This window comes from Rutidosis leptorrhynchoides, chromosome 1 (assembly GCF_046630445.1).
Source record: "Rutidosis leptorrhynchoides isolate AG116_Rl617_1_P2 chromosome 1, CSIRO_AGI_Rlap_v1, whole genome shotgun sequence".
Taxonomy (NCBI): domain Eukaryota; kingdom Viridiplantae; phylum Streptophyta; class Magnoliopsida; order Asterales; family Asteraceae; genus Rutidosis; species Rutidosis leptorrhynchoides.
In genome coordinates, this window is record NC_092333.1 from 699,421,108 (window position 1) to 699,493,196 (window position 72,089).

The following is a 72,089-nucleotide window of genomic DNA, read 5'->3' on the forward strand; positions in this document are numbered from 1 at the left end:
TATATATATATATATATATATATATATATATATATATATAGGTATTTACTTCTATATTTTTACATAATTATTTACACAATTGTTCGTGAATCGTCGGGAGTAGTCAAAGGTCAAATATATACATGAGCACAGTTCAAAGATTTTGAGACTTCAACATTACAGACTTTGCTTATCGTGTCGAAACCATATAAGATTAAGTTTAAATTTGATCAGAAATTTCAGGGTCATCACACTACCGTCCGGTTGTAAAGGAAAGCATTGAACAAGTAACTGTTAAGGCAATGTCCCTTGACATGCTTTTAATTATGGTCTATAACGTGTCGGATGCAATTACTATCCTTGGTAGGAGCAATAGTAAATCTCACCCTTATAATTTTTCGGTTTGGCACAAGGTCCTGTCTTCGACCATACTATGCAACCACCGTTCTTACGGTTGATACTCGATTTGGTTCAGGTGACTTAATGAATTCCAGGTGAATTCCTAGGATTTTACGTTCAATGGTAATGAACGCATTGAAAATGGATTTTCCGGAAACAAATTGGTTTGTAATTTTGATCAAAATATTTTCTCGTTCAAGCTCAAGTTTAGATATCATCGAATTCCATGAGTTTGTAATTCTCAATCTTTAAAAGTCAATCTCAAGGATTGAGTAATATCAGGCTTAAAAGCTGATTTTTGATCTTTAAGGAGATTTTCCTTTCTGGGGATCTGATTCATTAGTCTTATCAAGCTAATTTACACGGCGCCCTCCCCATTTTATGAGACAAATCCTCTCATGATTAGGATAAGTCTGACCACTTGGTGACCCTATTTGATGCTGAGGTCCGTGGATTTCCTGCTGATTTTAGTGATGACTTTTCTAGATTTTTCGTTAACCTACAGCTGGTATAGACGACAACTTCATGACCTAAATCAAGAAGCGCGTATCTTTTTCAGAAGACTTTACTTCCTTTTAATGATGGAATTGATTCATCGTGTAGATCCATCTGTCTTTCAAATATATTACAGTTTTCCGGGTAAAATAGATGAGTTTAGTCCAAAGCAAAAGTATCTTCAATTATTTGTTACAAAAATATGTGATATATGTTTTAAATAACTTGGTAAATTTTTCCCACACTTGGCTTTTGTTTTCCTTTCTTTGCCTTTTTATTGTCCTCTATTCCATTTTAAATGAATTATAACATTTTAGGTTGTTTCTCAATTTATGTCCTTTCTGAGGTAACAATAATTTCGGTGTTAACACCTAGTTTTATCGTTCATAAATATATATAAACATGATTTTGAATTCATTTAATTGAAAATTTTGAAAATTTTACCAGAATTGGGTAGTCAGTATATAAGACTAGGGCTGTTCTTTATCATCAGAGAGCACTAGATTCTAATACAACTACTGTGTTACTAGTATTTTTAATGGTAACCAAGTGTATAAGTCAAATTTTTTTTTTAAAATCCGAAAGAATTTAACCCCTTCCCACACTTAAGGGGCATTGCAAAGTCCAAATGGCATGCGTTTGTAAGCAAAAGTACCATAAGGGCACGTGAACGTGGTTTTCGCTTGGTCCTCGGGTGCTATTGGAATTTGAAAGTATCCGGAGAAACCGTCAAGAAAACAATAGTAACTGTTTTCAGCTAACCTTTCCAACATTTGATCAATGAAAGGTAAGGGAAAGTGATCTTTTCTGGTGGTGTCATTTAATTTTCTATAATCAATACAAACACGCCATCCTGTTACAGTCCTAGTAGGAATAAGCTCATTTTTTCATTTGTGATGACAGTCATGCCACCCTTCTTAGGTACGCATTGAACTGGGCTTACCCATGGACTATCAGAGATTGGATAAATTAAACCTGCATCTAGCAGTTTAATAATTTCTTTCTTAATAACATCTTGCATATTTAGATTTAGTCTTCGTTGGCGTTGCACATAGGTTTTATGATCTTCTTCCATAAGGATTTTATGTGTGCAATACGAAGGACTTATGCCTTTAATGTCATGAATTTTCCATGCAATAGCTGGTTTATAAGCTTTTAGCACAGAAATGAGTTGAGATTTTTCATTTTCAGTAAGAGGAGACGATATTATTATAGGTAATTCAGATTCACCATGTAAATAGGCATATTCCAAATGGTTTGGAAGTGGCTTTAACTCTAATGTCGGTGGTTCTTCTATCGATGATTTGTATCGATATCTGTCTTCCTCTTTTAGCATTTGAAGTTCTTCTGTTGTTAGTTCATATTCATTAGCTATGAGTGTGGCTAACATTTCAGCTTCATCAATTTGTTCAGTTCCTTCTCCTAAAGAACATTCTCCTGTTCCTTGTAATTCTGGAAATTCTTCTAACAATTCTGCATGTGAATCTATAGTTTGAATATAATAACATGTATCATCTGCAGATTGTGGTTGTTGCATGGCTCTATCAACAGAAAAGGTAACACTCTCGTCCTCTATACTTAGGGTCAGTTTCTTACCGAACACATCTATTATTGCTTTAGCCGTGTTTAAGAATGGTCTTCCTAATATGAGAGGAACTCGAGAATCTTCTTCCATGTCTAGAATAACAAAATCTACTGGAAATACTAAAGTACCAACTTTACCTAGCATGTTCTCCATTATCCCTCTAGGATATTTTACCGATCGATCGGCTAGTTGTATGCTTATTCTTGTTGGTTTCAATTCTCCAAGGTCTAGTTTAGTGTATAGTGAATATGGCATTAAATTTATACTCGCACCTAAACCTGCCAATGCTTCTATTGAACTAAGACTACCCAGAAAATATGGAATTGTGAAACTTCCTGGATCTGATAATTTTTCTGGTATCTTATTCAACAGCACTGCAGAACAATTAGCATTCATAGTAACAGACGAGAGTTCTTCCATTTTCTTCCTATTTGTGATTAGATCTTTCAGAAATTTAGCATATCTAGGCATTCCTGAAATCACATCAATAAAAGAAAGATTTACATTTATTTGTTTAAACATATCCAAGAATTTAGATTTCTCGGCTTCAAGTCTTTCTTTTCTCATTTTACTTGGGTAAGGAAGTGGTGGTTGGTATGGTTTAACATAAGGTTTAGCCTTAACTGTGTTATCTTCATTAACCTTTTCAACTACCGGTTCCTTTTCCTTATCTTGCTCAGGTTGTTATTCTTGTGGAGTAGGAATAGAGTCATCAAAAATTACAGGTATTTCAGGTGGTTTAAGTGTAATACCACTTCTCGTGGTAATAGCTTTAGCTGTTTCATTCTGTGGGTTAGCATTTGTATCACTAGGTAGACTTCCCGGTTTTTTTTCACCTATCAACCTTGCTAGGTTACTCACTTCTTGTTCCAGATTTTGAATTGAAGCTTGTTGATTTTTAAATGCTTGAGCATTTTGTTCATTGGTTTGTTTCTGAGATGAGAAAAACTGTGTTTGAGATTCAACTAGCTTCGACATCATGTCTTCTAAATTTGGCTTTCTATCATCGGTTTGTGGTGGTTTATTTTGAAAAATAGGTCTTTGTTGATTGTAAGTATTGTTAGATACTTGTTGATTGCTAGGACCTTGTTGATTGTTGTATGGAACATTTCAGTTATAATTCTGATTTTGATTGTAGTTTGGTCTTGGCGGTTGATAATTACTTTGATAATTATTTCCAGGCCTTTGGTTTATATATGAAACATTCTCTCTTTGTTCCATTGTTTGCTCAATACTGAGACAATCTTTTGTCAAATGTGGTCCTCCACATTGCTCACAACTAATTCGTATTGAGTGAATATCCTTAGTCATCTTTTCCATTCGTCTCTCGACATCATCTATCTTTGCGGAAATGGAATCGAAGTCATGGCTAGAATCGGCTCTAGCTGCTTTATATGATCTAACGATATCTTTTTCTTGATGCCACTCATGTGAGTGGGAAGCAGTGTTATCAATAATTTTATAAGCTTCCGTTGCGGTTTTCTTCATAATAGAACCACCAGCTGCTATATCGATGTCTTTGCGTGTAGTGATGTCGCATCCTTGATAGAATATTTGTGCTATTTGATAAGTGTCTAAACCATGTTGTGGACATCCTCTTAATAACTTTCCAAATCTTGTCCACACCTCATATAGAGTTTCATTGGGCTTTTGCGTGAACGTAACTATTTCTCCTTGAAGTCTCACGGCTTTGGATGCCGAAAAGAATTGTTTAAGAAATTTTTCGACTAAAACATCCCATGTATCAATCGCCCCTTCAGATAACGATTCTAACTAATCTTTGGCTTCTCCCTTTAAAGTCCAGGGAAATAACATGAGATAGATCTGTTCATCCTCCACTTCTCTGATCTTGAATAGAGTACAAATCCTATTAAAGGTACGAAGATGTTCATTTGGATCTTCCTTCGGCGCACCACTAAATTGGCATTGATTAGTTACCATGTGTAGGTCCTGTCCTTTGATTTCATAATCTGGCGCATTAATGTCTGATTGAGTAATTGCATGACCTTGGCCAGTGCGTTTAGCTCTCATTCGGTCTTCCATACTTAAAGGTTTCAGATTTTCCATGATTGAATTTGTTGAATCTGAATCACTAGAGGATTCTGATGTGACGACCCGGGAATTTCTGGCCAAATTTAAACTCGATCTTTATATGATTTTGACACGATAAGCAAAGTCTGTAATGTTGAGTCTCAAAAATTTTGAACTGTTTCTTATATTCATTTGACCTTCGACTGTTCTTGACGATTCACGAACAATTACTTGCAAATAAATATGTATATATTTAAATATTTATATATCTAATAACTTGAAATATAATTCAATATATTATATGTTGTTAAAATTAACTATGTAAAATAAAAAAAATAAAATAAGATATTATAATTTAAATAAATAAATACATATATATAAACTATATTAAAAATAGATATTAAATGATTGTAAATACTCGTTTAATGTTCCGATTGATATTAAGCAAAACTAAATTCAAACTTATATGATTTTAAAATAAAAGGTGATCCGAAAATGAGTTATATAAGCCATAGGCTTATTAAAAGTATATTTCGGATCTAATTATCTAATTTTAACATTTTTTATATTTTTACCCATAAATGAGAGGGACAGTTGATGTAATTTTTATTTATTAAATTAATGATTAAATTTTATACCATAATGACAAAAATAAATAAAGATACTTAAATTAAAATTTTGGAAATTTTCCGAAGACTTTTATTCGCCCCTGATTTCAAATAGTGCACGCTACACGGGCCGGGGAGAGTGTCGGCAGACTTAATAGGATTACTTTTTATTCACCAAACACATGATTAAATTTATTATTATTATATTATAATTACTATTAATTATTAATAATTATTATTAATATTATACTTTATATAAAACATCTTATATGTATATGCATTTGAGATGGAGTTAGAAGAACACAAAAACCATCGGCTTCCTTCATCCCACTGAACCACCATACGCCACCCAAACAACCACCACTATTTCAATCACCTTCTCGCTGCAAATGTTCTCTATCTCAGCCCGTCACCAAGAATCCTTCAAACCTCCATTTCTATATTATTTTTTATTTCAACGATGTACTGCAACCTTTACTTGTTTCTGTTCTGTAACACAACAACAAACCCACCTCTCTTTTCACTCGTTCTCTCTCTTCTCCCTCTCCTCATTTTTCCTTCCTTTTAATCGAAGCCTGCAAACCATTTGTTTCTGTTTACGGTTAACTTCAAATCTGACATACCACCATCAAACCTTCATGATAATCAAAACCACAAATCCAACCTGCAAACCCTACTATATTACGGTACAGTTTTGTTATTTTTATTTTTTTGCTTCCTCGCTACTTCACAGACTGTGTATCATCATCATGTTATTTATATTTTCTTTTCTTTTCATTCGAGCGAGATCACTTATTAAAACACAAACCCAGATCGAAATCTTTGATTAATGTTTGTTGCTACTGTTGTCGAGTACCCATTATATATTTTTTTTACGAAAAGAATAAATAAAAAGAAGAAAATGAAGAAGATAATGATAGAGATTGATGGTGAGTAGGATGTACGATTATGATGATAGTTACGGGTTGTTGGATGATAACGATGATGATGTTGTGAAACGAAGATGATGATGAATAGTTATGATGCTTACAATTATGATGTCAAAGATTATGATCGATAAAGATGGTATTCATGATAATGGTAATGTAAAATATAAACGAAGAAGAGTAAGCACGATGAGAAGACGATGATTTGTGATGATAATGAAAAGTTCTGGGTGTTGTTGGAGAGGAAGAAGAAACACAAATTTCGGTTAATTAAATTTAATCTCTAAATTAAAACAGAAACGAAATAACAGAGGAATGGTATGGGAGTGTGCTTGGGAAACAGAAGGTCCTGGGTTCGAACCCACGCTACCACAATATTTTTTTTTTACAAAAGAAACTGCTGGGCCGTTTCTAATTGTTTTGTTGGGCCGAATTGAATTATTTTCGGTTGGGCCTTGAGATTTAGCTATTGGGCCATAACTTTGAATTAGATATTGGGCCAGATTATTATATAGGAGACGGGTTTAATAAATATAAGGTTGATATTTATCAGAAAGACAGAAATAGAGCAATGGTTTAAGGATGTTGGTGCTTAAAGAGGGGTCATGGGTTCAAGCCTCTGCAGTGGTATTCTTTTTGGAAACTTGATACCTTAAGGTAGTATTTATATTATGAACATTATTATTCTTATTATTATCATCCTTATTATTATTGTTAGTAAAAGTATTATTATTACTATTATTATTATTATTATTATTATCATAATCATTTTTTTTTATTTAAAAGTATTATTAACATTAAGGATTATCATTTTTTATTATTGAAGTTATCATTATTACTAAAATTATCATTTATTATTATTATTATTATTATTATTATTATTATTATTATTATTATTATTATTATTATTATTATTATTATTATTATTATTATTATTATTATTATTATGTTCATACTAACAATATTATTATTACAAATAAATATTTTATATATAAGAGTATATTTATTACAACTACCATAATATTACATATAATTATATATATTAAAATTATTTATATAAAGATTTACATATAACATAAATATAATATTAGTCATATACATATATATATATATATATATATATATATACATATATATATAAATACATATATATATATATATATATATATATATATATATATATATATATATATATATATATGTATACATATATATATACATATATATATATACATATATATATATATATATATATATATATATATATATATATATATAAAACTATATAAATATTAATTATTTTAAATATATATATACAAATTAAGTATATAAGATATATAATCTAAGATATAATATATAAATTGTTCGATTACCATTATATGTGTTAATATATATATATATATATATATATATATATATATATATATATATATATATATATATATATATATATATATATATATATATATATATATATATATATATATATATATATATATATATATATATATATATATATATATATATATATATATATATATATAATATAGGTTCGTGAATCTGAGGCCAACCCTGCATTGTTCAATATAGTCATATGTATTTTTACTACAAAATACATTATGTGAGTTTCATTTGCCTTTTTACCCTTTATATATTTTTGGGCTGAGAATACATGCGCAATCTTTATAAATGATTTACAAAATAGACACAAGTACGTGAAACTACATTCTATGGTTGAATTATCGAAATCGAATATGCCCCTTTTTATTAAGTCTGGTAATCTAAGAATTAGGGAACAAACACCCTAATTGACGCGAATTCTAAAGATAGATCTATTGGGCCTAACAAACCCCATCCAAAGTACTGGATGCTTTAGTTCTTCGAAATTTATATCATATCCGAAGGGTGTCCCGGAATGATGGGGATATTCTTATATATATGCATCTTGTTAATGTCGATTACCAGGTGTTCACCATATGAATGATTTTTATCTCTATGTATGGGATGTGTATTGAAATATGAAATCTTGTGGTCTATTAAAATGATGGAAATGATTATTTATGTTAAACTAATGAACTCACCAATCTTTTGGTTGACACTTTAAAGCATGTTTATTCTCAGGTATGAAAGAAATCTTCCGCTGTGCATTTGCTCATTTTAGGGATATTACTTGGAGTCATTCATGACATATTTCAAAAGACGTTGCATTCGAGTCGTTGAGTTCATCAAGAATATTATTAAGTCAATTATAGTTAGATATATTATGAAATGGTATGCATGCCTGTCAACTTTCGATGTAATGAAAGATTGTCTTTTCAAAAACGAATGCAATGTTTGTAAAATGTATTATATAGAGGTCAAGTACCTCGCGATGTAATCAACTGTTGTGAATCATTTATAATTGATATGGACTTCGTCCGGATGGATTAGGACGGGTCTCTACAGTTGGTATCAGAGCGGTGGTCTTAGCGAACCAGGTCTTGCATTAGTATGTCTAAATGATAGTTGTTAGGATGCATTAGTGAGTCTGGACTTCGACCGTGTCTGCATGTCAAAAGTTTTGCTTATCATTTCTAGTCGGAAATCAACTGCTTATCATCCTTAAAGTCTAGACACGTCTTACTGCATTTAATGCATCGATAGTGTATAGACAAAAATTTATATCTTGGCGTATTTATTACTGTAGACTTTTCCTGACAGCTTCCATAGATTCCTCAGTAACTTATGGGATTTTGGCATTATATATGCATATGTAAATCATGTATTGCAGGGTACTAAATCACATCCTATAATTTATTTCATATCAAAAATCTTTCATCTGATTGTACGAGATGGATCCCTCAACCAGTTCGAATTCCTCGAATTCCGACATGGAGTCCCACTCAAGCTCCGAAAGCAGTGTGATCGGAATGGACCAACCAAACAGCCATCATCTATTCTGGATGAATTGGGGCTGGGTTCGTAGTCTCCTCAATCATTGGAGACAAGAAGAAGGTGATCCTTTTCATCCACCACATTGCCCTCTTAGCGAAGAACCTGAAGCACTTACCGTCGAACCTGTTCGAAATACCATCTTCTCTCTCATTTCTAGAGTATCTTGTCACGATTATATACTATACCAAATTCTAGATCATATTTATCCGCTCGTCCGAACCGACAATCACCCCGGTGTAATAGAAGAAGTCAACGAGCTTCGTGCTCGGGTACTGGCTTTGGAGAATATGGTGCAAAGGTTACAAACACCAGCAGCAGCACCAGCAGCATAACCAGTACCACCATCATCAACGCCAACAGTACCATTACCACCACCAACAACAACCGCATCGCAAACCTAAACTTCACAATCTGTCACACGAACATCAACGTCATACGCACTATAGATACCAAGGAGTACCAACAACAATGAACGATGAAGTGTTAATTCATAACTTCATTAAAAAGATATTCTGCGAAGAATATGTGGTTTCTAAAAGTTTTAGAGATTATTTTTCTAGCTCAAACCGAAAATCAAATGAGTTTAATATCATATTGACTCATTAAATCCATAATTATCTCTAAAGAAAATATATATGTATATATATTTTCATAAAGATTGTAATTGAAAATTCTTTCGTGCAAACTGTTGATGATGAAAATATTTTAACGGGTAGGTAATACCCGAGGAATATTTAGACTTCACATTAATAAGTTACATTGTACATTATTCGAATCTGATCCAACAGTCACTTACTATTCTACTTACATCCACAGATATATGTATCCGTTCACCGCAGTATAACCATTTTTATTCAATTTCATATTTGGATTTTGACTTATCATAATCCAACAAGTGGCATAATGAAGAAAACATTGGACAAAATAAAAATTGTTAGAAACAAACGAATTAACTAATTGAAATTTTGTTAAGAATCCACGCTAACTGTTCCTAGCTAACTGATTACATTTTATTTATCGCAATTTTTATTCTCGCAATTTTATTTATCGTCATTTAAATTTCTGTTATTTATTTTTACGTACTTTAAATATCGGGACATGTATACAAGGTTTTGACATATCATATCGACGCATCTATATATATTATTTGGAATAACCATAGACACTCTATATGCAGTAATGATCGAGTTCTCTATACAGGGTTGAGGTTGATTCTACAATAATATATATAGTTTGAGTTGTGATCGAGTCTGAGATGTATATGGGTCACGAAACGTATTAATTAATTCGAATATAATATAGTAAACTATATATGAATTATTGGACTGTCAACTGTGGACTATCGATTGTGGACTAATAATATTGGACAATTAAAATGAATTAAAATATTGATTATAACATATGAAATTAAACAATTCTTCAAGTTTGCCACTTGATTTCATCTTAAACATCATTTGTATCTTGACGATTATGATCCGCGTTCAAACCTTTTATGATTCTTAAAAACACCTCAATCGATAGGATGAACCAACCGCACTTCATTTACAAAAGAAAAGATTGATGCATATTGTTATGCACCTGAAAAACTCTTGGAACCTGAGTAAACGTTTAACACGTATCTGTGCTAGCTCCTTTGGCGTTGTTATTACCGAAAATAACTTTGCAGTTCCTTTTTCAAATTAGCAAATTCTGTCACAGTTCCAGCAGGTCAACTTTGAATTTTCATTCGGATTAGCCTTATTATAACCTTACTATATAAGTTTGCCTTTCGTCATTGTTACCGGGGAACTTTTCATATTACACCATATTACCATTAGCGTTTAATCATCTAAAAACACAATTCTCTTGAAACCACCTTGGATTGATGACCGATGATTCATATATGGTAGCATTAAATGCAGAGGAAACAGCAAAACTGTAGATGGTCTAAACGGCCAAAAGTTTGATAATAAAGAATGGAATGTTGGGAATACTTGATAGAAAATTTGGTACTGAGCTAACTCTGAGGGAGACCAAGGACAAATACAAGGACCATACCCTATATTCAAAGAATCCAGGTAATTCTGGATTCGTTGAAATCTTTAGAGAATATCTTGCTCCGTACTCATGTTAAAATCTTGCGGAAAATATTTCTTCATCAACCTTCGAACTTGGAAATTCTAAAATATCATCATAAATATCTTCGATATTTCTGAGGATATTTTCATAAATATTCTTGTCCAAAATTATTTATCTCTTCCTGCTATCTATGTTACATCATAAAAGAAACTGCTTTAGTTTCTAATTTTTTTTTTAAAATTCGAGTTTGAATTATGAATGAATTTCTTCATCACAACTTGATTAAAAAATTCTAAGATATCATCGTACCTTTATTTTAAATACCATCGATATATCTGAAGATATTCTTATCTGAAATCATTTATCTCTTCGTGCTTCCTGTGTTACATCATAAAAGAAACTATTTTAGTTTCTAAATTTTGAAACCTTCGAGTTTGAAGTATGAATGTTTTAAAAGTAGTGGGGGAACTGAAGCATGAGTTAGTATAATATAATGACACTTGATCAATGTGATTATATATATTACAGTAAGTCATGCTAAGTTTCTAATGAAACGTGATGATTCACATACTCTAACGTCATCATGTGTCATGTTACACGAATCTTGTATTCTATTTAAAACCTCTAAAATATCAAGAAAATATTTCTTGATGATTCAGTCTTCTCCCAGGGTATTCTGGTAATTTAACAAATCAAGATCATGCCATTACCATTTCCTTCTTAGAACATTAACTATGTTCATTCCGAAATTCATATCTACGAATTCTGAACGTTTACTTGCTGTGATTAATGGTTAGAAGAGAAAATAGAGCACGAAGCTCCGAAATAGATATAGGAGTATGAACTGCAGCAAATAGGAGAGAGTATTAACTGGGGATGACAATGATTATAGAAAACAGAAGCAAGGACTTCAAAATATAAGGGAGAATATAAAGCCCGATAACAACACATAAATTACAAACCGTGTATGTCAATGTTTATAGCAACATAAAGATACGGGAGAATTAAAAACACTATAACCCCAAGGGCGAAGTAGAAGAAAGTAGATTCCTCTGGTGGAAGTTGGAAAAGGAGAATGAATGTTGCGATGGTAAGGATGAGGACAAGGATCAGAACTGGATTAAGCATTTTCACAATCGTTTGAAAGTATGGACCGAGAAAGAAAGTATAGGAATGGTGAGAAAAATGGAACGAAAGAGCTTAAATTATATTGGAAATATCAGACAGAGTAATCGAAGAAAATCACCGTATTTAATTATAGAGATCTAAATTTCATTATTCGCCGAAGAACCAAATCTGTTAGATTTCGAAGATCTTCTCGAAATCCCTTGAATTTCGGAATTCAACTCTGACTCTGTCAAAAGTTAAGATGAATCTTTACATTCATATTTCACAAATTGGTGATAGCTTCATTAGTTCTATTCGAATAATCTAATTATTTTATCTGTATTATTCAATAATGATAAAACTCTGTTTATCAGCTCATATTCGTCATGAAAACATTTTTAATGTTAGCCATGACCACCTCACTCAAATTTCGGGACGAAATTTCTTTAACGGGTAGGTACTGTGACGACCCGGGAATTTCCGGCCAAATTTAAACTTGATCTTTATATGATTTTGACACGATAAGCAAAGTCTGTAATGTTGAGTCTCAAAAATTTTGAACTGTTTCTTATATTCATTTGACCTTCGACTGTTCTTGACGATTCACGAACAATTACTTGCAAATAAATATGTATGTATTTAAATATTTATATATCTAATAACTTGAAATATAATTCAATATATTATATGTTGTTAAAATTAACTATGTAAAATAAAAAAAATAAAATAAGATATTATAATTTAAATAAATAAATACATATATATAAAATATATTAAAAATAGATATTAAATGATTGTAAATACTCGTTTAATGTTTCGATTGATATTAAGCAAACTAAATTCAAACTTATATGATTTTAAAATAAAAGGTGATCCAAAAATGAGTTATATAAGCCATAGGCTTATTAAAAGTATATTTCGGATCTAATTATCTAATTTTAACATTTTTTTATATTTTTACCCATAAATAAGAGGGACAGTTGATGTAATTTTTATTTATTAAATTAATGATTAAATTTTATACCATAATGACACAAATAAATAAAGATACTTAAATTAAAATTTTGAAAATTTTTCGAAGACTTTTATTCGCCCCTGATTTCAAATAGTGCACGCTACACGGGCCGGAGAGAGTGTCGGAAGACTTAATATGATTACTTTTTATTCACCAAACACATGATTAAATTTATTATTATTATATTATAATTACTATTAATTATTAATAATTATTATTAATATTATACTTTATATAAAACATCTTATATGTATATGCATTTGAGATGGAGTTAGAAGAATACAAAAACCATCGGCTTCCTTCATCCCACTAAACCACCATACGCCACCCAAACAACCACCACTATTTCAATCACCTTCTTGCTGCAAATGTTCTCTATCTCAGCCCGTCACCAAGAATCCTTCAAACCTCCATTTCTATATTTTTTTTTTATTTCAATGATGTGCTGCAACCTTTACTTGTTTCTGTTCTGTAACACAACAACAAACCCACCTCTCTTTTCACTCGTTCTCTCTCTTCTCCCTCTCCTCATTTTGCCTTCCTTTTAATCGAAGCCTGCAAACCATTTGTTTCTGTTTACGGTTAACTTCAAATCCGACATACCACCATCAAACCTTCATGATAATCAAAACCACAAATCCAACCTGCAAACCCTACTATATTACGGTACCGTTTTGTTATTTTTATTTTTTTCTTCCTCGCTACTTCACAGACTGTGTATCAACATCATGTTATTTATATTTTTTTTCTTTTCATTCGTGCGAGATCACCTATTAAACCACAAACCCAGATTGAAAACTTTGATTAATGGTTGCTGCTACTGTTGTCGAGTACCCATTATATATTTTTTTTACCAAAAGAATAAATAAAAAGAAGAAGATGAAGAAGATAATGATAGAGATTGATGGTGAGTAGGATGTACGATTATGATGATAGTTACGGGTTGTTGGATGATAACAATGATGATGCTGTGAAACGAAGATGATGATGAATAGTTATGATGCTTACAATTATGATGTCGAAGATTATGATCGATGAAGATGGTATTCATGATAATGGTAATGTAAAATATAAACGAAGAAGAGTAAGCACGATGAGAAGACGATGATTTGTGATGATAATGAAAAGTTCTGGGTGTTGTTGGAGAGGAAGAAGAAACACAAATTTCGGTTAATTAAATTTAATCTCTAAATTAAAACAGAAACGAAATAACAGAGGAATGGTATGAGAGTGTGTGCTTGGGAAACAGAAGGTCCTGGGTTCGAACCCACGCTACCACATTATTTTTTTTGTTACAAAAGAAACTGCTGGGCCGTTCCTAATTGTATTGTTGGGCCGAATTGAAATATTTTCGGTTGGGCCTTGAGATTTAGCTATTGGGCCGTAACTTTGAATTAGATATTAGGCCAGATTATTATATAGGTGATGGGTTAAATAAATATAAGGTTAATATTTATCAGAAAGACAGAAATAGTGTAATGGTTTAAGGATGTTGGTGCTTAAAGAGGGGTCGTGGGTTCAAGCCTCCGCAGTGGTATTCTTTTTGGAAACTTGATACCTTAAGGTAGTATTTATATTATGGACATTATTATTATTATTATTATTATTAATATCATCCTTATTATTATTGTTAGTAAAAGTATTATTATTATTATTACTATTATTATTATTATCATAATCATTTTTTTTATTTAAAAGTATTATTAACATTAAGGATTATCATTTTTTATTATTGAAGTTATCATTATTACTAAAATTATCATTTATTACTATTATTATTATTATTATTATTATTATTATTATTATTATTATTATTATTATTATTATTATTATCAATATTATTATTATTATTATTATTATTATTATTATTATTATCAATATTATTATTATTATTATTATTATTATTATTATTATTATTATTATTATTATGTTCATACTAACAATATTATTATTACAAATAAATATTTTATATATAAGAGTATATTTATTACAACTACCATAATATTACATATAATTATATATATTAAATTATTTATATAAAGATTTACATATAATATAAATATAATATTAATCATATACATATATATATATATATATATATATAAATATTAATTATTTTAAATATATATATACAAATTAAGTATATAATATTATATCTTAGATTATATATCTTATATACTTAATTTGTATATATATATTTAAAATAATTAATATTTATATATATACATATATATATATATACATATATATATATATATATATATATATATATATATATATATATATATATATATATATATATATATATATATATATATATATATAATATAGGTTCGTGAATCTGAGGCCAACCCTGCATTGTTCAATATAGTCATATGTATTTTTACTACAAAATACATTAGGTGAGTTTCATTTGCCTTTTTACCCTTTATATATTTTGGGCTGAGAATACATGCGCAATTTTTATAAATGATTTACAAAATAGACACAAGTACGTGAAACTACATTCTATGGTTGAATTATCGAAATTGAATATGTCCCTTTTTATTAAGTCTAGTAATCTAAGAATTAGGGAACATACACCCTAATTGACGCGAATCCTAAAGATAGATCTATTGGGCCTAACAAACCCCATCCAAAGTACCGGATGCTTTAGTACTTCGAAATTTATATCATATCCGAAGGGTGTCCCGGAATGATGGGGATATTCTTATATATATGCATATTGTTAATGTCGATTACCAGGTGTTCACCATATGAATGATTTTTATCTCTATGTATGGGATGTGTATTGAAATATGAAATCTTGTGGTCTATTAAAATGATGGAAATGATTATTTATGTTAAACTAATGAACTCACCAACCTTTTGGTTGACACTTTAAAGCATGTTTATTTTCAGGTATGAAAGAAATCTTCCGCTGTGCATTTTCTCATTTTAGGGATATTACTTGGAGTCATTCATGACATATTTCAAAAGACGTTGCATTCGAGTCGTTGAGTTCATCAAGAATATTATTAAGTCAATTATAGTTAGATATATTATGAAATGGTATGCATGCCTGTCAACTTTTGATGTAATGAAAGATTGTCTTTTCAAAAACGAATGCAATGTTTCTAAAATGTATCATATTGAGGTCAAGTACCTCGCGATGTAATCAACTGTTGTGAATCGTTTATAATCGATATGGACTTCGTCTGGATGGATTAGGATGGGTCTCTACATCTGACTTAATGGTTTCTTCCTCGACAATCTCTGGATGAGTGATTTGTGGTTCAAGAGGAATGATTAATGGTTCAGGATCTCTGAATTGTCCCTGAATATCCTCTGGATTCTCAATTGTGAGGTTGGGTTTAAAAAATGGATTATCGAAAATTTGAATTGGAGTACTTGGTCGACTAGATGACGATTCTAAAGAAACATCAACGGCGACAATATTGGCTAAATGTCTTGATCGAGTTACAGGTGGTGAACATATGAAAGGTGGTGAATGTTTTGCTCGGTGCATTCACTGAATATCCTATTAGTTATAAAAGATAAAAATTATATAAGCTATCAAATTAATAGACTTTTCTGATTTTGCCCACGTTTCGAATAGCCAATAGATGCAACAGGTAGCCAGGACCCGTTAAATCGGAAGCCCACAACTCGCCACTAACAAATCCAACTATTACTACGAACCAAAAATTTTTAGATGTCTATCAATTTAACCACTTAAAATAATTTTTCGTCGAAGTTTAAAGAAAATAAAGAAAATTCTATGTCCTAAAAACTAGAGCGTCGAGAAATAAGAAAGAAAAAGAGTGCGTCGTAAATTGTCGAAAAATAAAAGGTCGAAAAAAAAAGTGTCGAAAAATAATAAAATGTAGCGTCAAAACTTAAAAGTCTAAAAGTTGCGTCTAAAGGTATTAAAGCTTAAAGGAATTCTATATTCAAAACGGCAATAATTTAAAAAGTTTCTAAAATCTTAAAAAGGCGTCGCAAAATTCTAAAGCACCTAAATCTTAGTTTAAAGAAAAAGCACTTAAGGGATTTTACGGCAAAGGCTAAAAATCTAGAAATAAAAATAACTACGATAAAATACTACACTTAAAACTAATTACGAACGATAAAAATACAAATATTACGAATAAAAAGATATAGAATATAAAAATAAAACTTAAAGTTGTAAAAATACAATTTTTATAAAAATATTATTTGTATATTATTATTTTATAAAAGTATTAAGTTTATATATTTAATAAAACTAATTATAACTTAAAAATACAAATTAAATAAAACTAAAACTAATTAATATTAAAACAAAACCCTAATCTAAATTAATTAATAATAATTATATATTAATTAAACCCTAATTCGATTTAGCTGATGTACCAGGCCTGTCAAATCAGCTCATGCGATCGCATGAGCTGAGTGTTGTAAATCCATGCGATCGCATGGTTCGTGGATCCAGGCCAGATGTTGGGCTGCTACAGTTGGGCCCGATTACTTTTACTCTTTTTTTCTGTTTTTATATTTATATAAAATATTTATATAAATTAAAAAAAACTTATATTTAAAAACTAAAATAGAAATAAAAATACTTTATAATTTTATATATTTTGAACAACTCTTAAAAATATATATATGTTGTTTTTTTTATATTTTTGTATTTTTAATATTTAAAACGTATTTTTACAAAAAGAAATTAAAACTTAATAAAAATCTTATATATATATATATATATATATATATATATATATATATATATATATATATATATATATATATATATATATATATATATATATATATATATATATATAGCGTTCCGCTTCCGGCGTTTAAGAAGTCCCCGGCAGCGGCACTAAAAATACTTGATGTTAAAGCAGAGGGGTACGAAATAGTTATATTTTTATTGCAAAATACTATTAAATACGATAAAATTATACACAAGTTATTTATTTATTTATAGAGTGGATATACCTAAACCTTGCTACAACACTTATAGGCAGTGTACCTAATCGTACAGTAGTGTAGTTTTTAGTAAGTCCGGTTCGTTCCACAGGGAGCTAGCCAAGTTTAACGCTATATTTTTAAAAACTATATTTGTATATAAATATATATATATATATATATATATATATATATATATATATATATATATATATATATATATATATATATATATATATATATATATATAAAAGTAGTATTATTATTATTATTATAAAAAGGGGTTTTTTTACCGTTTAATGACCGATTTGTCGAATTTATGTCTTAAGTCACAAGTAAAACCTAATGTAAAATATTAAATATAAAAATAACTTAATTTAAAGCGTAAAGTAAATGACAATAATTAAAGTGCGATAAATTAAAGTGCGATAAATAAAATTGCGATAATTAAAAAGTACGATAATTAAAAGTGCAATAAATAAAAGTGTGATAAAATATGAAATAAAGGAATTATGCTTATTTAAACTTCCATAATCATGATGTTCGACGTGTTGATTTTAGTTTATTACCATGGGTTAATTGTCCTTTGTCATGGATTATTTGATATGTCCATACGGTTTTGTCCATAATAATCCATCAGTCATAAATATAAAGTGCGAGAGTCTTCGTCAAATTATCCTTATACCCAAAGTCAAATATTCCAACTAATTGGGGATTCGAATTGTAACAAGGTCTTAATACTTTGTTTAATGAATACACCAGGTTATCGACTGCGTGTAATCCAAGGTTTCAATACTTTGTTAACAATTACACCAATTACCCTTGAATGTAATCCACCCCTGTTTCAATGAGTCCATTGACTATTAATCCATTCCCGTGTCCGGTAAAATGAACGATAATTCGTATTTATAGATATCCCGTCCACCGTACCCGATTAAGCGTATGTGGTTATATATAGATACGTCAAATTGTAATCTTTATATTAAATTAACGAGGTATCGTTTAGTTAATATAAAGCCCATTAATAGTCTATAGTCTAATTTCTACAAGTGTCGTTCTTTTGTCCAAACCCCAATTATGGTACAAAGCCCAATAACCCCGTCTTTAATATTTAGCCCAACATCACGATTACTTTGATTTAAATAAGCATAATAATAACTTAGCTACGAGACATTAATTTAAAAAAGTTGAACATAACTTACAATGATTAATAATAGCGTAGCGTTACACGGACAGAATTTCGACTACACACTTACAACATTCGCTAACATAACCTTATTATTATTAATCTTAAATTAAAATTAAAATTATAATATATATATATATATATATATATATATATATATATATATATATATATATATATATATATATATATATATATATATATCGTGAGAGAGAGTGGATAGAAAAAGGTGTATGAAATTCGGCCAAAACACGCGAAATTTATAGGACCTCAGTTGCTACAGTGATCCATGCGATCGCATGGCTTTTGTGCTTCCTGTTCATGCGATCGCATGGCCCCCTGGGACAGCTCACATTACTTTGTTTTCTTGTTTGTCGACGGTTTTAATATACAATATAATATATATATATAATTTTAAGAATTAATTATATATTATATTATATTCATGTGCATAGTTGACTTGTAATTTTTAGTCCGTTGCGTCACGCGTTGAGAGTTGGCTCTGGTCCCGGTTCCGGATTTTCAAACGTCCTTGCGTACAATTTAATATCTTGTACTTTGCGTTTTGCGGCTCGTACTCTTGTAACTTTTAGACGTTTCTTATCAATAAATTGAACCTCTTGGATTGTACTTTGTACTTTTTAGCTTTTTGGTCGTTTGCGTCTTCAAATCGTCGAATCTGTCTTTTGTCTTCACCTTTTATTATTTAAACGAATATCACTTGTAAATAGAACAATTGCAACTAAAAGCTTGTCTTTCTTGAGGGATAACGCTATGAAATATATATTCGTTTTTAGCATTATCAATACTGAACCTATTTATGATACTGATGGGGAGGCATCTTTTTCATTTATTGAAGTCAAGGATGAAAGTATTTTTGTGGTAGTTACTAATAAAGACACCAAATGCACAATGAAGACGTTGATTTGAAAAATAATTTAAAAAAAAAACTGATGTGGGTCTAAACAATATTTGTCTTGAGGACCACCTCTCTATTGCAATATTTGGCACTTTCAATGAAGAACACATTATACGTGTGGTCCTATGATCATTTAGATGAAGAACACTTTCAATGAAGAACACATTATACTCCAAATCTTGCTTAAATTCGGCATAATGCAGCGGAAGCTTTTAATTATCACCTAAGAATAAACATGCTTAAAACGTCAACATAAAGTTGGTGAGATATAGGTTTAATGCTAGCAGCGTTATAAATATAGACCACAAGATTTCATATACATAAACGTTTTAATAAAAATATTCTAAGTAGTTGAGCACTTGATAACCATACTTAACATTTAATCAATGTCGCATATTCCCTTTATTATGAAATCTCACTACACCGTACCAGGTATAGTTACCGAAATGAAGTACTGTGCAACCGTTGAATACTGATCGTCCAGTTCGGTTGGGGTTGTCAGGCCCGATAGATCTATCAACAGGATTCGCGTTTACAATACCGCATGTAAATAGTAGTTATCAAGTTACAGGGAAGTATGCCAGTGGTACAACTCAACGTAGAATATATATTTTTTTATCACTTGTGTCCATAACATAAATCATAAAATGCATGTATTCTCATCCCGAAATATTTAGAGTTTAAAAGTGGGACTATATACTCACTTTTGCCTTGAAGATATTTAACACGACTTGGTCTCCGATAGATATCACGAACCTAACCATATATATAATATATCAACATATTTTCTTTTCAAATAATCGTTTCATATATATTTATAATACTTTTAATATCTATTAGTCCGTAGTTAGCAGTCCGATGTTAGTGGTCCACAATTAGTTGCTCAATAAAATAAATAAAGACCCCATCGTATTCGTATTGATTGGAATTAATCTCGACCCATGGTACCATGTTGTCAAATGACGTGTTGCGTACATAATGTACCGTGTTGTCAAATAACGTGTTGCGTACAATCATGAGGTCTTATAATTAATCCTCTCGTGTTGTTTACGGGTGGTCCTGAAATATATCAAATCATAAGTAAATATATATAAAATATCATATTAATTAGCAAAGACATGATTAGTTTAGTTTTACTCCAATTAATTTCGTAGCTAAACTAGCTTCGGATACCCAATTTTGTTTTAGCCGCAGTTTCTTCAATACAACTCCGTTTTTGTTGGTTCAACTTGCCACTTCCTTGGATCGAGCCATTATTTATGAATATGAACTGTAAATACCTTAGTTTGCATTCGAAATCACAGGTTATAGGTCAAACTTTGGTGAATCTTATGAAAGTGATCATTTCCGTTGTAAAAACAACACCTAGATGATCATTTTTACAAAAATACTTACACTTTGAGTTACACCATGAGATTTTTATATATTAACATATTCATAAGAAATATCATTTTTCCAGAATATAAACTTCCAATTCAAAGTTTAAGATGGTTTTTAATTATCCAACCCAAAACAGCCCCCGGTTGCACTCCAACGATGTAGATTCAGTTTTAAGGTGTTCTTTGTAAAATCAAGATTTATCTTGTTAAGTTAGCATATTATTATGATATATTATAGGTCTTGAAGTGTTTTAAAAGTCAAGTTAGAAGGATCTATTTAGTTTGCGATCAAGTTTGAAATCATTCAAACTATGTTCTTGTTGTTATGATTTGTATATTCTTAATAAGATAGTTATAATTGAACAAGATGATGAACAAAGGTTATACCTCAAGTATGATGAAGAAAGTTACTGAATAAACAAGATATGAACTTGTTCTTGATGACTTGGAAGATTAAGAAGTGAAATCATGAAAAGAAACAAAGGTTGTAAGTAAGTTTATATCTTGATTTAAGATAAATAACTTACATGAATTGAATCAAAGTTTAAACATAGTTTTACCTTGATTATGAAGCTAAAAGATGGTGAAAATGCTTGGAGATGATCAAGTATGATGTTAGGAGTATTTTGAGAGAGAATTTGGAGTGTAAGTATGAGAAAATGGAATGGAAAAATGGGGTGAAATCATAAAAACAAATTAACTTGTTATATAGAAAAAAAATCCTCAAGTTTGTTTTTTTAGCTCATAAGTCTTCCTAATTGATCCCACATGTTGTTGACTAACAATGGCTGCTAAGAGCAGATAATTGAGGTCTAATAATTGGTATTTATCAATAGTAAATACATCTAGAAGTTGCGTATAATACGGGTACATATACCCTAAGTATACGTGTAGAAATCTTAAGGAAATGGAACGAGAATTCAAATATAACTATATTTTATGAATATACTTATGTTGTTTTATGTATTTAAGCCCTTTAAAAGTGATTAAATACGTATTTATACGATACTTGTACAAGCATTATAGATTATAGGTATATATGTCAAAGAACGTTACGTATAGTTACCGTTTTGAAAACTTAAGTTAGTAGTCTCAAAGTATACTTATAACTCATTGTTATTAGTACACAATGATATATTAAACCATCCTTAGATCATGTTAAATATGTATATTTACGTATATGTACACAATCGTATAATTATCATATGTTATATAGTTCGTGATATCATCGGTCAAATTGGACGGTCAAACGTTGTGTAAAACTCTTTTCAAAAACACAAGACTCAACAATTTGGATTGCTTATCATGTTGGTAATGTTTAATTTATGTAAATATTAATCTTATATGTATAAAACGATCGAAAAAATCCGGGTCGTTACAGTACCTACCCGTTAAATAAATTTCGTCCCGAAATTTTAAAGTTGTACCTATTTTGCGTTCTCGGGAAACAAATGTGGGTACTTTTGTTTCATCTGATCCTCTCGTTCCCAAGTAAACTCGGGACCCCTTCGAGCATTCCAACGAACCTTAACGATTGGTATGTTGCTCTACTTGAGCTGTTTAACTTCACGGTTCATGATTTCGACTGGTTCTTCTGTGAATTGTAGTTTCTCGTCGACTTGGATTTCTTCAAGGGGAATGGTGAGGTCTTCCTTTGTAAGATACTTCTTAAGGTTTGAAACGTGAAACGTATTATGTACTCCGGCGAGTTGTTGTGGTAACTCGAGTCGATAAGCTACCGGTCCAATGCATTCAATGATCTTGAACGGGCCTACATACCTTGGGTTCAGTTTACCCCTTTTGCCGAAACATATTACACCTTTCCAAGGTGACACCTTTAGCATAACCATGTCACCGATCTGAAACTCTAATGGTTTCCTTCGGACATCGGCGTAGCTCTTTTGGCGACTACGGGCTGTTTTCAATCTCTCCTTGATTTGTACTATCTTCTCAGTAGTTTCGTGTATGATCTCGGGACTAGTTAATCATCGATCTCCTACTTCATTCCAATAGATAGGGGATCTACACTTCCTTCCATACAGTGCTTCAAATGGTGCAGCTTTAATGCTCGCAAGATAACTATTATTATACAAGAATTCTGCTAATGGTAGATATTTATCCCATCCGTTTCCAAAATCGATCACACATGCCCTGAGCATGTCTTCAAGAGTCTGAATTGTTCTTTCACTCTGCCCGTCATTTTGCGGATGATATGCGGTGCTCATATCCAAACGAGTTCCCAGGGCCTCTTGTAGTGATTGCCAGAACTTTGATGTAAATCTACTATCACGATCGGATATAATAGAAATAGGTATTCCATGCCTTGAAACAATTTCCTTTATGTATAATCATAATAGTTTCTACATTCTATCCATTTCTTTTATAGGCAAGAAATGTGCAGATTTGGTGAGACGATCAACTATTACCCAAATGGTGTCATAACCCCATGAAGTCTTGGGTAACTTCGTGATAAAATCCATGGTAATACCGTCCCACTTCCATTCTGGGATTTTTGGTTGTTGAAGTAACCCTGACGGCTTCTGGTGTTCTACTTTGACTTTGGAACAAGTTAAACATTCCCCGACATATGTTGAAATGTCTGTCTTTAAATTAGGCCACCAATAATGCGTCTTAAGATCTTGATACATCTTTCCAACTCCAGGATGTATCGAGTATCTTGTCTTATGTGCCTCGTTCAATATCAACTTCCTTAATCCACCCAACTTTGGTACCCATATACGTTTTGCAAAATATCGAATTCCATCTCCCCGTTTAATGAGTTGCTTCTCATACTTCTTCATTGTTTCATTTCCTATGTTTTCTTTAGTAAGAGCTTCTCGTTGAGCCTCTTTGATTTGTGAGTTGAGATTCATGCGAATTTTTATGTTCATCGCTCGTACTCGAATTGGCTCTCATTCCTTTCTGCTTAGAGCGTCAGCCACTACATTCGCTTTTCCGGGATGATAGCGAATCTCACAATCATAGTCGTTTATCAGCTCGACCCACCTACGTTGCCTCATGTTCAGCTGTTTTTGATCGAAAATATGTTGAAGGCTTTTATGATCGGTAAACACAGTGCATTTAACCCCATATAAGTAGTGTTTCCATATCTTCAATGCAAACACTACTGCTCCCAGTTCTAGATCATGCGTCGTATAATTTCACTCGTGAATCTTCAATTGTTGGGATGCGTACGTAATAACTTTCTTTCATTGTATAAGGACGCAACCAAAACCTTGTCGCGAAGCGTCACAATATATCTCAAAATCATCGTTCCCTTCAGGTAACGATAAAATAGGTGCCGTAGTCAACTTCTTCTTCAGTAATTGAAATGCACTCTCCTGCTCAGAAGTCCATTCGTACTTCTTCCCTTTTTGCGTTAACGCTGTTAATGGTTTAGCTATTCGGGAAAAATCTTGAATAAATCTTCTATAATAACCGGCTAAACCCAAAAATTGACGTATTTGTGTTGGTGTCTTAGGAGTCTCCCACTTTTCAATGGCCTCAATTTTAGCTGGATCAACCTGAATTCCTTTGCTACTAACAACGTGACCAAGAAATTGCACTTCTTTCAACCAAAATGCACACTTAGAAAATTTGGCGTATAACTGTTCTTTTCTTAACAATTCTAATACCAACCTTAAATGCTGCTCATGCTCTTGTTCATTTTTGGAATAGATGAGAATATCATCAATGAAAATGATAACAAACTTATCTAAATACGGACTACAAACTCGATTCATGAGGTCCATGAATACAGCTGGCGCATTCGTCAATCCAAATGGCATGACCAAAAATTCGTAACGACCGTAGTGTGTCCGGAAAGCAGTGTTCGGAATATCTTCTTCTTTGACGCGTAGTTGATGATAGTCCGATCTTAGGTCGATTTTCGAATAAACACATGATCCTTGCAGTTGATCAAATAAGTCGTCAATTCTCGGTAGTGGATACCGATTCTTGATAGTTAACTTATTTAATTCACTGTAATCTATACACATTCGGAAGGATCCATCTTTCTTCTTGACGAATAAAATCGGAGCTCCCCACGGTGAAGTGCTCGGTCAATGAAACCACGGTCCAGTAATTCTTGTAACTGGCTTTGTAACTCTTTCATCTCAGATGGTGCAAGTCTGTATGGAGCACGAGCCACTGGTGCCGCCCCTGGTACTAGATATATTTGAAATTCTACAGATCTAAATGGAGGTAATCCCGGCAACTCTTCCGGAAATACATCAGGAAAATCTTTTGCTACAGGCACGTCGTTGATGCTCTTCTCTTTTTCCTTCGTTTCGTCTTTATTAACATGTGCTAAGATAGCATAGCACCCTTTCTTCAAGCACTTTTGGGCTTTCAAACAGCTAATGAGTTTTAGCTTTGAGTTACCCTTCTCTCCATAAATCATTACTGGCGTTTTATCCTTACGAGGAATGCGAATTGCCTTCTTGGCACACACAACTTCAGCTTCTATTTTGGACATCCAGTCCATGCCGACTATTACATCAAAACTTCCTAATTCTACGGGTATCAAATCAATTTTAAACGTTTCTCCGGCTAAATTTATTTTATAATCACGGCAAATTTTATCGGCTTTAATTAGTTTACCGTTAGCTAACTCAATCATGTACTTAGCATCTAGAGGTAATGATGAGGAATTCAATTTAGCGTAAAAGTCTCTACATACGTAACTTCTATCGGCACCAGTATCAAATATAATAGATGCTGATAAGTTATTAATGGTAAACGTACCCGTAACAAGCTCCGGGTCTTCACACACCTCTCCAGTATTAATAATAAATGCTCTTCCACGTGCAGATCCGTTATTCTTCTCTGGATTCAGGCACTGGCTCTTATAATGACCCTGTTTCCCACACCCATAACAAGTAACAGTGGTCAAGGCAGTTCTATTTGCATTGGTGGCAGGAGTCTTGGTGCCATTGGTATTTGTAACAGGAATCCTACAATCTTCAGCAAGATGACCCCTTCGATTACAATTATCGCACACCACATTACAATAACCAGAGTGATGTTTGTGGCATCTGTTACATAAAGAATTTCGTCCTTTGAAACCTGAGCTTGAGCCACTACCCACACCTTGCGTGGTTTCTTGTTTCTTGTTGGATTGTTGATTACCTTCCCACTTTCTTTTGTTTTCCGATGTCTTGACATCGGTGTTCTTATCCAGAATAATCTGGTCCATCAACTCGTTTGCCATAGTGATGGCTTCATGAATAGTCTTGGGTTTCGATGCTGTAACATTTGCCTTGACATTTTTAGGCAAACCATCTTTGTACAGTTCTATCTTCCGTTCTTCGGTTGGTACCAATTCGGGACATAGCAAAGCTAATTCCATGAATCGCTGATTGTAGTTGGTGAGCTCAGTACCAACAACTTTCAGGCTTCGTAATTCAGCTTCCAACTTCCTAACCTCGTTCCTTGGACAATACTCGTTGATTAGCATTGTTTTGAATTCTTCCCATGGAGTATCATAAGCTACATCTCCTCCTACGGCCTTCACATAGTTTTTTCACCACGTGAGTGCACTATCTTGTAAGGTGCACGATGCATACTTGGTCATGTCCTTCTCAATACAACCACTGATTTTAAACACAGACTCAATCTTTTAAATCCACCGGGTTAAACCGATCGGTCCTTCTGTTCCACTGAATGATGAGGGCTTGCAACCTTGAAAAGTTTTGTAGGTGCATCCCACATGAGGATTTGGGTTAACTGCAGCACCTCTTGCAGCCTCAATCCATAACATTCTGTCGTTCACTCGCTGATTGATGAGTTCCTCGATTTCTTGTTCCATCATTCGGTTCATTCGCGCCATATTCTTCAATAAGAATGAAAAAAATAATTATTCACATGGAATATTATAGATGTAGTGTGTATTTACAGTACATCGTAGCTTATTAATAATATGAACTAGTTATTATTATAAAATCCTTTTCTTCTTATTAGCATTTTATAATTATATCTAGGGTAGTACCTACCCGTTAAAGTTCATACTTAATAGCTTAGTACGGAAATCAATTACTACCATCCAAATAATACTCCACCATGGAAAATTATTGCATTTCACACTTCACTATTTTACATATGCTTATCTTACATCAAACATTAAGCAAACCACACTAATAATATTATACAAAACGTTATACGATCCCATGGTTTAAAACAACAGCGCATCATTTAACCCAAAATGTTTGTGTTCAAAGAAATTGCTTAAAGCTTATCATGGCTGTCTCCCTACGTTTTGGCTGAGGGGCTGAAGAACTGAATGCCGGGATAGAACTAATAGGAATAGCGGAAATAGGGGTGGAAGTGTCTGGTGGAGTTGGTGCCACAACATCCTCAGTAAACTCGGGATTTGGATTTTTCAATTCAGTAGCCTTTCGTTTCTTTCCTCGTTCGAACTTGTCTTTCGTAATTTCCTGTATTTCTTCCTCCTCAGGATCACTTTCCGGTTCCTCTTCAATTAATTCATCCGGAAATTGTGAGTCTTCCCCAAAGGTGTCATTTTCATCATCGGATAGGTTAATGACTGGAACACCATCTGAGGATTCTGGTTCGGAGTCGCTGAATGTGATAACAAGTTCTAAGCCAGACATCTATCACACAACAACTAGCACGTTAGTACCACATATTATTTATATATTAATTTTTAACCAACAAGGATAAGCAATAGTTTTTGAAATCAAACACGGTCAAAGTCCAGACTCACTAATGCATCCTAACAAACTCGATAAGACACACTAATGCAAATTTTATGGTTCTCTAAGACCAACGCTCTGATACCACCTGAGACGTCCCGTTCATATTGAATATAAACGTCACGTATTCATTGGTTTCATTGCGAGGTATTGACCTCTATATGTGACATTTTTAAAAAAAAAATCTGCATACGTTTTTATGATACAAACCATAAACTTTATTATAACCAAAGACTTAAACAACATAATAATGATTATCGTTTAGCGATAATCTTAGTCTTACAAACTTTACATTTGATAATAACAGTACGATTTCCAACATATTTCACATTACAAACCTTCCGATATGCAGTTTTATTTTTGACACAAATATGCATACTCCAAATCTTGCTTAAATTCGGCATAATGCAGCGGAAGCTTTTAATTATCACCTGAGAATAAACATGCTTAAAACGTCAACATAAAGTTGGTGAGATATAGGTTTAATACTAGCAGCGTTATAAATATAGACCACAAGATTTCATATACACAAACGTTTTAATAAAAATATTCTAAGTGGTTGAGCACTTGATAACCAGACTTAACATTTAATCAACGTCGCATATTCCCTTTATTATGAAATCTCACTACACCGTACCAAGTATAGTTACCGAAACGAAGTACTGTGCAACCGTTGAATACTGGTCGTCCAGTCCGGTTGGGGTTGTCAGGCCCGATAGATGTGACAACCCGGAAATTTCCAACCAAATTTAAACTTTAATCTTTATATGTTTCCGACACAATAAGCAATATTTTTTAAGTTAAATTTCAAGAATTTTAAACTATGTTCATACATTCATTCAACCTCAACCAAGTTCCAATGATTCACGAACCATTAAACGAATATGATTATATATGTATATGTGTATATATATTATAACTTGAAACGTAAACAAAATATTAGATTAAATTCTTTATATGATTGTATCTGTTTCAAAATGTTTATCAATGGAATTAGAAGATAAGATCAAAAGATTGAATTATCAGATATATTGAATTATGATTACAAGTCTCTGTTGAAAGGCCCGCGTTGATTTGAGAAATCTTTCCATTTTAACAATATTCGAAAAATGGTAAAGTGATTTATAAATAAGAATAAATTGTCAATCATTGAGAACTAGACAAAGGATAGTGGAAGATTGAATCTCATAAAGACTCGATTGATCTATTTAGTTTCAAACGTACAAAAACGTTTTCAGTTTAAAAAGAACTGTATTATTAAAACGTATATAACTTTTATAAATATATAGAACCACTTTTGACAACTCATTACTTAACTAGTATGATAAAGATAACGATATTTATATTTTATTTTATTAAATATATATAACAATTTAAATTAATATTATATATATTTATACGCGTATTATACGTACATAGTTTTATACTTTTACTATACTTAAACTTTACCTTTACTTTATTTTTACTTTAACTTTAATAATTCACTTTAATAATTCATGCTTTAATAATTCACTTTAATAATTCATACTTTAATAATTCACTTTAATAATTCATACTTTAATAATTCACTTTAATAATTCATACTTTAATAATTCACTTTAATAATTCATACTTTAATAATTCACTTTAATAATTCAAAAATCTATTATAAATAGAATTCAATAGGTTTCATTATTTCATAGAAACTTGAAAATATTTTTCTCTAAACTCTCTCAATCGATTTACATATATATATTTACTCCGTATTATTTTAAGATATTATTAGTATACATAAAATATTACGACGGAGTGCTGTCCGAGTGATTTCGAAATTGTTTTTCGAGTGGTATAGGATTAAGGAAATTATGGGTTATAGCTATGGAGGTGATTGCGTATGGTCCATGGGCATGCTCGTGAGGTCAATATAGTGTTTATCATTTCCGTTGCGTCTACGTACCTTTCCTGCAATATTGAATCTCAATATTGATACGTGAGTACTCATAATTTAACTTTTACATACTAATAGTGTATCCCTGACTAGTGCTCGAGTATTTAGGATTATGCATGCTTGTACTTTTGATAATGCCCTTAGACAGGTTAGGTTGAATCTTGATTTAGTTACACTTGCGGTTGAGATAAGGTATAAGATATGCATGTCCTTGGAAAGCTAGCGAAAAATTAAGAACTTTTACTTTAGATATCGAATGGTTTCGATGAACGGATTAGAAGTTATAATCAATTGAATTTTCAATATTTTTATTAAAAATGATTATTATTATCGTCGTTTTTATCGTCGTTCTAGTTTTATCTTATTATTATCATTATTATTATCTTTATCAATAAAAGGGATTTATCATTAAAAATTGTTATTTTTTTTATTACTATCGTTATTATCGTTAAAGTTATAATTAGTATTATTATTATTATCCAATTATTATTATTATTATTATTATTATTGGTATTATTATTATTATTATTATCATTATTAATATATATATCATTATTTAAAAATAGTTATTGTTATTGTTATTATTATTATTATTACTATATTATCATTAAGATAATTATTAGTATTATCGTTAATAATGTTATAGTAACTATCATTATTAATATTAGTGTAATTAAAACAAATATTTGTAACACCTAATTATTTTGATTACTATTATTATCATTATTATGAACACGATATAAAAGACGATTAAAAGCTATTAAACGAAACTATTAGGAAATAATGGGTAAGAGTATCATGATGAAATTAAAATATTATAAGATATTGATTTAGATAAAATTATCGTTCTTATTATTTTTATCATTACTATTATTATTAAAAGTATCGTTAGTATTAAAACTATCATTTTAACAAAAATTATCATTTTAATAGAAATGTCATTGTTACTATAAAATATCATTATTATTATTATTATTTTAAATAGAATTATTATTTTAAAGATAATATTAAAAATTATCGTAAATATTAAAGTTATCATAATTAGAATTATCGTTTTATCATAATGTCATCTTAGTAATTATAAATATTGATATTTTTATAATAATAATAATTATTACAAAATAATACAACTTTTACGTACTATCATTATAGATATTATTTTATCAAATAAATATGTGATACAAACATATTTTACTACGTGTAATAACTTACTTTAATAATACCTATCATATTATCTTTATAATATTAAACGAACCCTATAAAATTTTATTACTTAATATATATAAAAGTATATTTTATTATATAAATTTAATATAAAATTTTATTTATTAATAAATAAATTATATTATTTACTCTAATAAATCTTTTAAAAATATTTAAAAATGTAAAACGACGATATTTAAACTATATATTAATCATGTATAGATTTTTGGAAATTATTTTGAGTCAAATTTACTTTTGTTGACTTTTACATATTAGTCTCGAGCATTAGGATTGTGGTACACTATGACTTGACCTAATTTGTTAGACAAATATTGACCAACACATAAATATATATAATTAATTTAGGTTCCTGAATCCGAGGCCAACCTTGCACTTGTTCAATGACGTTATATGTATTTTTACTACGAAATACAGTATGGTGAGTTTCATTTGCCTTTTTACCCTTTATATTTTTGGGACTGAGAATACATGCGCTTTTATAAATGTTTGACGAAATAGACACAAGTAATTGAAACTACATTCTATGGTTGAGTTATCGAAATCGAATATGCCCCTTTTATTAAAGTATGGTAATCTAAGAATTAGGGAACAGACACCCTAATTGACGCGAATCCTAAAGATAGATCTATTGGGCCTAACAAACCCCATCCAAAGTACCGGATGCTTTAGTACTTCGAAATATATATCATGTCCGAAGGAGGATCCCGGAATGATAGGGGATATTCTTATATGTATCTAGTTAATGTCGGTTACCAGGTGTTCGCCATATGAATGATTATTTTTGTCTCTATGCATGGGACGTATATTTATGAGAACTGAAAATGAAATTCTTGTGGTCTATTAAAATGATGGAAATAAATGATTATGATAAACTAATGAACTCACCAACCTTTTGGTTGACACTTTAAAGCATGTTTATTCTCAGGTGTTAAAGAAATCTTCCGTTGTGCATTTGCTCATTTTAAAGATATTACTTGGAGTCTTTCATAGCATATTTCGAAGAATGTTGCATTCGAGTCACTGAGTTCATCAAAGATTATTATTAAATCAATTTATAGTTGGATAGTGGATATTATGAAATGGTATGCATGCCTGTCAATTTTCGATATAAAGAAAGATTGTCTTTTAAAAACGAATGCAATGTTTGTAAAATGTATCATATAGAGGTCAAATACCTAGCAATGTAATCAACTATTGTGAATCGTTTATAATGTATATGAATGGGTCCTTTCAGTTGGTATCAGAGCGGTGGTCTTAGCGAACCAGGTCTGCATTAGTGTGTCTAACTGATAAGTCGATAGGATGCATTAGTGAGTCTGGACTTCGACCGTGTCTGCATGCCAAAAGTTTTGCTTATCATTTTGTGTCAAAAATTAACTACTTATCATCCTCAGGAAATTACCTGCTTATCATTTTTAGTCTAAGACACGTCTTGCTGCATTGATTGCATGAATAGTGTATAGACAAAAAAATTCATATCTTAGCATATCTGCTAAATCATATCTTATCGTATCTGTTACTTTAAACTTTGCCTGACATATCCCGCAAAGTCCTCGGTAATCTACGAAATCTTTTGATATATGTATATGTATATATATATATATATATATGTATATATATATATATATATGTATATATATATATATGTATATATATATATATATATATATTCCATGTAATTAGAATACCATCCGTTAGCCAAAATCATTTCATATCGAAAAAAAAAATCCTTTATCCAATCGTACGAAATGGAATTCGTCATCAGTTCAAGTCACTCAGATTCCGAAATGGAATCCCATTCAAGCTCCGAAAGCAGTGTGACCGGAATAGATCAACCAATCAGTCATCACCTATTCTGGATGAATTGGGGATGGTTTCGTAGCCTCCTCTATCATTGGAGACAAGAAGAAGGTGATCTCTTCCATCCACCACATTTCCTTCTTGACGAAGAACCTGAAGCACTTACCGGCGAACCTGTCTGAATCACCATTTTTTCGCTCATTTCCAGAGTATCTCGTCACGATTATATATTACATCAAATTTTAGATTTTATTTATCCGCTCGTCCGAACCGATAATCACCCCCGGTGTAATAGAAGAAGTCAACGAGCTTCGCGCTCGGGTAGTGGCTTTGGAGAATATGGTGCAGAGATTACAAACACCAGCAGCAGCATCAGCAGCATAACCAGTACCACCATCATCAATGCCAATAGTACCATTACCACCTCCAACCACAACCGCGTCGTAAACCTCAACTTCACAATCTATCCCACGAGTATCAACATCATACGCACCATAGATACCAAGGAGTACCAACAACAATAACTGACGAAGTATTAATTCATAACTTCATTGGGGAAACATTCCGCGGCGATTATGTAATCTCTAAAGTCTTAGAGATTATCTAATCTAGCCCTAACCATAAATCAGTTAAGCGAACCAAAACGATAAAAGGAAGAGTAGAAACCCTGACAAAAATGGTGTGTGATTAACAAGCTAAACTTGCTTTACCAACAACATCAATAGTACCGTCAGCGTTACCATCATCGTCAGTACAGTCAACATCCGAATCAACAACACCGATAACATCACAAACTCCGTCAGTTCAAGAATCACTGTGGACATCATTACGAATCAATAACGTGTATATTGTATTAACGAGTTATGAATAATTAACTCATTCCCTCTGAAGAAATTATATGTATATTATATATATATATATATATATATATATATATATATATATATATATATATACACATATTTTGAAATAAATCTTTCCGTGCTAAGCTATTGTGTGTGAATCTTAACTACTCGGTTAATTCATATTACAAATATGCAATAATGTACGTCCTTCGGCCGCAACTTAACCAGCGTTAACTACAATCTCTGTCGCAATTCAACAAATTCCAATTCATAATAAATCAAGTATATATTTGATTTTACACTTTCATCATCGATGTACCCGAAACTTTTCAGATAACATCATTCGTACTTTGCAAAATTCACAAGAATTCCACGAACTGAACATCATACATCAACAAATAACGAAGTATTGATTCATAATTTCAATGTCATTAAAGAAATACTGCGTAAAAGTTATGTACTTTTTAAAGCCTTTAGGGATTATTCAATTCTAGTTTCAACCGTAAATCAAATGAGTTTAATTTAACATTAACTCATTAAATCTATGTTACATCTGAAGAAAATATACATATATATATTTTCATAAAGACTGTAATAAAATTCTTTTGTACAAAATATTAATTGTGAATTTTTTTTTTAACGGGTAGGTAATACCCGAGAGATATATAAATTCACAAATAATATGTTACATTCTTCTAATCTGATTCAGCAAATCATCCATTATACTCCCTACTTTCACAACAATATACATTCTTTTATAGAAATCAAAACAACCATACTCATTCAAAATTTAATTACATATTCTGATTTTGAAATCTCAAAATTCAACTCGAGATATGACCAAAATCATCACTCTTAGATCTTTACATCTTTCACAAGCTATATTTTGACTTCAAAACTGTGTTAGAACATCAAATGTATGTTAACGATTACAATCTGTGTTCAAACCCTTCAAAAATTTCTGAAGACACTTCGAATGATGAGCAATCGAGATGATGATCCAACCACATGTTACCCACAGTTATGTACCCGAAAAACTCTTGAAACCAAAGTAAAAGTTTAAACAACGTATCCTCGTCAGATTCTTTGGCATTTATTAGCAAAAATAACTTTGCGACTCCTATTCAAAGTAGCCAATTTTGTCACAGCTCCAGCAAATCAACTTCGACTTTTCAGTCAGACTAACCTTATTATAACCTTGAGATATACACCAACGTTACCAGGGAACCTTTTACATTCCACCACATTATTAGCAGATGTACCAACAACTTCATTACCCTTTGACTTTAGCCTCTCCAAGAAGTCATTATAATTATTCATTAAAACCCCATCATTTACTCATTCGCATCTTGTAATGAGAATTGCCATACGAATCATTGGGAATTAGCAATCAGTATTTTGAAATCTCGCAGCATGTCTACGCCAATAGTTATATGTGTATATATAACGTCTATCTTCTGGACTTAATTTGAATGTGAAGTTTCTGAAAAACACTCCGAACTACGAATTGGTTCTCCGAAAATGGAAAAAATACTGATGAAGCAGCAAAAACTATAAACGACTTTAAACGGTAAAAGATGGATGATAATGATGAAGTGTGCTTGCAAAGTGCAGAAAAAGAGAAGTTTTGGAACTGAAAAACGGATTGAGCAAAGTAGGAAGGAGGCTGTGGACAAATTACAAAGACTGAACCTGACTTCAAAGGATACAAATGATTTAGTACCTGCTGAAGTCATTAACGAATACCTTGCTCCTGACTCTAAACCACTGCGGACAATATTCTTCATCATCTTCTGATATTAGAAATTCTAAAATATCATCATATCTTTCATTATAAATATCCTCCATATTTCTGAAGATATTTTCTTAATTTTTCTTATTTTATCATTTACCTCTTCGCGCTATCTGTATTACATCATAAAAGAAACTATTTTAGTTTCTAAATTCTGAAACATTCAAGTTTAAAATAGGAATATTTTGAAGTAGTGTTGGGAACTGAAGCATGAATTAGTATAATATAATGACACTTGATCAATGTGATTATATTACAGTAAGTCATGCTGAGTTTCTAAATGGAACGTGATGATTCACAGATCATAACATCATCATGTGCCATGTTATACGACTCTTGTATTCTATTTAACCTTTAAAATATCAAGAAAATATTTCTTGATGATTCGGCCTTTTCCAAGGTATTCTAGTAATTTGACAAGTCAAGATCGTGAAATCACAATTTCCTTCCTAGAACATTAACAATGTTCATTCCGAAATTCATATCTGTGAATTCTGGACCATTACAAGCGGTGCTTAATCGCAAGAAGAAGAAACGAAAGGACAAAACTCCGAAATAGAAATTGGGGTATAAATTGCAGCAAATGAAATAGAGCATTAACTGTGAATGATAATGATTATAAAAGACCGAAGCAGAGACTTTGAAATATAAGGGAACATATAAAGCCCAACGACAAACCATAAATTATAAACCATATATATCGATGCATATAGCAATATAAAGACACGGGAGAACTAGAAACACTATAAACCCAAGAGTATAGTAGAAGTAAATAGATTCTTCCGACGGTAGATGAAAAAGAAGAATGACCGATATGAAAGTTAGAAGTATATCGAGAATCAGAACTGGATGGAGCATATTGATGAATACTTTAAAATATGAGTTGAGGGGGAAAGAATAGAAGGTGATGAAACATGACTAGGAACTTAGAAATCAACAGATTTAACTCACACAATGGCGGAATAAGTGAATCAAACCCTCTAGTGAATAGATTAAGTCTTTTTTTGATTAATTTAGTCAAACCACAACTAAATCAAGTGTGATTAGATCAACACCTAGAGCTATTATTCACCACCTGGGTGATTTGGACTGAGAGAGAATCGGAGGAGCTCACTAGATCTGAGTGTGTGTAACAAATGAGAGGCTTAACCAAAAATGAAGAACATAAGATTTTATATACCCCTGCTATTGACTCACCCATACGATTCATTCATCATACGTACGAGTTGGCTTCATCAGCCGTACGGGTGATCACTCACTCGTGTCTTCTCATTTAGGTTGTAATTGTGACTTAGCTCAGCATCAACCGTGCGTATGAGCCTGTCAGCCGTACTAGTGAGGCTTCACTCGTACTTCTGACTAAGTCTAACATAGTCAACCATCTAAATCTCGTTCCTGCAATTCCTGTAACCACATACAAACACGGATAGGATAATAACGAGCAATCATGGTGGACTGTAAACTGTTGTACCTGCAATGGACGTGGGTAGATGTCTAGGGACTTGTATAAAATGCATCAACAGAAGGTGTGAGTTTTAAGGAAATGAAGGAGGTGAATTTATAAGAAAACCTCTGACAGAACAATTAAAATGGACGATCGCATTTAAAGCGGATCCTAATTCTCTTGATTACCGGAGAGTCAAATCTTATTAAGAAGATTTTCTTCAAATCCCTTGAAATCTGGGAATCAATCATATCTACGTCAAATGATAAGATGAATCTACACTTACTCATTTCACTCTTCTACGTTAGCTTCATTCGTACTCTTCATATAAATGGATTGTTTATCCAAATTATTCGCTGATGATAAAACTCTAATTTTCAGCCCGTATGCATCATGAAAACATACTTATTATCATTCATGACCTTTCCACTCAAATTTCGGAACGAAATTTCTTTAACGGGTAGGTACTGTGACAACCCGGAAATTTCCAACCAAATTTAAACTTTAATCTTTATATGTTTCCGACACAATAAGCAATATTTGTTAAGTTAAATTTCAAGAATTTTAAACTATGTTCATACATTCATTCAACCTCAACCAAGTTCCAATGATTCACGAACCATTAAACGAATATGATTATATATGTATATGTGTATATATATTATAACTTGAAACGTAAACAAAATATTAGATTAAATACTTTATATGATTGTATCTGTTTCAAAATGTTTATCAATGGAATTAGAAGATAAGATCAAATGATTGAATTATCAGATATATTGAATTATGATTACAAGTCTCTGTTGAAAGGCCCGCGTTGATTTGAGAAATCTTTCCATTTTAACAATATTCGGAAAATGGTAAAGTGATTTATAAATAAGAACAAATTGTCAATCATTGAGAACTAGACAAAGGATAGTGGAAGATTGAATCTCATAAAGACTCAATTGATCTATTTAGTTTCAAACGTACAAAAACGTTTTCAGTTTAAAAAGAACTGTATTATTAAAACATATATAACTTTTATAAATATATAGAACCACTTTTGACAACTCATTACTTAACTAGTATGATAAAGATAACGATATTTATATTTTATTTTATTAAATATATATAACGATTTAAATTAATATTATATATATTTATACGCGTATTATACGTACATAGTTTTATACTTTTACTATACTTAAACTTTACATTTACTTTATTTTTACTTTAACTTTAATAATTCACTTTAATAATTCATACTTTAATAATTCATGGTTTAATAATTCACTTTAATAATTCATACTTTAATAATTCACTTTAATAATTCATACTTTAATAATTCACTTTAATAATTCATACTTTAATAATTCACTTTAATAATTCAAAAATCTATTATAAATAGAATTCAATAGGTTTCATTATTTCATAGAAACTTGAAAATATTTTTCTCTAAACTCTCTCAATCGATTTACATATATATATTTACTCCGTATTATTTTAAGATATTATTAGTATACATAAAATATTACGACGGATTGCTGTCCGAGTGATTTCTAAATTGTTTTTCGAGTGGGATAGGATTAAGGAAATTATGGGTTATAGCTCTGGAGGTGATTGAGTGTGGTTCATGGGTATGCTCGTGAGGTCAATATAGTGTTTATCATTTCCGTTGCGTCTACGTACCTTTTTCTGGAATATTGAATCTCAATATTGATACGTGAGTACTCATAATTTAACTTTTACATACTAATAGTGTATCCCTGACTAGTGCTCGAGTATTTAGGATTATGCATGCTTGTACTTTTGATATTGCCCTTAGACAGGTTAGGTTGAATCTTGATTTAGTTACACTTGCGGTTGAGATAAGGTATAAGATATGCATGTCCTTGGAAAGCTAGCGAAAAATTAAGAACTTTTCCTTTAGATATCGAATGGTTTCGATGAACGGATTAGAAGTTATAATCAATTGAATTTTCGATATTTTTATTAAAAATGATTATTATTATCGTCGTTTTTATCGTCGTTCTAGTTTTATCTTATTATTATCTTTATCAATAAAAGGGATTTATCATTAAAAATTGTTATTTTTTTATTACTATCGTTATTATCGTTAAAGTTATAATTAGTATTATTATTATTATCCAATTATTATTATTATTATTATTATTATTATTATTATTATTATTATTATTATTATCATTATTAATATATATATCATTATTTAAAAATGGTTATTGTTATTGTTATTATTATTATTACTATATTATCATTAAGATAATTATTAGTATTATCGTTAATAATGTTATAGTAACTATCATTATTAATATTAGTGTAATTAAAACAAATATTTGTAATACCTAATTATTTTGATTACTATTATTATCATTATTATGAACACGATATAAAAGACGATTAAAAGCTATTAAACAAAACTATTAGGAAATAATGAGTAAGAGTATCATGATGAAATTAAAATATCATAAGATATTGATTTAGATAAAATTATCGTTCTTATTATTTTTATCATTACTATTATTATTAAAAGTATCGTTAGTATTAAAACTATCATTTTAACAAAAATTATCATTTTAATAGAAATGTCATTGTTACTATAAAATATCATTATTATTATTATTATTATTTTAAATAGAATTATTATTTTAAAGATAATATTAAAAATTATCGTAAATATTAAAGTTATCATAATTAGAATTATCGTTTTATCATAATGTCATCTTAGTAATTATAAATATTGATATTTTTATAATAATAATTATTATTACAAAATAATACAACTTTTACTTACTATCATTATAGATATTATTTTATCAAATAAATATGTGATACAAACATATTTTACTACGTGTAATAACTTACTTTAATAATACCTATCACATTATCTTTATAATATTAAATGAACCCTATAAAATTTTATTACTTAATATATATAAAAGTATATTTTATTTTATAAATTTAATATAAAATTTTATTTATTAATAAATAAATTATATTATTTACTCTAATAAATCTTTTAAAAATATTTAAAAATGTAAAACGACGATATTTAAACTATATATTAATCATGTATAGATTTTTGGAAATTATTTTGAGTCAAATTTACTTTTGTTGACTTTTGCATATTAGTCTCGAGCATTAGGATTGTGGTACACTATGACTTGACCTAATTTGTTAGACAAATATTGACCAACACATAAATATATATAATTAATTTAGGTTCGTGAATCCGAGGCCAACCTTGCACTTGTTCAATGACGTTATATGTATTTTTACTACGAAATACAGTATGGTGAGTTTCATTTGCCTTTTTACCCTTTATATTTTTGGGACTGAGAATACATGCGCTTTTATAAATGTTTGACGAAATAGACACAAGTAATTGAAACTACATTCTATGGTTGAATTATCGAAATCGAATATGCCCCTTTTTATTAAAGTCTGGTAATCTAAGAATTAGGGAACAGACACCCTAATTGACGCGAATCCTAAAGATAGATCTATTGGGCCTAACAAACCCCATCCAAAGTACCGGATGCTTTAGTACTTCGAAATATATATCATGTCCGAAGGAGGATCCCGGAATGATAGGGGATATTCTTATATGTATCTAGTTAATGTCGGTTACCAGGTGTTCGCCATATGAATGATTATTTTTGTCTCTATGCATGGGACGTATATTTATGAGAACTGAAAATGAAATTCTTGTGGTCTATTAAAATGATGGAAATAAATGATTATGATAAACTAATGAACTCACCAACCTTTTGGTTGACACTTTAAAGCATGTTTATTCTCAGATGTTAAAGAAATCTTCCGTTGTGCATTTGCTCATTTTAAAGATATTACTTGGAGTCTTTCATAGCATATTTCGAAGAACGTTGCATTCGAGTCACTGAGTTCATCAAAGATTATTATTAAATCAATTTATAGTTGGACAGTGGATATTATGAAATGGTATGCATGCCTGTCAATTTTCGATGTAAAGAAAGATTGTCTTTTAAAAACGAATGCAATGTTTGTAAAATGTATCATATAGAGGTCAAATACCTCGCAATGTAATCAACTATTGTGAATCGTTTATAATGTATATGAACGGGTCCTTTCAATAGATCTATCAACAGGATTCGCGTTTACAATACCGTATGTAAATAGTAGTTACCAAGTTACAGGGAAGTATGCCAGTGGTACAACTCAACGTAGAATATATATTTTTTATCACTTGTGTCCATAACGTAAATCATAAAATGCATGTATTCTCATCCCGAAATATTTAGAGTTTAAAAGTGGGACTATATACTCACTTTTGCCTTGAAGATATTTAACACGACTTGGTCTCCGATAGATATCACGAACCTAACCATATATATAATATATCAACATATTTTCTTTTCAAATAATTGTTTCATATATACTTATAATACTTTTAATATCTATTAGTCTGTAGTTAGCAGTCCGATGTTAGTGGTCCACAATTAGTTGCTCAATAAAATAAATAAAGACCCCATCGTATTCGTATTGATCGGAATTAATCTCGACCCATGGTACCATGTTGTCAAATGACGTGTTGCGTACATAAAGTACCGTGTTGTCAAATGACGTGTTGCGTACAATCATGAGGTCTTATAATTAATCCTCTCGTGTTGTTTACGGGTGGTCCTGAAATATATCAAATCGTAAGTAAATATATATAAAATATCATATTAATTAGCAAAGACATGATTAGTTTAGTTTTACTCCAATTAATTTCGTAGCTAAACTAGCTTCGGATACCCAATTTTGTTTTAGCCGCAGTTTCTTCAATACAAATCCGTTTTTGTTGGTTCAACTTGCCACTTCCTTGGATCGAGCCATTATTTATGAATATGAACTGTAAATACCTTAGTTTGCATTCAAAATCACAGGTTATAGGTCAAACTTTGGTGAATCTTATGAAAGTGATCATTTCCGTTGTAAAAAACAACACCTATATGATCATTTTTACAAAAATACTTACACTTTGAGTTACACCATGAGATTTTTATATATTAACATATTCATAAGAAATATCATTTTTCCAGAATATAAACTTCCAATTCAAAGTTTAAGATGATTTTTAATTATCCAACCCAAAACAGCCCCCGGTTGCACTCCAACGATGTAGATTCAGTTTTAAGGTATTCTTTGTAAAATCAAGTTGTATCTTGTTAAGTTAGCATATCATTATGATATATTACAGGTCTTAAAGTGTTTTAAAAGTCAAGTTAGAAGGATCTATTTAGTTTGCGAACAAGTTTGAAATCATTCAAACTATGTTCTTGTTGTTATGATTTGTATATTCTTAATAAGATAGTTATAATTGAACAAGATGATGAACAAAGGTTATACCTCAAGTATGATGAAGAAAATTACTGAATAAACAAGATATGAACTTGTTCTTGATGACTTGGAAGATTAAGAAGTGAAATCATGAAAAGAAACAAAGGTTGTAAGTAAGTTTATATCTTGATTTAAGATAAATAACTTACATGAATTGAATCAAAGTTTAAACATAGTTTTACCTTGATTATGAAGCTAAAAGATGGTGAAAATGCTTGGAGATGATCAAGTATGATGTTAGGAGTATTTTGAGAGAGAATTTGGAGTGTAAGTATGAGAAAATGGAATGGAAAAATGGGGTGAAATCATAAAAACAAATTAACTTGTTATATAGAAAAAAAAATCCTCAAGTTTGTTTTTTTAGCTCATAAGTCTTCCTAATTGATCCCACATGTTATTGACTAACAATGGCTGCTAAGAGCAGATAATTGAGGTCTAATAATTGGTATTTATCAATAGTAAATACATCTAGAAGTTGCGTATAATACGGGTACATATACCCTAAGTATACGTGTAGAAATCTTAAGGAAATGGAACGAGAATTCAAATATAACTATATTTTATGAATATACTTATGTTGTTTTATGTATTTAAGCCCTTTAAAAGTGATTAAATACGTATTTATACGATAATTGTACAAGCATTATAGATTATAGGTATATATGTCAAAGAACGTTACGTATAGTTACCGTTTTGAAAACTCAAGTTAGTAGTCTCAAAGTATACTTATAACTCATTGTTATTAGTACACAATGATATGTTAAACCATCCTTAGATCATGTTAAATATGTATAAATACGTATATGTACACAATCGTATAATTATCGTATGTTATATAGTTCGTGATATCATCGGTCAAATTGGACGGTCAAACGTTGTGTAAAACTCTTTTCAAAAACACGACTCAACAATTTGGATTGCTTATCATGTTGATAATGTTTAATTTATATAAATATTAATCTTATATGTATAAAACGATCGGAAAAATCCGGGTCGTGAAATGTCCCGTTCTTATTGATTAAAAACGTTCCATATTAATTGATTTCGTTGCGAGGTTTTGACCTCTATATGAGACGTTTTTCAAAGACTGCATTCATTTTTAAAACAAACCATAACCTTTATTTCATCAATAAAGGTTTAAAAAGCTTTACGTAGATTATCAAATAATGATAATCTAAAATATCCTGTTTACACACGACCATTACATAATGGTTTACAATACAAATATGTTACAACAAAATAAGTTTCTTGAATGCAGTTTTTACACAATATCATACAAGCATGGACTCCAAATCTTGTCCTTATTTAAGTATGCGACAGCGGAAGCTCTTAATAATCACCTGAGAATAAACATGCTTAAAACGTCAACAAAAATGTTGGTGAGTTATAGGTTTAACCTATATATATCAAATCGTAACAATAGACCACAAGATTTCATATTTCAATACACATCCCATACATAGAGATAAAAATCATTCATATGGTGAACACCTGGTAACCGACAATAACAAGATGCATATATAAGAATATCCCCATCATTCCGGGACACCCTTCGGATATGATATAAATTTCGAAGTACTAAAGCATCCGGTACTTTGGATGGGGCTTGTTAGGCCCAATAGATCTATCTTTAGGATTCGCGTCAATTAGGGTGTCTGTTCCCTAATTCTTAGATTACCAGACTTAATAAAAAGGGGCATATTCGATTTCGATAATTCAACCATAGAATGTAGTTTCACGTACTTGTGTCTATTTTGTAAATCATTTATAAAACCTGCATGTATTCTCATCCCAAAAATATTAGATTTTAAAAGTGGGACTATAACTCACTTTCACAGATTTTTACTTCGTCGGGAAGTAAGACTTGGCCACTGGTTGATTCACGAACCTATAACAATATATACATATATATCAAAGTATGTTCAAAATATATTTACAACACTTTTAATATATTTTGATGTTTTAAGTTTATTAAGTCAGCTGTCCTCGTTAGTAACCTACAACTAGTTGTCCACAGTTAGATGTACAGAAATAAATCGATAAATATTATCTTGAATCAATCCACGACCCAGTGTATACGTATCTCAGTATTGATCACAACTCAAACTATATATATTTTGGAATCAACCTCAACCCTGTATAGCTAACTCCAACATTCACATATAGAGTGTCTATGGTTGTTCCGAAATATATATAGATGTGTCGACATGATAGGTCGAAACATTGTATACGTGTCTATGGTATCTCAAGATTACATAATATATAATACAAGTTGATTAAGTTATGGTTGGAATAGATTTGTTACCAATTTTCACGTAGCTAAAATAAGAAAAATTATCCAATCTTGTTTTACCCATAACTTCTTCATTTTAAATCCGTTTTGAGTGAATCAAATTGCTATGGTTTCATATTGAACTCTATTTTATGAATCTAAACAAAAAAAGTATAGGTTTCTAGTCGGAAAAATAAGTTACAAGTCGTTTTTGTAAAGGTAGTCATTTCAGTCGAAAGAACGACGTCTAGATGACCATTTTAGAAAACATACTTCCACTTTGAGTTTAACCATAATTTTTGGATATAGTTTCATGTTCATAATAAAAATCATTTTCTCAGAATAACAACTTTTAAATCAAAGTTTATCATAGTTTTTAATTAACTAACCCAAAACAGCCCGCGGTGTTACTACGACGGCGTAAATCCGGTTTTACGGTGTTTTTCGTGTTTCCAGGTTTTAAATCATTAAGTTAGCATATCATATAGATATAGAACATGTGTTTAGTTGATTTTAAAAGTCAAGTTAGAAGGATTAACTTTTGTTTGCGAACAAGTTTAGAATTAACTAAACTATGTTCTAGTGATTACAAGTTTAAACCTTCGAATAAGATAGCTTTATATGTATGAATCGAATGATGTTATGAACATCATTACTACCTTAAGTTCCTTGGATGAACCTACTGGAAAAGAGAAAAATGGATCTAGCTTCAATGGATCCTTGGATGGCTCAAAGTTCTTGAAGCAAAATCATGACACGAAAACAAGTTCAAGTAAGATCATCACTTGAAATAAGATTGTTATAGTTATAGAAATTGAACCAAAGTTTGAATATGATTATTACCTTGTATTAGAATGATAACCTACTGTAAGAAACAAAGATTTCTTGAGGTTGGATGATCACCTTACAAGATTGGAAGTGAGCTAGCAAACTTGAAAGTATTCTTGATTTTATGAAACTAGAACTTTTGGAATTTATGAAGAACACTTAGAACTTGAAGATAGAACTTGAGAGAGTTCAATTAGATGAAGAAAATTGAAGAATGAAAGTGTTTGTAGGTGTTTTTGGTCGTTGGTGTATGGATTAGATATAAAGGATATGTAATTTTGTTTTCATGTAAATAAGTCATGAATGATTACTCATATTTTTGTAATCTTATGAGATATTTCATGCTAGTTGCCAAATGATGGTTCCCACATGTGTTAGGTGACTCACATGGGCTGCTAAGAGCTGATCATTGGAGTGTATATACCAATAGTACATACATCTAAAAGCTGTGTATTGTACGAGTACGAATACGGGTGCATACGAGTAGAATTGTTGATGAAACTGAACGAGAATGTAATTGTAAGCATTTTTGTTAAGTAGAAGTATTTTGATAAGTGTATTGAAGTCTTTCAAAAGTGTATAAATACATATTAAAACACTACATGTATATACATTTTAACTGAGTCGTTAAGTCATCGTTAGTCGTTACATGTAAGTGTTGTTTTGAAACCTTTAGGTTAACGATCTTGTTAAATGTTGTTAACCCAATGTTTATAATATCAAAAGAGATTTTAAATTATTATATTATCATGATATTATGATGTACGAATATCTCTTAATATGATATATATACATTAAATGTCGTTACAACGATAAACGTTACATATATGTCTCGTTTCAAAATCATTAAGTTAGTAGTCTTGTTTTTACATATGTAGTTCATTGTTAATATAATTAATGATATGTTTACTTATCATAATATCATGTTAACTATATATATAACCATATATATGTCATCATATAGTTTTTTTTTACAAGTTTTAACGTTCGTGAATCACCGGTCAACTTGGGTGGTCAATTGTCTATATGAAACCTATTTCAATTAATCAAGTCTTAACAAGTTTGATTGCTTAACATGTTGGAAACATTTAATCATGTAAACATCAATCTCAATTAATATATATAAACATGGAAAAGTTCGGGTCACTACAGTACCTACCCGTTAAATAAATTTCGTCCCGAAATTTTAAGCTGTTGAAGGTGTTGACGAATCTTCTGGAAAGAGATGCGGGTATTTCTTCTTCATCTGATCTTCACGCTCCCAGGTGAACTCGGGTCCTCTACGAGCATTCCATCGAACCTTAACAATTGGTATCTTGTTTTGCTTAAGTCTTTTAACCTCACGATCCATTATTTCGACGGGTTCTTCGATGAATTGAAGTTTTTCGTTGATTTGGATTTCATCTAACGGAATAGTGAGATCTTCTTTAGCAAAACATTTCTTCAAATTCGAGACATGGAAAGTGTTATGTACAGCCGCGAGTTGTTGAGGTAACTCAAGTCGGTAAGCTACTGGTCCGACACGATCAATAATCTTGAATGGTCCAATATACCTTGGATTTAATTTCCCTCGTTTACCAAATCGAACAACGCCTTTCCAAGGTGCAACTTTAAGCATGACCATCTCTCCAATTTCAAATTCTATATCTTTTCTTTTAATGTCAGCGTAGCTCTTTTGTCGACTTTGGGCGGTTTTCAACCGTTGTTGAATTTGGATGATCTTCTCGGTAGTTTCTTGTATAATCTCCGGACCCGTAATCTGTCTATCCCCCACTTCACTCCAACAAATCGGAGACCTGCACTTTCTACCATAAAGTGCTTCAAACGGCGCCATCTCAATGCTTGAATGGTAGCTGTTGTTGTAGGAAAATTCTGCTAACGGTAGATGTCGATCCCAACTGTTTCCGAAATCAATAACACATGCTCGTAGCATGTCTTCAAGCGTTTGTATCGTCCTTTCGTTCTGCCCATCAGTTTGTGGATGATAGGCAGTACTCATGTCTAGACGAGTTCCTAATGCTTGCTGTAATGTCTGCCAGAATCTTGAAATAAATCTGCCATCCCTATCAGAGATAATAGAGATTGGTATTCCATGTCTGGAGACGACTTCCTTCAAATACAGTCGTGCTAACTTCTCCATCTTGTCATCTTCTCTTATTGGCAGGAAGTGTGCTGATTTGGTGAGACGATCAACTATTACCCAAATAGTATCAAAACCACTTGCAGTCCTTGGCAATTTAGTGATGAAATCCATGGTAATGTTTTCCCATTTCCATTCCGGGATTTCCGGTTGTTGAAGTAGACCTGATGGTTTCTGATGCTCAGCTTTGACCTTAGAACACGTCAAACATTCTCCTACGTATTTAGCAACATCGGCTTTCATACCCGGCCACCAAAAATGTTTCTTGAGATCCTTGTACATCTTCCCCGTTCCAGGATGTATTGAGTATCTGGTTTTATGAGCTTCTCTAAGTACCATTTCTCTCATATCTCCAAATTTTGGTACCCAAATCCTTTCAGCCCTATACCGGGTTCCGTCTTCCCGAATATTAAGATGCTTCTCCGATCCTTTGGGTATTTCATCCTTTAAATTTCCCTCTTTTAAAACTCCTTGTTGCGCCTCCTTTATTTGAGTAGTAAGGTTATTATGAATCATTATATTCATAGATTTTACTCGAATGGGTTCTTCGTCCTTCCTGCTCAAGGCATCGGCTACCACATTTGCCTTCCCCGGGTGGTAACGAATCTCAAAGTCGTAATCATTCAATAATTCAATCCACCTACGCTGCCTCATATTCAGTTGTTTCTGATTAAATATGTGTTGAAGACTTTTGTGGTCGGTATATATAATACTTTTGACCCCATATAAGTAGTGCCTCCAAGTCTTTAATGCAAAAACAACCGCGCCTAATTCCAAATCATGCGTCGTATAATTTTGTTCGTGAATCTTCAATTGTCTAGACGCATAAGCAATCACCTTCATTCGTTGCATTAATACACAACCGAGACCTTGCTTTGATGCATCACAATAAATCACAAAATCATCATTCCCTTCAGGCAATGACAATATAGGTGCCGTAGTTAGCTTTTTCTTCAATAACTGAAACGCTTTCTCTTGTTCATCATTCCATTCAAATTTCTTCCCTTTATGCGTTAATGCAGTCAAGGGTTTTGCTATTCTGGAAAAGTCTTGGATGAACCTTCTGTAGTAACCAGCTAGTCCTAAAAACTGGCGTATGTGTTTCGGAGTTTTCGGGGTTTCCCACTTTTCAACAGTTTCTATCTTTGCCGGATCCACCTTAATACCTTCTTTGTTCACTATGTGACCGAGGAATTGAACTTCTTCCAACCAAAATGCACACTTTGAAAACTTAGCGTACAATTCTTCCTTCCTCAATACTTCTAACACCTTTCTCAAATGTTCACCGTGTTCTTGGTCATTCTTTGAGTAAATAAGTATGTCATCAATGAAAACAATGACAAACTTGTCAAGGTATGGTCCACACACTCGGTTCATAAGGTCCATGAACACAGCTGGTGCATTAGTTAAACCAAACGGCATGACCATAAACTCGTAATGACCGTAACGTGTTCTGAAAGCAGTCTTTGGAATATCATCTTCTTTCACCCGCATTTGATGATACCCGGAACGTAAGTCAATCTTTGAATAAACAGACGAGCCTTGTAGTTGATCAAATAAGTCATCGATTCTCGGTAGTGGGTAGCGGTTCTTGATGGTAAGTTTGTTCAACTCTCGGTAGTCGATACACAACCTGAATGTACCATCTTTCTTCTTGACAAACAAAACAGGAGCTCCCCACGGTGATGTGCTTGGTCGAATGAAACCACGCTCTAAAAGTTCTTGTAATTGGCTTTGCAGTTCTTTCATCTCGCTGGGTGCGAGTCTGTAAGGAGCACGAGCTATTGGTGCAGCTCCTGGTACAAGATCTATTTGAAATTCAACGGATCGATGTGGGGGTAATCCCGGTAATTCTTTCGGAAATACATCGGGAAATTCTTTTGCAATGGGAACATCATTGATGCTCTTTTCTTCAGTTTGTACTTTCTCGACGTGTGCTAGAACAGCATAGCAACCTTTTCTTATTAGTTTTTGTGCCTTCAAATTACTAATAAGATGTAGCTTCGTGTTGCCCGTTTCTCCGTACACCATTAAGGGTTTTCCTTTTTCTCGTATAATGCGAATTGCATTTTTGTAACAAACGATCTCCGCTTTCACTTCTTTCAACCAGTCCATACCGATTATCACATCAAAACTCCCTAACTCTACTGGTATCAAATCAATCTTAAATGTTTCGCTAACCAGTTTAATTTCTCGATTCCGACATATATTATCTGCTGAAATTAATTTACCATTTGCTAATTCGAGTAAAAATTTACTATCCAAAGGCGTCAATGGACAACTTAATTTAGCACAAAAATCTCTACTCATATAGCTTCTATCCGCACCCGAATCAAATAAAACGTAAGCAGATTTATTGTCAATAAGAAACGTACCCGTAACAAGCTCCAGGTCTTCCTGTGCCTCTGCCGCATTAATATTGAAAACTCTTCCACGGCCTTGTCCATTCGTGTTCTCCTGGTTTGGGCAATTTCTAATAATGTGGCCCGGTTTTCCACATTTATAACAAACTACATTGGCATAACTTGCTCCGACACTACTTGCTCCGCCATTACTCGTTCCGACACCATTTGTTCCTTTCGTTCTATTAACCCTTGGTCCGTAGACCTCACACTTCGCCGCGCTATGACCATTTCTTTTACACTTGTTGCAAAATTTGGTGCAGAACCCCGAGTAATTCTTTTCACACCTTTGGCATAGCTGCTTCTGATTGTTGTTGTTGTTGCGGTTATTATTGTTGTTGGGATGATTGTTGTAGTTGCTGTTGTTGTTGTTGTTGTTGTTGTTGTTGGGCCGTTTGTTGTAGTTGCGATTGATGTTGCGATTGTTGGGATAATTGTTGCGATTATTGTTGTAATTGCTGTTGTTGTTGTATTGGTGATTCTTATCACCGTTTTCCTCCCACTTTCTTTTGACTTGCTTCACATTGGCCTCTTCAGCAGTCTGTTCTTTAATTCTTTCTTCAATTTGGTTCACGAGTTTGTGAGCCATTCTACATGCCTGTTGTATGGAGGCGGGCTCGTGTGAACTTATATCTTCTTGGATTCTTTCCGGTAATCCTTTCACAAACGCGTCGATCTTCTCTTCCTCATCTTCGAATGCTCCCGGACACAATAGGCACAATTCTGTGAATCGTCTTTCGTACGTGGTAATATCAAATCCTTGGGTTCGTAACCCTCTAAGTTCTGTCTTGAGCTTATTGACCTCGGTTCTGGGACGGTACTTCTCGTTCATCAAGTGCTTGAATGCTGACCATGGTAGTGCGTACGCATCGTCTTGTCCCACTTGCTCTAGATAGGTATTCCACCATGTTAACGCAGAACCTGTGAAGGTATGCGTAGCGTACTTTACTTTGTCCTCTTCAGTACACTTACTTATGGCAAACACCGATTCGACCTTCTCAGTCCACCGTTTCAATCCGATCGGTCCTTCGGTTCCATCAAATTCCAAAGGTTTGCAGGCAGTGAATTCTTTGTAGGTGCATCCTACACGATTTCCTGTACTGCTAGATCCAAGGTTATTGTTGGTATGTAGCGCAGCCTGTACTGCGGCTATGTTCGAAGCTAGAAAAGTACGGAATTCCTCTTCATTCATATTCACGGTGTGTCGAGTAGTCGGTGCCATTTCCTTCAAAATAGTTAAATGGAACAAGTTAATCATACAGAATATTAAGAGTAGTTAATAGTATTTCGTAGCATAATATGAACTCATTTATAAAAGCTTTTTCTTCATATTAGCGTTTTATAAGTTTAAATTCGGGTAGTACCTACCCGTTAAGTTCATACTTAGTAGCTAATATACAATTCAACTACTACAATTCTATATGAAAAACTGATTATAATAATATTTCGCGTTCAAACTTTTATACAATATTTTACAAACTTACAATACCGCTTATTTTACATAAAGCATGAAATATAGCACACAATAACTTTGATACAAGATAGTTGTGAAGACAATTCTAGCTAGTACACAAGTCGTTCAGCAAAGGCAATAAAGACACGTAATTCATACGTCCAGAAACAAGTCATGCATTCTGGTTTTACTAGGACTACTTCCCATCCTTGGTCTTGTGCAACATAACCGTTATGGCCGTTGATAAGACAGCGTGTTGTAACGTCATCAAAGGGACGAGGGTTACGTAATGTCCAACAGTCCCGTAATAATCTAAAAACCTCATTTCTTACCCCAATTACCGACTCCGTCACTTGTGGAAACGTTTTGTTTAATAGTTGTAGCCCGATGTTCTTGTTCTCACTTTGGTGAGAAGCGAACATTACTAATCCGTAAGCATAACATGCTTCTTTATGTTGCATGTTAGCCGCTTTTTCTAAATCACGAAGTCCAATATTCGGATATATTGAGTCAAAATAATTTCTTAACCCGTTGCGTAAAATAGCATTTGGGTTCCCCGCAATATATGCGTCAAAGTAAACACATCGTAACTTATGGGTTTCCCAATGTGATATCCCCCATCTTTCAAACGAAAGTCTCTTATAAACCAAGACATTCTTGGAACGTTCTTCGAATGTCTTACAAACTGATCTCGCCTTAAATAGTTGTGCCGAAGAATTCTGGCCGACTCTAGACAAGATTTCATCAATCATGTCTCCGGGTAGGTCTCTTAAAATATTGGGTTGTCTATCCATTTTGTGTTTTTAAACTGTAAAATAGACAAGAGTTAGATTCATAAAAAAAATACTTATTAATACAAGCAATTTTTACATATATCATAAAGCATAAGAACACTATATTACATATATTACACCACACGAATACAACTATCTTATTCCGACTCGCTCGTTTCTTCTTCTTCGGTTTTGGTTCGTTTTGCCAAGTTTCTAGGGATATATGATGTTCCCCTAATACGAGCCGTCGTTGTCCACATTGGTTTAGAAAAACCTGGTGGTTTAGAGGTTCCCGGGTCATTGTTACAACTTAAGGACTTCGGGGGTTGACGATACATATAAAGTTCGTCGGGGTTGGAATTAGATTTCTCTATTTTTATGCCCTTTCCCTTATTATTTTCTTTTGCCTTCTTAAATTCAGTTGGGGTAATTTCTATAACATCATCGGAATTCTCGTCGGAATCCGATTCATCGGAGAATTGGTAATCCTCCCAATATTTTGCTTCCTTGGCGGAAACACCATTGACCATAATTAACTTTGGTCGATTGGTTGAGGATTTTCTTTTACTTAACCGTTTTATTATTTCCCCCACCGGTTCTATTTCTTCATCCGGTTCCGATTCTTCTTCCGGTTCCGATTCTTCTTCCGGTTCCGACTCTTCTTCCGGTTCCTCTTCGGGAACTTGTGAATCAGTCCACAAATCATTCCAATTTACATTTGACTCTTCATTATTATTAGGTGAGTCAATGGGACTTGTTCTAGAGGTAGACATCTATCACATAATATCAAACACGTTAAGAGATTAATATATCACATAATATTCATATGTTAAAAATATATAGTTTCCAACAAAAATGTTAAGCAATCATTTTTCAAGTAAACACGGTCGAAGTCCAGACTCACTAATGCATCCTAACAAACTCGATAAGACACACTAATGCAAAATTCTGGTTCTCTAAGACCAACGCTCTGATACCAACTGAAATGTCCCGTTCTTATTGATTAAAAACGTTCCATATTAATTGATTTCGTTGCGAGGTTTTGACCTCTATATGAGACGTTTTTCAAAGACTGCATTCATTTTTAAAACAAACCATAACCTTTATTTCATCAATAAAGGTTTAAAAAGCTTTACGTAGATTATCAAATAATGATAATCTAAAATATCCTGTTTACACACGACCATTACATAATGGTTTACAATACAAATATGTTACAACAAAATAAGTTTCTTGAATGCAGTTTTTACACAATATCATACAAGCATGGACTCCAAATCTTGTCCTTATTTAAGTATGCGACAGCGGAAGCTCTTAATAATCACCTGAGAATAAACATGCTTAAAACGTCAACAAAAATGTTGGTGAGTTATAGGTTTAACCTATATATATCAAATCGTAACAATAGACCACAAGATTTCATATTTCAATACACATCCCATACATAGAGATAAAAATCATTCATATGGTGAACACCTGGTAACCGACAATAACAAGATGCATATATAAGAATATCCCCATCATTCCGGGACACCCTTCGGATATGATATAAATTTCGAAGTACTAAAGCATCCGGTACTTTGGATGGGGCTTGTTAGGCCCAATAGATCTATCTTTAGGATTCGCGTCAATTAGGGTGTCTGTTCCCTAATTCTTAGATTACCAGACTTAATAAAAAGGGGCATATTCGATTTCGATAATTCAACCATAGAATGTAGTTTCACGTACTTGTGTCTATTTTGTAAATCATTTATAAAACCTGCATGTATTCTCATCCCAAAAATATTAGATTTTAAAAGTGGGACTATAACTCACTTTCACAGATTTTTACTTCGTCGGGAAGTAAGACTTGGCCACTGGTTGATTCACGAACCTATAACAATATATACATATATATCAAAGTATGTTCAAAATATATTTACAACACTTTTAATATATTTTGATGTTTTAAGTTTATTAAGTCAGCTGTCCTCGTTAGTAACCTACAACTAGTTGTCCACAGTTAGATGTACAGAAATAAATCGATAAATATTATCTTGAATCAATCCACGACCCAGTGTATACGTATCTCAGTATTGATCACAACTCAAACTATATATATTTTGGAATCAACCTCAACCCTGTATAGCTAACTCCAACATTCACATATAGAGTGTCTATGGTTGTTCCGAAATATATATAGATGTGTCGACATGATAGGTCGAAACATTGTATACGTGTCTATGGTATCTCAAGATTACATAATATATAATACAAGTTGATTAAGTTATGGTTGGAATAGATTTGTTACCAATTTTCACGTAGCTAAAATAAGAAAAATTATCCAATCTTGTTTTACCCATAACTTCTTCATTTTAAATCCGTTTTGAGTGAATCAAATTGCTATGGTTTCATATTGAACTCTATTTTATGAATCTAAACAAAAAAAGTATAGGTTTCTAGTCGGAAAAATAAGTTACAAGTTGTTTTTGTAAAGGTAGTCATTTCAGTCGAAAGAACGACGTCTAGATGACCATTTTAGAAAACATACTTCCACTTTGAGTTTAACCATAATTTTTGGATATAGTTTCATGTTCATAATAAAAATCATTTTCTCAGAATAACAACTTTTAAATCAAAGTTTATCATAGTTTTTAATTAACTAACCCAAAACAGCCCGCGGTGTTACTACGACGGCGTAAATCCGGTTTTACGGTGTTTTTCGTGTTTCCAGGTTTTAAATCATTAAGTTAGCATATAATATAGATATAGAACATGTGTTTAGTTGATTTTAAAAGTCAAGTTAGAAGGATTAACTTTTGTTTGCGAACAAGTTTAGAATTAACTAAACTATGTTCTAGTGATTACAAGTTTAAACCTTCGAATAAGATAGCTTTATATGTATGAATCGAATGATGTTATGAACATCATTACTACCTTAAGTTCCTTGGATGAACCTACTGGAAAAGAGAAAAATGGATCTAGCTTCAATGGATCCTTGGATGGCTCAAAGTTCTTGAAGCAAAATCATGACACGAAAACAAGTTCAAGTAAGATCATCACTTGAAATAAGATTGTTATAGTTATAGAAATTGAACCAAAGTTTGATTATGATTATTACCTTGTATTAGAATGATAACCTACTGTAAGAAACAAAGATTTCTTGAGGTTGGATGATCACCTTACAAGATTGGAAGTGAGCTAGCAAACTTGAAAGTATTCTTGATTTTATGAAACTAGAACTTTTGGAATTTATGAAGAACACTTAGAACTTGAAGATAGAACTTGAGAGAGTTCAATTAGATGAAGAAAATTGAAGAATGAAAGTGTTTGTAGGTGTTTTTGGTCGTTGGTGTATGGATTAGATATAAAGGATATGTAATTTTGTTTTCATGTAAATAAGTCATGAATGATTACTCATATTTTTGTAATCTTATGAGATATTTCATGCTAGTTGCCAAATGATGGTTCCCACATGTGTTAGGTGACTCACATGGGCTGCTAAGAGCTGATCATTGGAGTGTATATACCAATAGTACATACATCTAAAAGCTGTGTATTGTACGAGTACGAATACGGGTGCATACGAGTAGAATTGTTGATGAAACTGAACGAGAATGTAATTGTAAGCATTTTTGTTAAGTAGAAGTATTTTGATAAGTGTATTGAAGTCTTTCAAAAGTGTATAAATACATATTAAAACACTACATGTATATACATTTTAACTGAGTCGTTAAGTCATCGTTAGTCGTTACATGTAAGTGTTGTTTTGAAACCTTTAGGTTAACGATCTTGTTAAATGTTGTTAACCCAATGTTTATAATATCAAAAGAGATTTTAAATTATTATATTATCATGATATTATGATGTACGAATATCTCTTAATATGATATATATACATTAAATGTCGTTACAACGATAAACGTTACATATATGTCTCGTTTCAAAATCATTAAGTTAGTAGTCTTGTTTTTACATATGTAGTTCATTGTTAATATAATTAATGATATGTTTACTTATCATAATATCATGTTAACTATATATATAACCATATAGTTTTTTTTTACAAGTTTTAACGTTCGTGAATCACCGGTCAACTTGGGTGGTCAATTGTCTATATGAAACCTATTTCAATTAATCAAGTCTTAACAAGTTTGATTGCTTAACATGTTGGAAACATTTAATCATGTAAACATCAATCTCAATTAATATATATAAACATGGAAAAGTTCGGGTCACTACAGGTCGTTACACTATAATGTTGGAAAATTAACTGGCCATGCACGTGAGCAAGAGCTGAGCTTATTAGGGGCAGGCGGGTCCTTCGCCCCCTCCCCCAAAAGTTTTGGTAAGTAATGGTATGTTGTAGCCCTTTGAGTTACGGACGTTTGGGCTTTTGAATCAACTAAATCGGAGTCCGTATGAAGAAGATATGACGAAAATGGTGAAGACGAGCAAATTTTGTTTGAATCAACAATCTACTTCATTATTTCATATCTATTGGATATTTTTACCATGGAATCAAATTTAAGGCTAAAGTTTGAGAAGTTAACTTAGATAATATACAATTAGTATCGATATTGTCCACCAAAGTTAGCGTTTTATTTTTTTATTTTTGTTAAAAACATAACACACATTAGACAAAATTTGGCCCCTTCAACCGCAACGTTCAAATTCCGCCACTGCACGTGAGAAACATTTAAGAATTTAGAAGTCTTTTATTTAATTTGTTTGAATTTTAAAGTTGATGCTTATCTCTAATTTTGTTCCTATTTTGTTGGATGAGATAGCTAGTGTTTAAATAGGAGTATTTGTTTAGAAGAGTCAGTTTTAAGTTTTTGAGATTATTATTTTACGTGAGGTAAAAAAAAGAAGCCGTAGAGCTTTTCTTGTTTTGTTCGTTATCGGCCACGATTGTTTTTACATAGGACTGCTTTTAAAAATGAATAATCGGAGATTAATCGGAAGTAATCGGATTTTTTTTACAAAAGTGGACATACCGATTGCATGTGATGATAACAAGCTAAGATCCATAGTGTATGGAATGGCACATGTTCACCCAAAAAGAATACTCTGTATCATTAATAATGAATGATAATAATAATAATAAAACTAACTGTATATAATAATTAATAATATATAATTATAATTTATAATTTATAATTATATATTATTATATAATATATAATATGGAGTAGTAATAAAGCTCATTTATTTGTTACTGTTATAAAATATCTAGATTGTGTTATAAAATATCTAGATTGGATGTTAATTTTATTATTATTATATTTTCTTGCATAGTAATATTTTATACTATAAATAGACAAGTATGGTAACCATTTAAGGTGTACCATTTCTCTTGAAATATCAATATCAATATTTATTCTCTCTTTTTTCTCTCTTTGTTCTTATAACCATTAAAGGTAGTTATAAGCCTACTGAATTATAACACGTTATCAGCACGAAGAGCTTAGTGTAATCAAAGGATATCTCAAACGATCACAAGTCAGTGATCAAGGTATGAAATTATTAATAATTTTCAGACTCGAATATATCAAACTTCTACTAACATTTTGAACTACTAATTTTTATTAAGTTCTTAGTGCATTTGTATTGTTCTTATTATATGGTTGGATCTGCCACCTAAATTATATATGGTCGACACTGTCGCCTAACTATCATTTATGTTTACTAACTCTTATTAACTTCACTAACATTTATATTTATGTTATTTAAGTTATATATGGTCGGTTATACCGCCTGAATTATATTTTCTGTAATCTAACTCTTATTAACTTTACTAACATTTATATTTATGTTATTTAAGTTATATATGGTCGGTTATACCGCCTGAATTATATTTTCTGTAATCTAACTCTTATTAACTTCACTAACATTTATATTTATGTTAATAAGACCTCATGATTGTACGCAATACGTCATTTGACAACATGGTACTTTATGTACGCAACACATCATTTGACAACACGGTACCATGGGTCGAGATTAATTCCGATCAATACGAATACGATGGGGTCTTTATATGTTATCTAACATTTATGATTACTTATGCAATTAATCATTATTTATTTCATGCATACTAATGTTTATTCTTAAATTTATAAATCTTAAAAGTTAAAATAAGAAAAAGTAGTTTGTATTTTTATTAAAAGTAAATCTTAAAAGTTAAAATACAAAAAGTAGTTTGTATTTTTATTAAAAGTAAATTTTAAAAGTTAAAATACAAAAAGTAGTTTGTATTTTTATTAAAAGTAAATCTTAAAAGTTAAAATACAAAAAGTAGTTTGTATTTTTATTAAAAGTAAATCTTAAAAGTTAAAATAAAAAAAGTAGTTTGTATTTTTATTAAAAAGTAAATCTTAAAAGTTAAAATAAAAAAAAGTAGTTTGTATTTTTATTAAAAGTAAATCTTAAAAGTTAAAATACAAAAAGTAGTTTGTATTTTTATTAAAAGTAAATCTTAAAAGTTAAAATAAGAAAAAAAGTAATGGTAAAATGGAGTAGCTTTTTGTCAAAAATGAAGTATTGAAAATGAAGTGATCTCCTTCTATAATTAAAAAAAAATATACTTTCATCAAATGATTTTTTTTTGTGGCCGACAATTCCAAACACGAGTCAGTGTTTAGTTTATCAAGAATATCTCTTGATTTGGTGAAAGGTCACGATCACGATATCGGGTGTTGTGAAAGAATTAAAAAAATTAGTCAAGTGGCCTTTTAAAAACTAGAAAGTTTTTTTTTTAAACAAAAAGTTTTTATATATTTATAATTTACAGGTAACGTAAAAAAAAAAAGGAAGTTTTTTTTTAAAAACAAAGAAAGTGTTTAAATGAGTTTTACAGAAAGGGGGAAAGCAAAGTAAAAAAAAAACTTTTTTTTCAAAACTTGTCAAATGTTTTGTTAAAAACGTGACCGTTGAAAAAAGGAGGTTGAATAATAAAACTTAAAAAACAAATTATTTTTTTTAAGAGTGTGCATCAAAATGGCCCGTTTAATAATGGGGAGTTAAAAAGATAGTCAAATTGTTTCAACGAACAAGGGTTCAATTGGATGTTTCTTAAAAAAAAATTCCAAATTTCCAGTTATTTGATTTAAAAAAAAAAAATCCGCGTGTACGGGTGATGGATCCAATGGATCCGCATCCACGACCCGCGGGTGCCATCCCTAATTGTGACGAGTACAAATCAACTAAAAGTCTAAAAGATAAATGCTCTTATAGGGACCAAATGTTCACAATAATTGCCTAAGCTAGATATGAAACAAATAGTTCATCAAAAAAAAAAAAAAAAAAAAAAAAGGTCGTCGTGCGTTTTCTGGATAATAGCCGAAATACACTTACAAAAGTAGGTCAGCCGTCAATTCTTTATGGCCATATCAACGTAGATCAACAAAATCATTTATGGTTTTGATAAAAGATTAATTGAAAATTAATTGTTTTTTTTGGTCTTGGATTCTCGGTAACAAAAGCAAAGGTTGTTTTTGGTTGCCACAACAAACAAGACAGAGGTTGTTGACCTTTGTTGTTAAACATGGCACAAGTGAACAATAACAATAGATTATTGTTTTTTTGAAAAGAATAATGATGCGTTTATTTTATTGTATAAAATAAAATTAAAGAAAATGGTTTTCATTGATGACTATGAACAAACGCAAACAAAGTGTTTGTGGTATTTGGTGATTAAAAAAAAAGTGCATCTAAAGCTTCTACTGAAAATAATATGCATCTAAAGCTTCTACTGAAAATTAATGTGTAAGGTACAACATATAACTATATGGTCAAATTCATTTGAGCCTTCGGAGTCACAAGTATATGATGTATATATATTACTCAATTAACAAAATAGTAAATCGAAATTAATTCATATGAATAGTAAAACGAAATTAATTAATTTACTATTCACATAAAAAAACGCATATGATGAAAAGCGCATCGCATATGATAAAAAGCGAATATGATGAAAAGCACAGCGCATATGATGAAAAGCGCATTTGATTAAAAGCGCATATGGTGAAAAACACAGCGCATATGATTAAAGGCGTATATGGTGAAAAGGATATATGATAAAAAAGGCACATATGGTGATTAATGAAAAGTATATTGTGAAAAAGAATCACAAATGTTTCTTGAAAGAATTCAAGGTAAGATATATGAACCAATTGATCCATAATGTGAACCATTTTGATATTTCATGGTTCTAATAGACGCATCTAGCGGATGGTCTCATATTTGTATGTTATCGAGCCGTAATATGGCATTTGCAAAGTTTCTTGCACAAATTATTAAATTGAGAACACATTATTCTGATTACACCATTAAAAGGATGAGACTTGATAATGCTGGTGAGTTAACATCTCAAGCATTTAATGATCATTATATATCTACAGGGATTGTTGTTGAACATCCAGTTGCTCATGTGCATACACAAAATTGGTTTAGCTGAATCAATAGATAAACGCTTGCAGCTAATAACTAGACAATTGATAATGAGTACAAATCTCTCAATATTTATATGTGGACATGTAAATTTACATGCTGCGACATTAATTCGCATTATACCATGTGGAAGTCATAAATATTTTCACTTAATACTTGATTTTGGCCAAGAGCCAAATATTTTCCACCTTAGAACATTGGTTGTGCAGTGTATGTTCCAATTGTATCACCACAAAACAATAAAATGGTTCTTCAAAGAAAGATGGTAATATATTTTGGATATAAAACATCTTCAATCATAAGATATATTGAACCCATGATGGGTGATGTTTTTACAGCACGTTTTGCTGATTGTCATTTTAATAAAACATTGTTCCCTAGATTAGGGGGAGAAATAAAAAATAAAAATAAAATGATGCTTCATGATGTGAACATCAATTAAGGTATATTGAACTCGCACAAAAGAATGTGAAACGAAAGTTCAAAAATAATGCATATGCAAGAACTTGCAAATTAATTACTTTATGCATTTACAGATAAAAAAAAGTGACCAAATCATATATACCAGCTATAAATGCTCCAGCTCGAACTGAAATTCCAAAAGCTGGCAATAATGTTACTGTTGAGTCTTTGCCACGCATCAAACGTGGAAGATCAATTGGTTCCGAAGATAAAAATCCTCGAAAAAGAAAATCAGCTGATAATGAGGTAAAAGAAAGTGTTCAAGAAGAACCACAAATCAATATTCCTTCTGCAGAGGATATTGATAAATGTAAATACTAAAATTGCGATAAAATTATGCAATATTATGGAACCAAAATGAAATTAAAATCTCTATGAGATATTTTCATATAATGTTACAATGACATCATGAATAAAGATGATGATCTGAAACTAAAATCTGTCATTGAATATACAAAGTGGACATGATTGAGCTCAATGGAAAGGAGCAAGACGAGCTAAATTAGAATCGCTCGATAAAAGAAAAGTTTTCGGATCAATCGTTATCACTTTTAAAGATGTGAAACATATGGGATATAAATGAATTTTTATCCGAAAAGAAATGTGCAAATGAAGTTACAAGGCAAAACTAGACTTGTAACTCAATATTTTCCACAAAGACCAGAAATGAATTATGAAGAAAACTTATCCTTATGTAGTGAATACAATTACTTATTAGATACTTAATCAACCTGGTAGTTACTTAAATGCATCTCATGGATGTTGTTACTACTTATCTATGTGAATCACTTGATAGTGATATATATATGAATATATCTGAAGGGTTTAAGGTATCATAAGTATCTAATGCAAAACTCAAATAAATGTATTCCATTGAATCACAAAGATTTTTATATGGATTGATACAATAGTATAACCGATTAAATGACTACTTGAAAAAAAAGGGGTATACATATAAACTTATTTTGCACGTATGTTTTATAAAAACAATGTTCGGATATGTGATCGTAGTTGTTTATGTCAATGTTCTTAACATCATATGAACGAATAAAGAGATCTATGAAATCATTCAACTTCTAAAGAATTATTTTGAAATGAAAGATCATGAAAATCTTAACAGATCGGAAGTTCCATATTTTAGTGCAATTGAGGTTCTTATGTATCTTATAGATTGTACAAGACCTGACATTTCTCTTGCAGTTAATTTGTTGGCAAGATTCAGCTCAAATGACAATGGAGCGGGATCAAACACATATTTTGATACCCTTGAGAAACTGCTGATTTAAAATTATTTTATTATAACGTTTCAAAACAAAATTTGGTTGATTATATATATGCAGGTCATTCATCAAATCCTCATAAAGATAAATCTCAAACTCGATATGTATTCCTAAATGGAGATACCACAAAATCATGGCGTTCTTAAAACAAACACTTGTTGCAACATCATCATCAAATCATGACGAAGTGATTGCATTATATGAAACTACTCGAAAATGTGTTTGGTTGAGATCAATGACACAAATCATTATTGATTCTTGTGGACTAGAACGCTATAAAAGACTAACAACTATCTTCACCAACAACTATATATGAAGATAATGCAGCTTGCATAATACAAATGAAAGAAGAGTATCAAAAGTGACTGAACAAAATATAAATACTAACGAGGCGCCAAAGCCATAGACGGTCTTAACGGTCATAAGTTTGATGGAAAAGAATGGTATGTTGGTAAGGCTCAGAAAAGACTACAAAGGAATAGGAATTGAAACAAGGGTTTGAGCAAACCATGAAGGAGACTGTAGACAAATCACAAGGGCTAAACTTGTACATAAAAGATTTAGATGATACAGTTTCAGATGAAAACCTCAGATTCTTCTCATATACTCAAGATCTCGTAAAAGACAACCAGATTAAAATGAGATACGTTCAATCAACAACTCTGCTGATCTTTATACCAAAGCACTGCCAACTGCTATTTTCAGAACACACGTTCATAATATTGGCATGAGACATGTTCAGAAGATGTAACAACTCAGGCGTTGCCTATTTGGGGGGGGAGTCAACTCTATGCTGCACTCTTTTTCCCTTAGCTAAAGTTTTATCCCAATGGGTTTTCTTTAGCAAGGTTTTTAACGAGGCAGTAATAGTTATTCTCTAATAAAATTGTCATCCAAGGGGGAGTGTTATAAAATATCTAGATTGTGTTATAAAATATCTAGATTGGATGTTAATTTTATTATTATTATATTTCTTGCATAGTAATATTTTATACTATAAATAGACATGTATGGTAACCATTTAAGGTGTACCATTTCTCTTGAAATATCAATATCAATATTTCTTCTCTCTTTTTTCTCTCTTTGTTCTTATAACCATTAAAGGTAGTTATAAGCCTACTGAATTATAACAGTTACAGAAATGTGATTTTATTTTGTGCTCTACTATAGAAACAAAATTTAATTGCAAAAAGTCAATAAAAAATTATTTTGATAAATATGTTACAAATGAGTTATACACAAATACACAATATATCATGAGAAATACTCCGGATAAAGTTCCCCTAAATAATTTAACCACTAATTAAAACCACCGTCACCGGCCTCCTCAGCCTCCGCCACCGCCACCACAACCACCGCCTCCGCCGCCACCACCTGCACCACAACCACCGCCTCCACCTCCGCCACCGTCAACTGTTGCGCCGCCTAAAAAGAAACCGCCTCTACCTCTACGATGATGACGATGTTTCATACGAGAGTTATTATCATCATTGGAGTCACCGCAAGCAAAAATGATGATAGACAAAATGGACATAGAAACGACAATAAAGCATAACAACAACACGATGTGTGACCCAACAAACTTAAACTCACCTCCTACTTCTCCGTTGCTGTGAATTAGACTGACTAACCGAACCATGGTGTAGTTAATTTGAGTGTTTTAGTTTGGATGAATTTTGGATTTATACATATGTGTATATATATGTGTGAATTTTGACCAAGTCAGAAAGTCAACTAGGGCTGTGTTTGACAAGTAATCAGTATTAATTAATTATAAAGTTTACGGTTAGAAAAACTACAGAAAGTTCAATCGGGATGCTTTCGGTTCCTACACGCAAGTCTTATCCAACTAATAAACCATAAATTAATTAATTAATTAATCATTAATTAATTATAAGAATTAATAATTAATAAATAAATTAAGTTTAAACAACAAAAATGTAAAAATATGAGAATCTTCCATTTGGGTTACTTTCAGAACAAAACATAAACATTGAAATTTAAAAAATATATTTTGTTGAAATTTTTTATAAATCAGTTATAGATCATACATAATAATAGAAAATATGATACGAAAAAAATAATTTGTTGCATATATATTCTTTTAAGAAATTTTCTAATGACAACCCTAAGGGTTGTCATTAAGATATTTAGACATGCTAATTTTGTTTGTACAATCAATATAACCACCCATTTTCTGGAAATAACCACCACCAAATCAACAAATATACAAGAACTTTATGCATCAATTTTCTCTTAAAGACAACCCTTAGGGTTGTCATTAGAAATTTTCTTCTTTTAAAGCAGAACTCATTAATTATAAATTCTTTATTAATCAATTTTAACTTTCTTTACTACTAACTCCGAGTTTTCATTTTGATTAAATATTAAGTCAAAACTAAAAATTATATGAAGTATCTTATTAATTCGTTTAAATTATCACAAATAAAATTTGTTTAAATTATGGTAACTAAAATTCGCTTAGAAGTTTAAAAACCGACACAAGGTATAATTTTGACGACCAATTGCATTTTTGCATATGCATTAATTCGAGCCCATTTGTCCCCAGAGGTTGATGTACGTCTTCGCATGAACATAATTTACTAACAGAAGGTTGCCTAAGTTGAAATGAGAAAGGCTGTTCGAGATTGTGGTAGTGAAAAATCTCTAAGTTCAGACAACTTCTCATTCTTACTCTGACATTTCTTTAAAATGAAAAAAAAAAAATATTGGAAGATATTAAAGATGTCATTCATATTTCTTAAGAACATTGGACATTGGAAGATAGTAAAGATGTGACTGAAGCAGTTCAAAGCGTACTTGACTCATGTATAATTTTAAAAAATCTAAATCTTCTGTAATATTGCTCATTTTATCCAACTAACATTTAATATTTACGTCATAGATGTTTTCTCTTAACGGATTGCTTGGCTAAGGTTTTGAACAAGGTGATTATCCAAGAGCATTTGACATATATAACTGGAAGCAATTGACAAATTCTCATGATAGAAAAATAAAAATAAAAAATTTATGATTTTCAAAGTAGATTTTGATAAAAGTGTTTTAATTCGGTAAGCCGAGCATATATGGATCAGGTGTTGGGGTCATGGTATTGATGTATAGGGAGGAGTTGAATTCGAGTTTGTATGAATGACAGTTCTACTTGTGAGTTTTCTTTTAAAAGAAGCTTGCGTTAAGTGAATCTTTCAAGTCTATTCTTGTTTTAGTGTTGTGATGGAAATGCTCCTCATGACAGTGAATGATGCGATTTCGAGGTTAGTTATGGGGATAAGGTAAGTGATTCGGGTTTTATTATCTCTCACTAATTTTATATCGATGACGTGTTGTTTCTTTTAGATTCGAATAATTCTAAATTTAAAAATATTGTTCATATCAATAAATCTTTTATGGCCCTTTGCTATTAAGTCGTCAATACATCAAAACTATTTCAAACTAAAATTTAGTGACACGTGGAATATTATTTATATGGTATCATTTTACGTGGCAACTTAAAAAATGGCTAAAGTGTTTTTATATTAATAATTACAAACTTCACTTAGTTTTAATTAAGTAAAAAGTGAATACTTAATTTAAGACAAAGCATTGTCGACGCTGCTTTTTTTTTTTTTTTTGTTTTTTTTTTGTTTTTTTTTGTTTTTGTTTTTGTACGAATGGGATGATAAGTTATTGCTAAGTCTCAACTAGATGAAAAAAACGATACTTTTATGATTTTATCATATAAGTTTCTCAATATACTAAAAGTTACCCGTGTAAAAGGATCAAAATGCCCCGAGTTTAGTGTTCATCAATAGGAACATTTTCGTCATTCTACCGACGTCATACTAATAAACATAAACACAACACATGTTACAATGATCAAACCGCTAAAACGATAGCTAAAGCTAGAAGAAAGAACGATACTTTTTGATAATATTAATTGAACAATAGAACAACCTGATGTCAAATACTCCGTAATTGAGTAACATATATATGTACTCACTTGTCTTTTCTTTCCGTTATAAAAAATCAAATTTTTAAGTTTCAATATACAAAGAATAAGAGAATATTACTAAATCTCCGATCGGCAAACAATATAGGCTATATAGCAAAAGAATAAAGCAATGTTGTAAGTAACTAATTAAAACAAAAATAAACATTTTTTACAACTGCACTGCCTGAATGATCATATATATTAGTGGACTTTCAAATACCACCACCACCACCGCATCCACCACCACCGCCTCCTCCGCCACCACCACCTCCACCGCCATCACCACCACCGCCTCCTCCTCCTCCACCGCCACCATCACCACCTCCCCAACCACCACCGCCATCGCCACCTCCCCAACCACCTCCTCCGTCCCATCCACCTCCAACACCATCATCACCTCCTCCGCCTTCGATACCACCTCCTCCATGACCACCGTTACCTCCATGACCACCACCACCTCCTCCGTGAAACCCTCCGTTACCATTCTTGCCTCTGCGAGCTATACAACTTATCAACCCAATAACAAACAACACTACCCATACTACTACAAAAATAATCACAACCGTACCAAAGGAACCCATTGTAAATGTACGTAGAAATTTTTGTAAATATCAGAGAGACTTTCAGCTAGTTAAATTTTAACGACCAATTAACCAAATTAATTATTTATTTTCAGATAAGTATTTTCCCAATGTTTAATTACATGAGGGCATCTACTTATACTATGAATCATATTTGACTATATTCGAAAAGAAAAGGAGAAATGTATTACGATTTCCCGCGGATGCATGTTTCGTTTGTTGACTATATATGGAGTCTTATTATTTCGTTTGCTTGGTTGAATTGGTCATTAATAATGTGTTGACCTAGTTTAAGAATAGTCAACGAGTTTATAGTTAGTTTGAATTAAAATCAGTACAAATAGATAAGTATGTCCTTCAGAATGTTTTGCTACATGTTAAAGTAGTGTTGAGGTTGTCATCTATAAATGTAGAGATGCTTATTTTGACCCGTTAGATGCATCTAACTCGGTAGAAGAATGAACAAATCTTTTGAAAATGATGGACCAGTTCAAACCAAAAGCTAAATCACACTGAATTTGGGTCACAATTTGATCCAGATATAAATAAATATAAATCTGAGTACGTGTACGTTGAATTAGTTATAATTCAAGATCAAAATCAACGGAGTATAATTCATTCTTAATTTCATCCTAATTTTTCATAATATATAACTACTATCATTTTAAACACTAAAATATACCAAGTATTGCCTAATAGCCTAGTAGTTGTGGTGCGTCACATGCATATATAACTGACATCATATCTCGAGTGATCAGGAAAAATATCAGAATTCAGAAACAATTAAAAATAATTAATGCATACGTGTATATATATATATATATATATATATATCTGAATGAATAAAAATATTCACCATCTAAAATAAGCTTAAACATAAAACTATACCAAAAAACAATGTTTACAATCTCAACTACAAAAAAAGACCTTTTTCTAAATAACAAAGAATATATATTAAAAAATAATAATATAAAACATCTTGTTTTCCGAAAAGTTTATGGTGAACACTTGGTAACCGAACTAACAGGATGCATATAGAATATCCCCCGCATACAGGCATTTCGCAATCTGCATGCTATATAATGGTCGTCGCAATCAGTATATATCAATCGAAGTACTAAAGCATTCGTAACCCGAATGGGACGTGTCAAGGTCCATAGATCTATCTTTAGGATTCGCGTCAATTAGGGGCCATTTCCCTAATTCTTAGGCTACCAAGCTAACAAGGGGCGATATTCGGTATTCGTAATCCAACCATAGAATATAGTTTAAATCTTTAAATCAAAGTCTAAGATAGTTTTTTTTTTTAATTATCCAACCCGAAACAGCCCCAGTTTTACTACGACGGCGTATGTCCGGTTTTACGGTGTTCTTCGTGTTTCCAAGTTTTAAATTATTGAGTTAGCATATCATATAGATATAAAACATGTGTTTAGTTGTTTTTAAAAGTTAAGTTAGAAGGATTAACTTTGTTTGCGAACAAGTTTAGAATTAACTAAACTATGTTCTAGTGATTACAAGTTATTTTCTTCGAATAAGATAGTTATATAAGTAAGAATCGAACGATGTTATGAACATCGTCACTACCTCAATTATAGTAGGTAAACCTATCAATCTACCATTACATGTTGGAAACATTTATATATATGTAAATATCAATCTCAAATATATACATATATTTATATACATATCTTATTTACAAATAGTGGTTCGTGAATCGTCCGGAAAAGTCGAAGGTTACATGAACACAGTTTCAAATTTTTGAATTTCAACTTAACAGACTTTGCTTATCGTGTCGGAAATATTAATTCATTTAAAGATTAAGTTTAAGTTTGGTCAGAAATTTCCGGCTCGTCACACATATTCTACCATTACATTACAGCGTTACATTACATCGTTAAATTCCACATGTAACTTCTATCATTACATTACACGATTACATTTTGTCATTACCTTTCGTCGAGATTAGTATCCTTTTGGCGGGTAACTTTTGGTTGAAAATCTTTGGTTGAATATTCTTGGAGCGAATATTTTTGGAGGGAAACAAATGGCTGGATTTTTTGGTGCCAAAATCCAACAAATTCGATCTATTTATACAACTGCAACCCTCACCATTTACATATACTCAATTTGTAATGGTAGGATGAAAAATAATTTTCCTTTTCTTAATTCATAATGATGAACTACAATAGATGTGGCGAACATGCAATTATCCGAACATCTTGTGTCCTGTAACCAAATTTCTTTTTTTCTAAATGTTGTTTTAAGTTAATTTATCTTCATTAAAAAGTGAAAAAAATGAATTGGATCAATGCCGACGACATGTCGTCGGTAAGTTGGGCGGGAATTATTTTCCTGTTAAGTGCCAAAACATAAAAAGGAAAAATTAAAAATGGTTGGCATTCCCGACGACATGTCGTCTGGAATGGTTGGCGGGAAATTTTTTTTATGTTTGCCGCTAAGGCATAAAAGTGAAAAAGAAATCGGTATATTAATAGCGACGACTTTCCGACGACATGTAGACGGGATAGGTCGGTCAACAAAAAACTACGAAAAGTCTGGCAAAGAAGTGAATTTTTTGTCGTTTTGCGGTATTAATCCCGACGACACATGTCGTCGGGAAAAGTGTCGTCGGGAATGTTCACTTTTCTTGTAGTGTATTAAAAAATAATAATATAAAACATCTTGTTTTCCGAAAAGTTTATGAACATGAAAGAAATAATATGATTTGCACAAGGTGGGACTCTGGCATCCCAGCCTCCCTCGATCTTATAGACACAGTTTCGTTCATGATCAAAAGTCAAGTCCGTAGGGTAAGATGAAAGTCCATTCCGTTGGTGTAATTGGGGTTTGTGTTTAAAGTTGTTTATGTGCCGAATGAGGTTTGTATTTTAAAAGTTATTGTGAAAAATTTGTTTGGGCCGAGAAATAGAGTTGAACTATACAACAACAGATCCAATCCTACATGTGTGGCGTATGAGAAAGGTGATGCGTAGACAATCCTTCCTCTATCTTTGAATGAAGACAAGTCATTTCTCCACTCCGAGGGAAACACTTCAAAAGTACAGAAGATCCTCTCTCTCTCTGTTCGACGGATAAAGAGATTGTTTTCAAAGGACCTCTCGCCAAAAAGAAGAAAAAATAATAAAAAATAAAAAAAATAATATATATATATATATATATATATATATATATATATATATATATATATATATATATATAAGATAACAAATTAAAATAGAATAAAAGGAAAAGAAAAGAAAAAGAGAAGCCATGAAAATGGTAGAATCAGATTTTCATAGATTTTAATTCATGCCTGAAATTTAATTTAGGCTTTAAACGGCAGTCAAGTCGTCAATAAACCAACGTTTGCTGATGACTTACTTAATAGAGCTATATATATATATATATATATATATATATATATATATATATATATATATATATATATATATATATATATATATATATATATATACTAGTGAAATGACCCTTAGAATCACGGGTTTGTTTAAACGAAACAGTTTAATGATATGTTTTAGGTATTAAGTGAATGTAAATACTAAAGTCATTTAGTTTAATGACCTGTGGGATAACAAATTTCGACTAAGAAACTTGTCGTTGTTAACTTGGTCAGAATAAATGAACTATATTCATTCTCCCACCACCGTCTTCCAATTTTCATTACAATTACTATTTTCCTTGTAATAAATAGTACGGTACTTATTTAACATTAAAAGAGAGATTGAAAGTACCTGGTTCAACCTCTCTAAAATCATTATTATTTTTGAATTCTTCTATCATACTATATACCTTCATTTTAAATAGTTGCAATATGATTTGATGTATGTTATCAGTTTTCATATTTTTGTTGTTTAAAAAATATACAATAATAAAACATTTAAGGTGTGATAAATTTCATCATTAAATAACACATAAAAGAGAATAATTCTTTGAAAAAACCATTAACAATTACATTTTGTATATTTTTTATTTAGAATTAATATAAAATAATGGCATAATCATTATGAAAATTAAAGATAATTAGTGAAATGATAACATCATCATTTTAGAGGTTTATATGAATAGCCCTCCGAAAATTTTATTTCACCGAACTCTATTCCAATATCCAGTTTCAATAATTTTTTCTATAATTTATTTATTTATCTTCTATCTATAGATTCTATTATAATCATAAAATGATGATGTCATAAAAATGCTATTTCTCTTCATTAAAAAAAATCAAAAAGAAAAAGAAAAAAATTTTAGAACATCTTAATGATGTCATAAACACTAATTAATTTTATTTAAAAATATTAAACCCACAATTAAAAGAGAAATGATATCCCCACACAAATATTTTACACAATCAAGACAATAACTGCCGCCCTTTATTTTTATTATGTATCTCTAATTTTTAGTTAATTATTTCTTTTCTTTTAAAATAACATTAACATTTAACATCTAAATAATAAAATAACAATTACTCCGTAGTATTTAGATTAAATCTAATTGTTTGTAACTGCTATATTTTATTTCTCCATCATCATATCTTATTTGTCTTCTTCATCAGTAATATAGTTGAATCTTCATTTATATTTTTCATCACATGAATCAAATAAGTCTGAATGTTTATTATTTTGGTTGATTTACACATTGCAACCAAATTAGCATAATGGTATTGGCATTCTTAGTTTTAAACATCAAATAAGTTTAAATGACTACGAATTTTTAGTGTTTTTTGGGCAAAAAGAATTATATAAAATTATTTGGTCACCATGAAATTGGCATCACCATATTATTTTTATTTTT